This window comes from Zea mays, chromosome 6 (genome assembly GCF_902167145.1).
Source record: "Zea mays cultivar B73 chromosome 6, Zm-B73-REFERENCE-NAM-5.0, whole genome shotgun sequence".
NCBI classification, from domain to species: Eukaryota; Viridiplantae; Streptophyta; class Magnoliopsida; order Poales; family Poaceae; genus Zea; species Zea mays.
The window spans coordinates 61,962,997-62,035,085 of record NC_050101.1 but is presented as its reverse complement, the minus strand read 5'-3'; the positions used below and the strand labels follow the sequence as shown (position 1 = coordinate 62,035,085).

At 44.8% G+C, this 72,089-nt stretch overlaps 1 protein-coding gene across 4 annotated transcripts; it reads right to left on the bottom strand.

Moving 5' to 3' along the window:
• Positions 1-37,122: 37,122 nt before the first annotated feature.
• Positions 37,123-45,124, bottom strand: LOC100191921 (uncharacterized). Of its 4 annotated transcripts, none has more exons than NM_001137345.1 (12): positions 44,551-44,987; positions 44,088-44,242; positions 43,408-43,498; positions 42,496-42,718; positions 40,658-40,778; positions 40,510-40,593; positions 40,209-40,328; positions 39,876-40,088; positions 39,725-39,787; positions 39,505-39,617; positions 38,277-38,335; positions 37,123-37,716 (listed from the first exon to the last, which is right to left on the bottom strand). In NM_001137345.1, the coding sequence occupies exons 2-12, from the start codon at positions 44,205-44,207 to the stop codon at positions 37,397-37,399; spliced, it is 1,527 nt and encodes a 508-aa protein (NP_001130817.1). In that variant the 5' UTR covers positions 44,208-44,242; positions 44,551-44,987; the 3' UTR covers positions 37,123-37,396. The 4 variants fall into 4 exon arrangements, with proteins under 4 accessions (NP_001130817.1, XP_008647310.1, XP_020394369.1 ...); XM_008649088.3 differs by having other exon boundaries at positions 37,124-37,716; positions 44,088-44,217; positions 44,551-45,124; XM_020538780.3 differs by having other exon boundaries at positions 37,164-37,716; positions 44,088-44,181; positions 44,551-45,084.
• Between the last annotated feature and the right edge of the window lie 26,965 nt (positions 45,125-72,089).

Below are 72,089 nucleotides of genomic sequence, written 5' to 3'. Positions count from 1 at the left end.
CCTTCCCTCCAATCACTGAGTGAAGGAGCGGGCCGCCGCCCACGCAGGGGCCGACCCCAACTCGGCGCACTCTCCTCCCCAGCCCTGGTGATGAAAATCCTTGAGGCTGAGGGAGGGGCAGAGGCCGCAGCCCAGCTCGCTTTCCCCCACCATCAAGCTGGAGGTCACCATCTTAGGTGACCACCGGTAGAGGGGTGCAGCCGGGCTGCATGATGAAAATCCTTGAAGCCGAACAATGGCTGAAAGGTACCGCCTCCCACGGAGTTGCGCCCCACCAACGACGAGGTGGAAAGACGGCGGATCTCCCCCATCCGGGGGCTTGGAAGGTGGAAAGACACGATGCATAAGGGAGCGCGAAGACATGGTCGCCTTCCAAGGGGGGAAACCCCCTTTTAAGGGCGGTTCTCCCTACTCGCGTCCCCAGCCGTCACGGGCTGAGTCTTCTCCAACACGCTCCAAAACCCTCCCCTGCGGCGCGGGGGCTGGGTCCCGCATGTCATGCAGACCGGCTCCGAGCAGAAGAAGCCAAACCGCTGCGCGTGGTGCACGCAACCGCCCGGCGGTTACAAGCGGCCCTCCACTTTTGCCCAGACCAACTGGCGAAAGAGGCGGGCAGCCTTGCAGGCGGCATGCAACCGCGCCAGGTGGACGCGCTTCTCCGACTCTCGACACTCCAGCATGGAGGCCCAGGCCCACGCGTCGCGCAACCGGCGCGCCGGATGCTGCATGCAAGCAACTGCACCGCCACTTGTGCCACCACCGCGTCTCCTCGATCGCGAAACCAACACCGCGACTCGAGGCGACTCAGCGCGCGACCCAGCAGCGCCAGCCTGACGCGGCGGTCAACGCGGCCGAAAGTGGGTCGGCAGTAATGACGGTGGCAGGCGCGCGGGAGCAGCGGTCACGTCGTCAACCAAGCTCACGTCCCATCCGGGAGCAGCGAGAGAACCCCCTCTCACGGCGTGAAGACAACGCGCCCATGATCCGTTCCTCGAACGGCTCGCGCACGCGCAACGGCTGCTCCGCCAACTACTCGCCTCGTCGCATTAACTCCGCGGCTGGACAGGCGGCGCTTCTGGCGGGAGCAGCGAGCGACGCTTCGCCTTCGCCGAAACAACCGCGCCAAAAAAGGTACGCCGCGTCGTTCGGTTCCGTATCTTTTTCCTTTTTTCCTCTTTCTCTATCTCTTGCGACAGGGACCGGGAAAGGGGGATACCCCGAAAGGGATCCTTCCACGAGAAGGAACCAGGCTCCGAGCCTCCTTACTGATCAAGGGTTCGAAGGCTGGCCCCCCGAAGGGTTCAACAGCCGCCTCAGATCGCGTGGGCCCTACACCCACTACTGGTCAGAGGTTCGAAGGCCGGCCCCCCGAAGGGTTCCACGGCCGCCTCAGGCTACTCGGGCTCCGCGCCCATTACTGATCAGGGGTTCGAAGGCTGGCCCCCGAAGGGTTCACAGTCGCCTCAGACGCCGAGCGAGGGATGACCAGGGGTACATTCGATACATAACCAAGGCTCGGGCTGCGCTCCCGAGGTACCCTAGGACATTTCCGAGACCAGCGGGAGCGATCTTGTAACGGAATCCCATCGGAGGGAGGCATCGAGCCCTCGGACCCCGTCGCCAGGGGACCGGGTCCGGCAGATCACCCGCAGGTACTTTTGGGCGTGCCTCTGGGCCCCTAGCCGACCCCCAACGAACGGGGCACGGACGTCCACTCGGATTACCCGCTTGCAGCTCACCGGAGACACCATGTTCGGTGCCCATCGAGGGTAACATGGCCCTCTCCCCCCCTCCTCCTTGCGGAAAGGCGACGTAGGGGCGTATGTAAAAAAGCCGAGTCTGTCCCTGATTGCCCTCTCGCCCTGTGCGGAGGCTCGGGGGCTGCTCTCGCAAACCCGGCTCCGGCCGAACCGTTGACAGCGTCAACATACCAGCCCGAGAACTTGGGCCCCGACCGTGCACCCGGGCTACGGCCTGCTCGCATGAGGGAACAACCAGACCAGCCGAAGCATTACGCAAGGCATTAAGACCTCGAAGGAGTGAAACCACTCCTCCGAGGCCTCGGGGGCTACACCCGGCGGGTGCGCTCGCGTGCACCCACCGGAACAAAATGCAACCGAGAAAGGCTGGTCCCCTTGCAAAAAAGTGCGACAAAAGCCTCCAAGCGAGTGCTAACACTCCCTTCGAGGCTCGAGGGCTACTGTCGGGGACCATAATTAGGGGTACCCTCAAGACGCCTAATTCTCAGCTGGTAACCCTCATCAGCATAAAGCTGCAGAGGCCTGATGGGTGCGATTAAGTCAGGGATCGGTCCATACGAGCGGCTCGATCACGCCTCGCCCGAGCCTAGCCTCGGACAAGGGCAGCCGACCCCGGAGGATTTCCGTCTCGCCCGAGGCCCCCCTCCAACGGCGGACGCATCTTCGGCTCGCCCGAGGCCCAGCCTTCGCTAAGAAGCAACCCTGACTAAATCGCCGCACCGACCGACCAAGTTGCAGGAGCATTTAACGCAAAGGCTCTGCCAAAGGCACCATAGGAAGCTCCGCCCGACCCAGGGCTCGGACTCGGGCTAAGCCCCGGAAGACGGCGAACTCCGCTCCGCCCGACCCAGGGCTCGGACTCGGGCTAAGCCCCAGAAGATGGCGAACTCCGCTCCGCCCGACCCAGGGCTCAGACTCGGGCTAAGCCCCGGAAGACGGCGAACTCCGCTCCGCCCGACCCAGGGCTCGGACTCGGGCTAAGACCCGGAAGACGGCGAACTCCGCTCCGCCCGACCCAGGGCTCGGACTCGGGCTAAGACCCGGAAGACGGCGAACTCCGCTCCGCCCGACCCAGGGCTCGGACTCGGGCTAAGACCCGGAAGACGGCGAACTCCGCTCCGCCCGACCCAGGGCTCGGACTCGGGCTCAGCCCCAGAAGACGACGAACTCCGCTTCGCCTGACCCCAAGGCTCGGACACCGTCCTGGCCTCTGCCGACGACCTCCGCCTCGCCCGATCCAGGGGCTCGGACTCAGCCTCGGCCATGGAAGACAGACTCGACCTCGGCTTCGGAGGAGCCTCCACGTCGCCCGACCTAGGGCACAGGCCCGCCACGTCAACAGGAAGCACCATCATCACCCTACCCCGAGCCGACTCGGGCCGCAGAGTACAAGACCGGTGTCCCATCCGGCTAGCTCCGCCAGATAGGCAATGATGGCGCCCCGCTAGCCCTGTGACGACGGCGGCTCTCAGCTCCCTTACGGAAGCAGGGGGACGTTAGCAAGGACTCAACCGCTCCGACAGCTGTCCCTCCGCCAGGCTCCGTTGCTCCTCCGACAGCCACGACATCACACCAGCAGGGTGCCAAGATCTCTCCGGCTGCCACATTGGCATGTACTTAGGGCGCTATCTCTCCCCCGCTAGACACGTAGCACTCTGCTACACCCCCATTGTACACCTGGATCCTCTCCTTACGCCTATAAAAGGAAGGACCAGGGCCTTCTTAGAGAAGGTTGGCCGCGCGGGGAACGAGGACGGGACAGGCGCTCTCTTGGGGCCGCTCGCTTCCCTCACCCGCGTGGACGCTTGTAACCCCCTACTGCAAGCGCACCCGACCTGGGCGCGGGACGAACACGAAGGCCGCGGGATTTCCACCTCTCTCACGCCCGTCTCCGGCCACCTCGCTTCCCCCCTTCGCGCTCGCCCACGCGCTCGACCCATCTGGGCTGGGGCACGCGGCACACTCACTCGTCGGCTTAGGGACCCCCCGGTCTCGAAACGCCGACAAACAGTGTAACTGCTGGTTATGTATCTTCACAAATTTTCTCGACCTCAGTTTAAAAGTTCTACTACTATTTTCTCTATTTTCAAGGTTTAAGTAGTTTCCTTATTTAAATTGAAACTCTAAAAGGTAATACAGGAAACATGGAGTCTACTATTTTTGCTTGGTAGTTTAAGGGTCTGTTTGGTTGGGCTGTGGCTGTGAAAAAAGTTGTTGTGGTCTGTGAGCTGTAGAAAAAGCTGCTGTAGGGTGTAAGCTGTTAAAAAGCTAAAAACTGTTTGGTGGAAACCACTAAAAGTCGTTAAAAATTCTTCGATATATGTTTTCATAGTTCCATCCGAAAAGCCACTAAAAGCAGGTCAAGAGGTGCTTTCAGATTTGCACTACGAGAAAGTCGGCTTTTAGAAAAAGCTGCTTCCTGGATCCAGCCCTTTGGTTGGCTTTTAGCTTTTAGGAGGGCAAAAGCCAAAGCCAAAAGTCAAACCAAACACACCCTAATTTATACAGAGTCTAGCAAAATTTGTTTGACCAAATTTGAATAAATATTAATCAAGTTATGGCTTTTCTAAGTTTGCTGTAAATTAAAAACGAATTAGGAATTCTAAATGGAAAAGAAAAACCACTTTGCACTCGGGGCCCTAGTCTCTATTTTCCTTTTCCTTACAACTAGATCCTCGAGTACTATTCACATGGGTCACAGGGTTCGCAGAAAACCCCCTAGGTTTCTATTTCTCTCAACTCGTGGTCCCTGGCTACGCTTGTCACACCCGGATTTTAGGGGTCCAAAACCCGGGCGCGAACATAATCACCAGGTGTGCTGGGACCAAGTCTCACACATAAGATGATTCATGGCACAGGATCGAATGTCACATCTTTACTACATAACAGGAGTTCTGTACAAAATAAATAAATAATTACATTATAAGGAGACAACGGTCCAGCAACCCAAAGTTGACTGGGAGACGACGGCCTAGACCTCTCACGAACACATCGCAGCATCCTCCATGCGCCTCATCCTGTGGTACCTGTTCTTGACCTGTGGGGGGGTGTGAGACAGCAAGAGTGAGCTCACATACGTTCATCGCTCAACAAGTTGTGGGGAATAATGTGCATGAACTCGCCAAAGGTGGGAGCTCACGTGAAGTGTAAGGCTTACCAAAGAGGATGGTTAGAGCTGAGCATTGCTTTTAAAGTTGGTCAAAATTTTATTAGCAGTTACTAAGTATAAGTAAATACCAACCCAATTAAATAGTAGAACAAAAGTAACAACATCACCTGCAATGCAATGCATATGACAAATTGAATTTAGTTCCATAAATTAATCATCAGAGAGTCCTGAGCTGCTCATGACCGTGAGCTCGGCTAGTATACCAGTTTTACACTCTGCAGAGGTTGTACCCTTTACCCACAAGTCATGTTACCCATCTGCCAAGGGGTCGCGACTCCCATACACCTCTACCTAGGAAGCGAGGCAGGGCAACACTACGAGGCCTTTACAAAGTTCCACTAGCTTCCGAAAACCCGCTACAGTTTATAGGAAGCTCCAATGCAGGGTTCTTGTCTGACCGCCATCGCAGCAAAATCAACCAAGGACCTCCCTACACTGACCACTCCCCTACTGCCCTTGCCCCTTTCGGGTAAGGTAGTCTTCCACTAGCTTTCCTAATTAGTCAGCCAAGGGCGTCCCATTAAACCCTTGTGGTGGCACGTGGTTCTCAAGTTAAGCTCTATGTTCCAATTAACATTAATGATCTTGACATGAACAGTAAATAACAACGGATAACAAAAGTATAATCATGAATAATGTGTATCTCAATGCCCAAAACCACATATAGCACTAGCAAGTACTACCCAAAAAGTTCAGTGGTAAACAAGGCATAAAGATAGACAAACTAGGTAACCTATTAGGTCCCATCAAAATTAACCTATTCAGATCATTATGATTAATTAGAACATGAGTGGGTAAAAGAAGTGATCAAGGGCACAACTTGCCTGGGACTTGAGATTCCAGGTACCAACTTGCTCTTCAGATGACCCGTGACCTCACGCTAGTCGTAGCAATACAAACAAACATTGTATAGGCAAAATTAACATTACACCAAACATATATGCAAAATACATATTAATAATCTACATATTGAAATAATATCATAGGAACAGGAATCATTAGTTTTGGAGTTATAGATTTTAAGTTATGAATTTCTGAAGTTATCAAGTACTTGGAATAGCATAACTCATGTGACTAATTTTAGTTCAAGTTTCATGACTAAACAAATTTACTAAGTGATAAACAATATTAAAACAAAATTAATGCCACTGGAATGAATTAATTTGGAGTTAGAATGAATTTAATATCAATTATACAAGTTTCTGGAATTATTTATGTATTAAAAATCAATTTCCAAAATTAATTCTCTAATTTTACTACTCTCTGGACTGCGCCTCATTTTCTGGTAAGCTCAGGGGTCTCGGGGTAAGTTTTCCTAAGACACAGAAAACAGTTGTGCGGACCGCGGGTTGATTACTATAAAACAGAGGGGTTCTATTGCAAGTGTTCTCGGGTGAAGGGGTATGGGAAGATTCGGACCGTTCAGATCAGATCCGAGGGCCAGGATTGGATCTCGTCCATTATGAACCCGCGAGCGCACAAGGCCGTCCGATCTGGATTGATGGCCCAGATCCAATCCATCGAAGGGGTATCGCTCTATCTAATCGCGACCGTTTCTTAAAAGATCAACGGCCCAGGTGCGCCCACCCTCTCCTTTAATCTCAGACGTCCAGCGATGAATGGGCGGTCCGCGACCCATCATCCAAGTATGCGCGCCAGATCATGATCCAACGGTCAGGACTGTTTCTTCTTCCCTGGTACCGGCTCCCTCGGCGTAGGCACAAGGCGGTGGCGCCATTGCCATCACACGCCCCTCCCCAACAACCAAGAGACCAACCCAACCGTAAAATGTAGCTAAGCGAGGCAGAGACTATGCAGAAACAGTTTGTAGGTCTATACCTGTGAATCAAGAGTCACATGGCCCAGATCCACGGAACATGGAGCTGCGGTGGAGACAGGTGTTGACGGGGAGATCTGAGAGCGCCGACCACCAAACTCTAATAGCAGGGCACGACTTCCACCCGCATGTCCCGAGGGCCCAGTACCACCAGACCACGCGCCAGGGCCCCGACGCAGACGCAAGCGAGTTGCCCACGGCAGAGTGCGGATTACACGATTGCATTCGCACATCGGCGAGCAATTGGCATGTCACCAGAGCCGGCTACCACCAGAGGGGGATACTAGCAGCTTTCTAGCAACATGGCGAAGCTCCCCAACCGGTTTTCAGGGACCCAGCGCCGGTGATTCACCCGCGGCGACACACAACCGGTGACGAGCCCTCGACGGTGGCGGCGGCGATGTCGTTTGACGCACGGTGTAGCCCTTTCTTCCTGCGATCCCCGATGCTTCGGTGTTGTGGTAGGAGGGCACTTATATCTTGAAACAGAGCCGGATTATCCGGGATATCAACAACCAAACCCAATCTCCAGAGATGGGATCGCAACGAACCCAGCTGATAATGCGGTGGCTCCAGTTCGGTATGGCGCGGAGGGGATAAGCCTGACATCCGGTCCCACGGACGCAGCGACCCAGGTGGTTGTGTACGCAAGGGAGCCACAGCACACGGTGTCCACCAGACAGAAGCTGGCCCACAAGTCAGTCACTGGATGCTACATGCGCGGCAGGGAAGAAACTGACCGGGTGGGCCCGCACGTGTCATCCACAAGCGCACAGACCGCGCATTGGAAACCTGTCCAGTGGGGACCACCAGGCAGCCGCAGAGAGGAAAAGAAGCGCAGGAGCTATGTGGGCCACGCATGTGAAATGAAGTTGGGCCAGGTGGATTCGGCCCACAAGCAGGTTTGTTTCTTCTCTTTTTTTCTATTTTCTTTTCTTATTTCAAATCCAATTCAAACCAAGTTTAATTTCTAAATTTCAAATTTATGCATAAGAAAAACTCCACATGATGCACAATTTCTACATAATATTTATTATTCAGTTACTTTATTTATTTATTTATTTATTTTATTTAGGCTAGGTTTTCAACATGAAGTACACACACCACTTTATTATTTTGAGTGTGTAGTTGGATTAAAGGTATATTAAAACAAATTCTCCCTTTGTTTTGATAGGAATATTTTCCAATGTCTACTCTTTATTAGGATTTATTTTAACTATCGTTATTTTATCATGATCATTTACCTTAAAATGGTGAATTATAAAGTCTAATTATTTATCAAGGGTATTTTGCTCACATTTCTTCTACCAATCCCAATTTCTGAATTTGGGTGTTACAACGCTTAACAGTAACTACGACGAAGAAGACGGCAGAGCGACTTGCCGGCATCGGTAGGGTTCCGGCGAAGGGTTGGGCGAGGAAGGGGAGTCTCTGATAGTCACATCGAGGTACGGGTCGTCGTCTCTAGTGCTCGGAGTTGGTCTAGCCACGAATCCCAGCGACGGAGCTCGTCAGCGCAACCTGCACCGGCCGTTACACAGTGGTAGAGCTCAATCAGACCGCACATGGAGGTTTACTGGGTGGCCGTGAGGGTGTGTGTGCAAGGAATCGAAGAATGGACGGGTAGATTACTTGATCCACGTGCTCCGGCGGGTGAAGGAGGTCCGGTGAGGTATTCTGGCTTTTCCGGCGAGGTATTGTTGGGTCCGAGCGGCTGGGAAGCTTTGTTAGCCTTTAGGGAAGTTGGTCGAGGAGCTGGATTGGGTGGAGTTGGGCTGGAGCGACCGAGCTACAGTGGTTGTCGCGTCAGTGAGCTTGTGGGATGCCGTGCTCGGTTTTGAGGCGATTATCGGCGCTCAGTCGCCGGTGGAAGGATATGGGCATGCGGGAGGGCAAGGCCGAGGGTCGGGGCATCTTATAGGCGAGGATTCAGGCACGGCCACGGGGTGGAGCGCGCGGCCGAGCCAACCGACGCTCGTGGCGTGCCCTGCGCGGTCAGAGCGCGCCTAGGACAAGTTGAACACGTGGAGGATGGCGTCTGCCCGAGTTTAAGCGTCTGTTTAGCTGCCCTAGAGTGCCTATCTCAGCGAGGGTTCCATGTAGGATCTCTTCCTTGCACCAAGATCTTGCTTTTCTATGTGAGTTCCAAACCGAGATACACGTCGGGCTAGGAGCTATGGCAGTGTCAAGTCGTGTCTGTCATAGCTCCTGGGTCGCGACAAAAGTGTGTGCCAAGTGTATCAAATGGGTCGGGTTTCGTGTCAACTTTTTCTAGGACATGTCTCAGGTGATTAGGCGCACAAACTTGTCCATTGGACCATTTGAGTTTGAGTTAAGGAGCTAGGTGAACGCGACAAGTTTTGAATTCGGTTTGGGGGACTTAGAGACAATTCTGAATCCCCCCTAGGGTTCTTTCGTTTGGTGATTAATTTATGGGTGATTAAGGTATGTTTTGAAGAAACTTGCTTACTATCTTTGATAGAGATTTTTATGGTCTTCAACTTGTTTAATTAGCCCACATGATGATAGGGTCTGACTTATCTTTTGCTTTCATGTTTTGAGTCTTGGTTACCTAACCCGAGGGGTTTAGACTTAGGTTTTCTGAAATTTTTCTCTTGTCATAAGCATCATATGGTCAAAGTAAGAACCATGTGAACTTAGACACTAGCTAATCCTCTTGTTGCTAAATTGTGTTCATCAAAGATTCCATTATTCCCCATGTGATGACAGATTAGGGTGCGGCTCTAGAGTGGGAACCCTAAGTAACACCAGGGGTGTTACAATGGTGCTCCCATATCTTTGTTGTGTAGTCAGGAGATAATCTTCCTCACAATGCCCGCATCGCCTAACTTATTAATGCCAATAGAATTGAGCTCATTGATGATTAGATTCAAACGAGAACACATACAGAACAAACTCATTATCTTTCATACCAAAAGAATTATACTCATTTAAGACTAGGCAATGTTATTGCTCATAGACATTGGATGTGCCATCATGGAGCTTGTTGGGGTTGTGCTTCGGTGTGCCGAAGGTCTCACACGAAGAAACAGCTTCGGCTGAAGTCGTCTCCAAGAGATGGCCGAAGGTCCCTTTTCATGGAGCTTCGGCGTTTTAAACCGACATAGAGATAGAATGACCTTTTTATACATATAGGTCTGAGTCAATGCTGTAAACTTTCGCAAGGGACATAACTGTAATTTGTCACAGGCTGCGACCTGTGCCTATAAATAGATGAACAGTACCTCTGTACTGTTCACGTGAACCTGTCATTTTGCTTTCACATCACGCTGGTACTTTTGCCTTCTGCAAGACCGAAGGTACATTTGTAATTCAAAGTCATTTATATTCATTAATACAAGTAGAGATAATTCTATGACAATATTTGAATGTTTATTTCATATTCTATGATTTATGTGAATGCTTCATTCTTTGTCATTATGCTTACGAAGGTATGTCCTTCGTAACCTTCGTCCGAGATGCTTTATATCCCGACGGGATATATCGTTATGGAGGACGAAGGACCTTAACACTTAACATTTTTGTGTTGCCTTGTTCTTAATTCTTAGCATTTGAGAACAAGTCTCCAACATTGGCGCCCACCTCCGGTCAACTCACTTCCACCTTTCTGAGCTGATGGCTTCGTTCAACACTCAAGCTGGAGCTGCTTCGGCTTCGAAGCTGGTGCTCCCGATAACAGGCGGTTCTTGCTCAGAGCCAGCTAACAAAAAGCAGAAGAAGGAGGCTCAGAGAAGGGTGCAGCATGTTGGAGTGCAGGGACCCTTTATTAAGTCAAAATGGTCTCACATTCCAATTACCTTCTCTCAGGAAGATCTTCAGCTCAAGGACTATCCTCACAATGATGCTATGGTCATTTCTTGTGTGATCAAAGGGTTTCTGGTTCACAATGTCCTAGTTGACACAGGCAGTGCAGCTGACATTATATTTGCCAAAGCCTTCAGACAGATGCAGGAGCCTGAAGACAAGATTCATGATGCTACGCACCCTCTTTGTGGCTTCGGAGGGCGGCAGATTGTAGCACTCGGGAAGATTACCATGCCGGTAACCTTCGGATTTGTTAATAACACAAGGACTGAGCAAATTGTGTTTGATATTGTTGACATGGAATACCCCTACAACGCCATCATTGGTCGTGGTACCCTAAATGCTTTTGAAGCAATTCTTCACCCAGCTTATCTCTGCATGAAGATACCTTCGGACCAAGGGCCTATTGCTATTCATGGGAGTCAGGAAGCTGCCAGAAGGGCCGAAGGAAGCTGGACTGATTCCAAGGCAATCCATAATATAGATGGAGTTGAAGCTTGTGAACAGTACAAGTTCAGGAGGGAAAAGGCAGCTTCGGCTGATCAGCCGAAGCCCATGCTGCTGTGTGAGGATATAGCAGAGCAGAAGGTGCTATTGGGCTCGCAATTATCTGAAGATCAAGAGAAAACCTTGATAAGGTTTTTATTCAACAATAAAGATGTTTTTGCATGGTCAGCCAATGATCTTTGTGGAGTGAATCGGGATGTTATTGAACATTCGCTCAATATTGACCCATCCTTCAGACCCCGCAAGCAGAGGCTTCGGAAAATGTCTGATGACAAGGCCGAAGGGGCTCGCAACGAAGTAAAAAGACTCCTAAGTGCAGGAGTTATCAGAGAAGTGAAGTATCCAGAATGGCTAGCTAACACTGTTATGGTGAAGAAGGCCAATGGAAAGTGGAGAATGTGTATTGATTTCACAGATCTCAACAAGGCTTGTCCGAAAGATGAGTTCCCGCTGCCAAGGATAGACTCTTTAGTTGATGCAGCAGCTTCTTCGGAACTCATGAGTCTCCTGGATTGTTACTCAGGCTATCATCAAATCTGGATGAAAAAGGAGGATGAGCCGAAGACTAGTTTCATAACCCCAAGTGGTACATATTGCTATCTTCGGATGCCTGAGGGGCTTAAGAATGCTGGAGGGAGTTTCAGCAGGATGACTGCGAAGGTTCTCCAATCTCAGATAGGCAGAAATGTGTTGACCTATGTTGATGACATTATTGTAAAAAGCACGAAGCAAGAAGACCATATTGCTGATCTGCAGGAGACCTTCGCCAGCTTCAGACAAGCTGGTCTGAAGCTGAATCCAGAAAAATGTGTCTTCGGAGTGAAGAAGGGTAAGTTCCTTGGATGCTTGGTTTCAACAAAGGGAATTGAAGCCAACCCAAATAAAATCGAAGCTATACTTCGAATGGAGCCACCAACCACAAGAAAGGGGGCCCAAAGATTGACAGGAAGACTGGCTTCTCTTAACAGATTTATATCCAGATCAGCGGAAAGAAATCTACCCTTCTTCGAGGTGCTAAAATCAGCTGAAGTCTTTCAATGGGGCCCAGTTCAACAAAAAGCTTTCGAAGAACTCAAGCAATACCTGATAGATCTAACAACATTAACTCCACCAATGCCAGGGGCTCCTCTATTGTTGTATGTGGCAGCTTCGCACTCAGCAGTAAGTGCGGCACTTGTGCAGGAGAAGTTTGATGGACAAATCAAGAAACAGGTCCCAGTATATTTTGTATCTGAGGTCCTTAGTGTCTCAAAGAAAAATTATACAGAACTGGAGAAGGTGTTGTATGCCGTTCTAATGGCATCCAGGAAGCTTCGGCATTATTTTCAGGCATATAATATTATTGTTCCTTCTTCGCAGCCGTTGAAAGATATCATGAGAAATAAAGAAGCTACTGGCCGAATTGGAAAATGGGCTGCGGAGCTTAATGAATTTTACATTGATTATGTGCACAGATCCTCGATTCAGTCTCAAGCATTGGCGGATTTTATTGCCGACTGGACGCCAGGGGCTCAGGGCGAAGAAGCAAATAAAGATGCCGAAGCATGGACAGTGTTTTGTGATGGCTCCTGGGGAACCTTCGGAGCAGGAGCAGCTGCTGTTTTGGTTTCACCGTCCAAGGTTAAAACTTGCTATGCAGCAAGACTGGACTTCAGCTGCACAAATAATATTGCTGAGTACGAAGCCTTGCTCCTGGGCCTTCGGAAACTAAAGGCGATGGGGATCAGGAGGGCGATCCTTAAAACTGATTCTCAGATTGTTTCGGGTCATATTGACAAAAGTTGCAAGGCTAAAGACCCGAAGCTTGAAAAATACTTAGACACAGTCCGAAGGATCGAAGCTTCCTTCGAAGGATTTTCTGTTAAGAATATCCCTCGAGGGCAAAATGAACATGCTGATTTGTTAGCCAGGTCTGCAGCACAGGGGCTGCCGCTACCTTCGGATGTATTCTTCGAAACAATAAAGGCACCTTCAGTGGAGTTACTTGAAAGAGCAGTTCTTACTATCTCTCCCGTGTACAGTGAAGATTGGAGAACTGAAATAATTTCTTACCTTCAGGGCAACTTTTTATCAGATGACGAAGCTTATAATAAAAGAATAGAGGCAAGAGCTCGTCCGTATATCATTATAGAAGGGGAGTTATACAAGCATGGAGTTTGTGCCCCGCTGCTCAAGTGCTTGTCTAGAGCCGAAGGTATAGAGTTGATGAAGGAGATACATGCAGGCCTTTGTGGATCCCACATCGGATCCAGGCCGTTACTTGGAAAAGTGTTCCGACAAGGTTTTTATTGGCCGAAGGCAGCTTCGGATGCAGCTGAGTTAGTTCAAAAGTGCGAAGGTTGTCAGAAATGTGCAAGAGATCAAAAACAACCTTCGTCTTTGACACAGCTAATACAACCCATCTGGCCATTGCAAAGGTGGGGCCTCGATTTGCTGGGCCCATTACCACCGGCTCAAGGCAATCTGAAATATGTTGTAGTTGCTGTGGAATATTTTTCCAAGTGGATTGAGGCGAAGCCATTAGCTACAATAACTTCGGCCACTGTCCAAAAATTTTTCTGGCAGAATATTGTCTGTCGCTTCGGAGTGCCGAAGGCTATAACTGTAGATAATGGAACACAATTTGACTCTGAAGAATTCAGAAATTTTTGTGATCAAATTGGCACGAAGATCCACTTTGCGTCAGTCAGGCACCCGGAGTCGAATGGGCTTGTTGAAAGGGCCAACGGCATCATAATGACAGGAATAATGAAGCTAATCTTCAATCAACCAAGGGGAAAGTGGCCAGATCAGCTTACCAAAGTGGTATGGAGCCATAACACAACAACATCAAGATCTACAGGCTTTACCCCATTTAAGTTGTTATTTGGTGACGAAGCAATAACCCCGGAAGAAGCCAAAGCTGGATCAATAAGAGTGGTAGCTTCGGCAGAATCAAGTCCCGAAGATGCTTGTCTCGTGGAAAAAGATGCCTTAGAAGGGATCAGGCTTCAGGCCGTGGAGAATATCAATAAGTACCAGGCTGAAACAGTTAAATGGCGAGATAGAAAGGTCCGGCTAAAAAATATTGAGCCAGGACACTTGGTGCTTCGGAGAGTGGCCAATCCAGATACAGTGGGCAAATTGCAACTGAAATGGGAAGGGCCTTTCTTAGTAGCATCTTCGTCAAGGCCTGGTTCGTACAGACTGAAGGACATGGACGGCAATGAAATTCCAAGATCTTGGAATGCGGATGAGCTTCGGCGGTTTTATGTATAACTCGGTGTAATTTTGACTTTTCTTTTTCATGGCACCCTTTTCCTTTCTAAAGGGGGAGAAAGGTTTTTAATGGGGCCATCGTATGTAATTTCCTTTTTAGTTTTATAAGAGCAAAATCCCCCAAAGATGTACATGTAAAAGCTGAGAGTGCACCATCGAGTGCCGAAACTAAAAAAGAGAAGAAGCTCCAAAGACGTCCCTAAGGGGATGCAGAGCTCACAGCGAAAAGTCAACGCTGATTCCGCCGAAAGTAAAAGGCGAAGAAGCTCCAAAGTCGTTCCTAAGGGAATGCAGAGCTTATACCGTCTAAGTAAAGGACGAAGAAGCTCCAAAGACGTCCCTAGGGGGATGCAGAGCTTACAGCGAAAAGTCAACGCTGATACTGCCTAAGTAAAAGGCAAAGATGCTCCAAAGTCGTTCCTAAGGGAATGCAGAGCTGACGTGTGTTTGCTCCTAAGAAAATGATGGATGAGTGTGGCTTCGGACATACGCTTCGGACATTCATTTGCACATTGCATCATGGCATTTGCATGCATAAGCATTCATTCATAGCATTTGTGTTCTTAAATGATTGCTTCGGCACAGAGAAAAAAGTTTCGGATAAATGGTTTGTTATGCAAAAGAAAGGTTTCGAAGAAGTGGTTTTTATGAATCGTTGTATATAAGAGTAGCAGTCTTTTATGTTTTGCTATGTAAAAGCTTCGGCAGAAAGAAGAAGTAGTCTTTTATGTCTTGCTATGTAAAAGCTTCGGCAGAAAGAAGAAATAGTCTTTTATGTCTTGCTATGTAAAAGCTTCGGCAGAAAGAAGAAGTAGTTTTTTATGTTATGCTATGTGAAGAAAAGCTTTGGCAAAAAGAGGAAGCGATCGTTTAGGCTTCGTTGTGTACGAAAAGAAGGGAAGGTGTTTTTTCGCCTTCGGCTCAAAATACTGATTTCGTCCACATCAAAGCGACTCAATCAAAGGGTAAGGATATATTACAAGGTATGTACAAAGTTCCTTGAAAACAGTTCAATTGTATTTACAAAACTTGTTACAAAAAGTATCCTGAGTTTTTTCCTATAGTACATTTCTACTGATCTTCATTAAGCTTCAGCTTCGGCGACAGTTTCGGCGACATAACTTAGGCATCATCTTCACCTTCGTCAACCTACATAAATCAAGGAATCGTGAGTAAAAATCAAGTGCAAAGAAAAAGGTAAGTACGAAGCATTATCTCTTACTGGTTCAAGATGGCTTCGTGCTTCATCTCCAGCCTTCTCCCGCCCGCCTTTTGTCCATATCATTTTTATAAATCTGTTGGAGATACTTCGGGCAAGGTCAGGCATATCATCCAGGATTGATGGAGATAAGGCGAAGTTGGGCCTGTTCACAACTTTTCCATGTTCACAGCCAGCCTTCATGAAGGCTGCAGCAGTCCCTCGAGAAGCTACCCAGGCACAGAAATCACCATGCCCAGCTATGACTTCGTCGAGCTCGTCAATTTCCCCCTCAATGTGTTCGAAGGTTTGCGGTAGGTCTTCAGTTGAGGGGGTAAATTTTTCGCTGCTAGCTCCAACCGAATGAAAAATCTTTCTTAGTCGCTGAATGCACTTGTTGCTAAATTCTAGGCATTTTTCTTGAAGATTTGTCAGTAGTTTTCTCAAATCCGAATTTTGCTGAGCTTCGGCTTCAAGTTTTGCATTGAGATCTTGTTTTTCTTGTTCGAACTGCTCAGACTGGCGGAGAAGCTTCGTGTTCAGTTCTAATATTTTTGCTTCAGCTTCCGCCAGTAAACCTTCGGCTGCCTGGAGTTCGAAGTTCTTTTTCCCAAAAGCATCTGATTGTTCCTTTATTTTGTTTTCCAAATTTTCAATTATAACTTCATGCTTTTTATCTTCAAGATCCTGCTGCATTTGCAAGGCCTTGCTCAATAGCATACTCTACACAAACACAACCTTCATCAGACATGTTTTTGTTAGGAGCAATAAAAGTTAGGGGACAAGTCATTTACCTTGAAGTTGGAGTAAAACAAACTACCAACGACATGCTGTCGTCGGTAGCGGCTGATATCTGCTTCTAGCTTCGGAAATCCAATACTCTTGGACAGAGTACTAATAACTCTGGCCCCTGTTTGGTCCCGAATACACTTTAACTTCTCATCATCAACACCTCCGAAGAGGAGTGCCCCAGGTTTGTATCCGCAGGATTGGGCATACTCTTTAAGCTCTTCTATTTCAGCTTTTGTTAGATGTTCTCCAACTAAGTTTTGAAACGCGAAGGTTTTGTTTTTTGAAGCTTCGTCAGCAATTTCTTTTCCTTTCTTTGACGCTACGGTCACAGTTTCTCCGACAGCAGTAGCAGCTTCTTCTGCGGCCATGTCTAGCAACATTTGGTCAATATGTTCAATTGTGCTCTCTAAATTAAAATCTTCAGCTGAGGTAACTTCGGCGGCTGCGGCCTCCGAAGGTGCAATTTCAATATCTGCTCCCTCTGCAGCCGCTCGTGTTTTTTGGGCCGAAGCCCTCGGCGGCGTTTTGTCAATTACCTCTGTCACGGTAATGATTCTTTGTTTCTTCGCCTTGATTGTTTTCCTTGATTTCTCGGGCTCCTTGTCCTTCTGAAAAAACTTTGTCAGTTGAGGACCTAGTGGACTTAGCTTCGCAGGTAAGGATTCAGTCATTACCTTCAGAATTTCCCCAACAACAGCAGCGGAAGGTGATGCGGGGGTTTCTTCTGCTTCGGATATTTGTTGCTTCGGAGAAGAAGTTTTCTTTTTCTTTTGAATTTTCTTCTTTATTGGTTCTTTTTCACCTTCATCTAAGGCTTCAGTTGCTCTTTTCCTTTTTTGGCCCTTGGCACCTTTGTTCAGGTCTTCGTAGTCTGGATATTCGAAGCCCAGGGCGTCCAATACTCGATTCAGCCTTCGTTTTGGACGGCTGCCGAAGGCTGCAGTCATCAATTGATCCTCTTTCTTGGAATAATTACCAAGTATTTCGTTGCACATCACTTCAATCGTATCTAGCCACTCTTGGCAAGGAGTTTTAAAGAATTTCTTAAATTTGAAGTAGTAAGGCAAGCGTACAAGTTCACCCTTTTTCTTTTCCCCCTCCAGCTTCGGCATTTCCCACTCTTTTACACTAGGGAAAACTTTGAAAGCCAAGAATTCCTGGACCAGGTCCCTTGTACCGATATTTTCTGCAATTATTTTGAATTCATACATTGCTTTTTGAGTTGGACCCTCTGGTAACATGTGGCACTGGGGGCGGGTTTCTCCGAAGGTCAGTTCCAGTGGGCTTTGCACAAGCTTCTCTTTATCATCATCAACCTTAACATAGAACCATTCCGATTTCCACCCTGCTGCCCATTTGCTTCGATAGCTAATCACAGGACACTTTGAAGTTTTCCGATAAGCAAAATTATAGCAACCAAAGTTGTCATGTAATCCATCCTTTCTAGCCTTTGTCTGATAGTGCAGTTCATGAACTCGGCAAAAGCTGTCCGCAAACGGTTCCACCGCCTGGCTTCGGAGTGCCCAAATATAAACATTAAGCCTAACGATAGCGTCAGGGGTTAGCTGGTGAAAATAGATTCCAAAATTATTCAATATCTCTGCAATAATCCCGTGAAGGGGGAATCTCAACCCAGCCTTTAAGAAGCTTTTAAAAATAACAATTTCATCTTTCTCCGGCTTTGGGGTAGTCTCTTCTCCTCCGAAGCGTAGTAGCTTCTTTTGATTTTCAGTAAAATAGCCTGACTTTACCATCTTGGACAAGTCAGCCTTCGAAACAGTAGATTTCCCGAAGTCCAAATGGCTGGGTTTGCTTGGTGTGGCAAGGTGATAATCATCTTCGGAGTTTGTTTCCTCAGCTTCTTCTCCTTCTGCTTCAGCGATTGCTTGTTCTGCATCATCAATAGGAATCTTTTCCGAAATCACTAGCCCGGACCGTTGCATGGCTTCGGAGATAGGGACGGTCTCCGAAGCTTCAGTTTCCTCCCCCTCGCGTTCAATCCTAGCAGTAGAACGGATTCTGGCCATTTAACTATGAACTTGTGAAACTTTAATACTTTTTTCTCCGAAGCAGGTTTCAAGATGGAGCTTCGTTCAATTCTGACAAACAAGCTTCGGCGATGGTTAAAAATTTTGGCAGCAAAACAGTGCAAATAGCAATGAATGCTGTGGTAACTTCACAACTACTTGTCAGTTTATATAGTGCTGCAGGTAAGAAGGCGAAGCGGCGGAATTGTTACACCAGGCGCGCAGTAACTTGTACCCGCTGCGCAGTGGACCGCAAGGGTCAAACAGTAACTCTGCAAGGTGGGACCGACACGCGCTCGGAAGTCGGATCGTTTCTCCGCAACGAGCTCAGGGAAGGTGTTTTTTGGACCTTCGGCTTCCCGAAGCTGAAGAGGCTTTTTTCACGGGTCAAGCTCGTTACGAAGAACGATCTAGCACCGCGAAAGGGGCTACTGTTGGGGTTGTGCTTCGGTGTGCCGAAGGTCTCACACGAAGAAACAGCTTCGGCTGAAGTCGTCTCCAAGAGATGGCCGAAGGTCCCTTTTCATGGAGCTTCGGCGTTTTAAACCGACATAGAGATAGAATGACCTTTTTATACATATAGGTCTGAGTCAATGCTGTAAACTTTCGCAAGGGACATAACTGTAATTTGTCACAGGCTGCGACCTGTGCCTATAAATAGATGAACAGTACCTCTGTACTGTTCACGTGAACCTGTCATTTTGCTTTCACATCACGCTGGTACTTTTGCCTTCTGCAAGACCGAAGGTACATTTGTAATTCAAAGTCATTTATATTCATTAATACAAGTAGAGATAATTCTATGACAATATTTGAATGTTTATTTCATATTCTATGATTTATGTGAATGCTTCATTCTTTGTCATTATGCTTACGAAGGTATGTCCTTCGTAACCTTCGTCCGAGATGCTTTATATCCCGACGGGATATATCGTTATGGAGGACGAAGGACCTTAACACTTAACATTTTTGTGTTGCCTTGTTCTTAATTCTTAGCATTTGAGAACAAGTCTCCAACAGAGCTCATGCAATTTTAGCCAAATCTCATTAGCAGTTTTTAAGGTAAACACTTGATTAAAAATATTCATGCTAAGAGATTCATACAAGCAATTTTTTGCTCTAGTATTTAAATGAATTTCTTTTTCCTCGCTCATGGTGGGTTTCTCGAGATTTTTGGGTGGTTTCATCATGTCACGAGTGACTCTCCTGAAAGGGAAATGTGCCTTTGGGCAATTTCTATCATGTTTTGGTGATTAATTGTCCAACACATTTAAACAAGCTCGCATGTGCTAAACAAAGAGAGAAGTGATAATCAAGGCAAAGGTAAACATTGGTTTTTGTGTGTACTAATATATTTGTCTAAGTGCTAGAATTAGAGAAAAGAAGAAGAAAAGGACTTGGCTGGAGCAGCCAAGACTCATCTCGGTCTAGCACACCGGAGTGTCCAGTGGTGCACCGGACAGTGTCCGGTGCGCCAGGCTGGCTTCCGGTGAACTGGCCGCTCTAGGGAGTTTTTGGCGGCGTACGACTATAATTCACCGGACTGTCCGGTGGTGCACCGAACTGTCCGGTGAGCCAACGGCCACCAGCGCAACGGTCAGCCATGCAATCCGCGGGCGACGCGTGGCCAGCGCCAACGGTCGGCTGGGGGCACCAGACAGTGTCCGGTGCGCCAACCAGCCCGGAGTTGCAACAGTCGGTTGCGCCAATTTAGGAAGGAGATCCACACCGGACATGCTACAGTGCCTGTCCAGTGGTGCACCGGACTGTCCGGTGCGCCACTCGTCAGAAGGCAAGAATTACCTTCCTTGTTGGCTTCCAACGGCTCCTAGCTGCCTTGGGGCTATAAAAGGGACCCCTAGGCGCATGGAGGAGTCACCCAAGCATATTTTGAGCATTCTAAGTCTTCCACACTCCGTCTCCGCGCACTTGATCGACTGTGTTAGTGATTTGAGCTCCGTTCTTGTAGTGAACTCGTTGTGCTTTATTTTGAGCTCAAGTCTTGGCTTGTGTGCATATGTATTGCTATGGATTTGTGTGTGTTGCTTCCCATCCTTACTCTTGTGCTTTCACCGTAATCTTTATTGTAAGGGCGAGAGACTCCAACTTATGGAGATTCCTCGCAAATGGGAAAAGAGATAAGCAAAGAAAAGTCGTGGTATTCAAGTTGATCATTGGATCACTTGAAAGGGGTTGAGTGCAACCCTCGTCCATTAGGACGCCACAACGTGGAGGTAGGCAAGTGTTATACTTGCCGAACCACGGGATAAACTCGCGTGTCTTTTGTGATTGTTTTTTCTGTGATACTTGTGTTTGCAAGAGCTCGCTACTTAGCCATACTAACACTTAACCAAGTTTTGTGGCGATTAGTTATTGAATTTTACAGGATCACCTATTCACCCCCCTCTAGGTGCTCTCAATTGGTATCAGAGTCGTTCTCTTCGTGAAAGGGACTAATCGCCCGAAGAGATGGATCCTAAGGGAAAGGGGATGGTGGTCAACAATAAGGAGAAGGAGTCCATCTTCAATGAGCCAAGGGACGACAAGCCCACTGACTCTGGCTCGAGTCATAAGAAGAAGGACGGGAAGAAAAAGAGGCGCATCAAGAGGATCATCTACTACGACAGCGACGAGTCTTCTTCTTCCCCAAGAGACGACGACGACGAGAAAAGGAAACCGGTTAATTCGAATTTTTCATTTGATTATTTTCGTATTCCTTATAATTCCAATGCTCATTTGCTTTCCATTCCTCTTGGTAAACCTCCACACTTTGATGGAGAGGACTACACTTTTTGGAGTCACAAAATGCGTAGTCACTTATTTTCTCTCCATCCTAGTATATGGGAGATAGTAGAAAATGGAATGCAATTCGACAGTACTGATAACCCTGTGTTTATCAATGAGCAAATTCATAAGAATGCACAAGCTACCGCTGTTTTGCTAGCATCCTTGTGCAGGGACGAGTACAACAAGGTGAGCGGCTTGGACAATGCCAAGGAAATATGGGACAGCCTCAAGATATCGCATGAGGGAAACGACGCCACCATGATCACCAAAATGGAGTTGGTGGAAGGCGAGCTAGGAAGGTTTGCCATGATCAGGGGAGAGGAGCTAACGCAAGCGTACAACAGGCTCAAGACCCTGGTCAACAAGATCAGGAGCTATGGAAGCACGAGATGGACGGACTACGATGTCGTCCGACTTATGCTCAGGTCTTTCACTGTTATTGACCCTCATCTTGTGAACCTCATCCGTGAAAATTCTAGGTACACAAAGATGACGCCCGAGGAGATACTCGGAAAGTTTGTGAGCGGGCGCATGATGGTCAAGGAAGCACGATATATTGATGATGCATTGAACGGCCCCATGCCCATCTACGAGCCTCAACCCGTTGCTCTCAAAGCAACAAGTAGCAGGGAGGCGCTACCAAGCAAGGTGGCACAAGTAGAGGCGGTCGGGCTAAACAAAGATGAGATGGCTCTCATCATCAAGCGCTTCAAGACTGCATTGAAAGGACACAAGGACTACCCCAACAAGAGTAAAGCAAAGGGAAAGCGCTCCTGCTTCAAATGTGGTAAGACAGGTCATTTTATTGCTCAATGTCCCGATAATGAAAATGACTAGGGAGAAGAAAGACATGGGAAGAAGGAGAAGAAGAAAAGCTATAGGAAGGCTAAAGGCGAGGCGCATCTGGGCAAGGAATGGGACTCGGACTGCTCGTCATCCGACTCCGATGATGAAGGATTGGCAGCCTCGGCCTTCAACAAATCTTCTCTCTTCCCCAACGAACGCCACACTTGCCTCATGGCAAAGGAGAAAAAGGTAAGCGTTCGAGAAACCCCTAAGTACTCTACTTCTAGTGATGAGGATTCTAGTGATGATGAACTAGATTATACTAGCTTGTTCAAAGAATTAGATAGAGCTAAAGTAGAAAAGGTCAATGCATTGATTGATGCTTTAAATGAAAAAGATAGACTACTAGAGAGGCAAGAGGACATTTTGTATGAGGAACATGACAAATTTGTTAGTGTTCAAAAGTCTCTTGCCTTAGAAATTAAGAGGAATGAATTACTATCTTCTGAGTTAACTACTTGCAATGAATCTATCTCTAGTTTAAAAACTTTGAATGATGATTTAAGTGCTAAGCTAGAGGTAGCTAAGAAATCAAGTTCATGTGTAGAACATGTTGTAATTTGCAATAGATGCAAGGATTTTGATATCAATGCTTGTGATGAACATCTTGCTTCTATTGCTAAATTAAATGATGAGGTGCCAAGTCTTAATGCTCAACTTAAGACTTGCAAGGTTGATTTTTATAAGCTAAAATTTGCTAGGGATGCCTACACTATTGGTAGACACCCCTCAATTAAGGATGGACTTGGCTTTCGAAAGGAAGCCAAGAACTTAACAAGCCAAAGGGCTACCATTTCCAACAAGGAGAAAGGAAAGGCCCCTATGGCTAGTGGCGCTCAAAAGAATCATGCTTTCATGTATAATAGGAAAATTGTTAGTCATAATAGGAGATATGATTATGATGCTTATGATTCACATGCTATGTTCGCTTCAAGTTCTAATGGTAGGCCTAGGAGAAATTTTGTGTCTCATGCTCCTAGAAAAATGTGTAATAAACCTACTATTGTCTTTCATGCTTGCAACACTAAGTTTGTTCTTTCATGTAAAATGAAAAAGTGGTTGCTAAAAAGTTGGGACCCAAATGCAAAGGAGACAAGGCTTGCATTTGGGTACCAAAAGCTATTGTAACTAACCTTATAGGACCCAACAAGAGTTGGGTACCTAAAACCTAAGCGTAAATTATCTTGCAGGTTTATGCATCCGGGGGCTCAAGCTGGATTATCGATAGCAGATGCACAAACCACATGACGGGGGAGAAGAAGATGTTCACCTCCTACGTTAGGAACAAGGATTCCCTGAATACGATTATCTTTGGAGATGGGAACCAAGGCAAGGTCAAAGGCTTGGGCAAGATAGCCATCACAAATGAGCACTCTATTTCTAATGTATTTTTAGTAGAGTCGCTAGGCTATAATCTTCTGTCTGTTAGTCAATTGTGCCACATGGGCTACAATTGTTTGTTTACAAATGTTGATGTATCTGTCTTTAGAAGGAGTGATGGTTCATTAGCATTTAAGGGTGTACTAGATGGCAAACTCTACTTAGTTGATTTTTCGAAAGAGGAGGCCGATCTAGATGCATGCTTAATCGCTAAGACTAGTATGGGTTGGTTGTGGCATCGCCGTCTAGCACATGTTGGGATGAAGAACCTTCACAAACTTGTAAAGGGAGAGCATGTGTTAGGACTAACCAATGTATGTTTCGAAAAAGATAGACCTTGTGCATCTTGTCAGGCAGGAAAACAGGTGGGAAGCACTCATCACAACAAGAATGTGATGACAACATCAAGACCACTGGAGCTACTACATATGGACCTCTTCGGACCCGTTGCCTACCTTAGCATCAGGGGAAGTAAGTATGGTCTTGTTATTATTGATGATTTTTCCCGCTTCACTTGGGTATTATTTTTGCAGGATAAATCAGAAACCCAAGGGACCCTTAAGCGCTTTCTAAGGCGGGCTCAAAACGAATTTGAGCTCAAGGTGAAAAAGATAAGAAGCGACAATGGGTCCGAATTCAAGAATCTGCAAGTAGAGGAGTTCCTTGAGGAGGAAGGCATCAAGCACGAGTTCTCCGCTCCCTACACACCACAGCAAAATGGTGTGGTAGAGAGAAAGAACAGGACGCTTATCGACATGGCAAGGACGATGCTTGGGGAGTTCAAGACGCCTGAGCGGTTTTGGTCGGAAGCTGTGAACACAGCCTGCCACGCCATAAACCGGCTCTACCTTCATCGCCTCCTCAAGAAGACCTCGTATGAACTTCTTACTGGTAACAAACCCAACGTCTCATACTTTCGTGTATTTGGGAGCAAATGTTACATTTTGGTGAAGAAAGGTAGAAATTCCAAATTTGCTCCCAAAGCTGTAGAAGGGTTTTTACTAGGTTATGACTCAAATACAAAGGCGTATAGAGTCTTCAACAAATCATCAGGTTTGGTTGAAGTCTCTAGCGACGTTGTATTTGATGAGACTAATGGCTCTCCAAGAGAGCAAGTTGATCTTGATGACATAGATGAAGATGATGTTCCGACGGCCGCAATACGAACCATGGCGATTGGAGATGTGCGACCATAGGAACAACAAGAGCAAGATCAACCTTCTTCCTCAACAATGGTGCATCCCCAACTCAAGAAGAGGCGTGTGATCAAGGGGGAGCACAAGAAGAACCAGCTATGGAGGAAGAAGCACCACAGGCCCCTCCAACTCAAGTCCGAGCGACGATCCAACGGAATCACCCCGTTGACCAGATTCTGGGTGACATAAGCAAGGGAGTAACTACTCACTCAAGATTAGATAGTTTTTGTGAGAATTACTCATTTGTCTCTTCTATTGAGCCTTTCAGGGTAGAAGAGGCCTTGCAAGATCCAGACTGGGTGTTGGCCATGCAGGAAGAGCTCAACAACTTCAAGCGAAATGAAGTTTGGAGCCTGGTGCCACGTCTAAAGCAAAATGTTGTGGGAACCAAGTGGGTGTTCTGCAACAAGCAAGATGAGCGTGGGGTGGTGACAAGAAACAAGGCTCGACTTGCGGCAAAAGGTTATGCCCAAGTCGCAGGTTTGGATTTTGAGGAGACTTTTGCTCCTGTGGCCAGGCTAGAGTCCATTAGAATATTGTTAGCCTATGCCGCTCACCACTCTTTCAGGTTGTTTCAAATGGATGTGAAGAGCACTTTCCTCAACGAGCCAATCAAGGAGGAGGTGTACGTGGAGCAACCCCCTGGCTTTGAGGATGAACGGTACCCCGACCATGTGTGTAAGCTCTCTAAGGCGCTCTATGGACTTAAGCAAGCCCCAAGAGCATGGTATGAATGCCTTAGAGATTTCCTAATTGCTAATGCTTTCAAGGTCGGGAAAGCCGATCCAACTCTTTTCACTAAGACTTGTGATGGTGACCTATTTGTGTGCCAAATTTATGTTGATGACATAATATTTGGTTCTACTAACAAAAAGTCTTGTGAGGAGTTTAGCAGGGTAATGACACAGAAATTTGAGATGTCGATGATGGGCGAGTTGAACTACTTCCTTAGGTTCCAAGTGAAGCAACTCAAGGACGGCACCTTCATCTCCCAAATGAAGTACACGCAAGACTTGCTCAAGCGGTTCGGGATGAAGGACGCTAAGCCCGCAAAGACACCAATGGGCACCGACGGACATGTTGACCTCAACAAAGGAGGTAAGTCCATTGATCAAAAGGCATACTGGTCTATGATATGTTCTTTGCTTTATTTATGTGCTAGTAGACCGAATATTATGCTTAGCATATGCATGTGTGCTAGATTTCAATCCAATCCAAGGGAATGTCACCTTGTGGCCGTTAAGCGGATTCTGAGATATTTAGTTGCTACGCCTTGCTTCGGGATCCGGTATCCAAAGGGGTCTACCTTTGACTTAATTGGATACTCAGACTCCGATTATGCTGAATGCAAGGTTGATAGGAAGAGTACATCAGGGACGTGCCAATTTCTAGGAAGGTCCCTCGTGTCTTGGAGTTCTAAGAAACAAACCTCTGTTGCCCTATCCACCGCTGAGGCCGAGTATGTTGCCGCAGGACAGTGTTGCGCGCAACTACTTTGGATGAGGCAAACCCTCAGGGACTTTGGCTACAATCTGAGCAAAATCCCACTCCTATGTGACAATGAGAGTGCAATCCGCATGGCGGAGAATCCTGTTGAACACAGCCGCACTAAGCACATAGACATCTGGCATCACTTTTTGAGGGACCACCAGCAAAAGGGAGATATCGAAGTGTATCATGTTAGCACCGAGAACCAGCTAGCCGATATCTTTACCAAGCCTTTAGATGAGAAAACCTTTTGCAGGCTGCGTAGTGAGCTAAATGTCTTAGACTCGCGTAACTTGGATTGATTTATAGCATACATGTGTTTTATGCCATTGATCAAATTACTTTATGCATTTATGAGATTTGTTGTGTATTTATGGTGCTCAAGTTGTGCAAGGGATCCCCGGACCTCACAAGTCCATGTGTGAATGATGCACATATTTAGGGGAGAAATGCTACAACTTGACCCTTTGAGACTAAAATTTGTGCTTGAGTTTACTTGATGTAGTCTCAAAGGTAAATTGAAAAGGAAAGGTGAATTTGGACCATGCAAAGACTTCCACTGCACTCAGGTATTAGTGTACTACCTCCAAGTTCATTCTTAAGCTCCAATTGCCTTTTTTGCTCTTAATTGACTTTTTGGTGAGGCAATGGGGTTAAAGGGCCAATAATGATCCCGTTTTGGTGCTTAATGCCAAAGGGGGAGAAATTAAGGCCAAAGCAAATGGATCAGCTACCACTTGAGAATTTTGAAAATAGTAGAGTTAGAACTTTTGATTTGTCAAATACTCTTATTGTCAAAATTTGGTCTCTTGTGGGGAGAATTTATGATTATGGAAAAAGGGGGAGTTTTTGGATCTTGATCATTTTCACTCTTGGATTATCTCTTTGTGCCCAAACAAGTGAGTTTGACTTAGAGATAGGAAAATTAATTTGATTTGAAAAAACAAACCAAGTGGTGGCAAAGAATGATCCAAATATGCCAAATTTGAGTCAAAAACAATTTGGTCTTCAATTTGAATCAATGTTGCATATTATGCATTGCTTTTGAATGTGTTGGCATAAATCACCAAAAAGGGGGAGATTGAAAGGGAAATGTGCCTTTGGGCAATTTCTATTATGTTTTGGTGATTAAGTGTCCAACACATTTATACAAGCTCTCATGTGCTAAACAAAGAGAGAAGTGATAATCAAGGCAAAGGTATGGTTCTAGACTTAGTACATTGGTTTTTGTGTGTACTAATATATTTGTCTAAGTGCTAGAATCAGAGAAAAGAAGAAGAAAAGGACTTGGCTGGAGCAGCCAAGACTCAGCTCGGTTTGGCACACCGGACTGTCCGGTGGTGCACCGGACAGTGTCTGGTGCGCCATGCTAGCTTCCGGTGAACTGGCCGCTCTCGGGAGTTTTTGGCGGCGTATGGCTATAATTCACCGGACTGTCCGATGGTGCACTGGACTGTCCAGTGAGCCAATGGCCACCAGCGCAACGGTCGGCCTCACAATCCGCGGGCGATGCGTGGCCCGCACCAACGGTCGGCTGGGTGCACCGGACAGTCCGGTGTGCACCGGACAGTGTCCGGTGCGCCAACCAGCCCGAAGTTGCAACGGTCGGCTGCGCCAATTTAGGAAGGAGATCCGCACCGGACATGCTACAGTGCCTGTCCGGTGGTGCACCGGACTGTCCGGTGCGCCACCCAACAGAAGGCAAGAATTGCCTTCCTTGTTGGCTTCCAACGGCTCCTAGCTGCCTTGGGGCTATAAAAGGGACCCTTAGGCACATGGAGGAGTCACCCAAGCATATTTTGAGCATTCTAAGTCTTCCACACTCCGTCTCCGCGCACTTGATCGACCGTGTTAGTGATTTGAGCTCCATTCTTGTAGTGAACTCGTTGTGCTTTATTTTGAGCTCAAGTCTTGGCTTGTGTGCATGTGTATTGCTGCGGATTTGTGTGTGTTGCTTCCCATCCTAACTCTTGTGCTTTCATCGTAATCTTTATTGTAAGGGCGAGAGACTCCAACTTGTGGAGACTCCTCGCAAACGGGAAAAGAGATAAGCAAAGAAAAGTCGTGGTATTCAAGTTGATCATTGGATCACTTGAAAGGGGTTGAGTGCAACCCTCGTCCATTGGGACGCCATAACGTGGAGGTAGGCAAGTGTTATACTTGCCGAACCACGGGATAAACTCGCGTGTCTTTTGTGATTGTTTTTTCTGTGATACTTGTGTTCGCAAGAGCTCGCTACTTAGCCATACTAACACTTAACCAAGTTTTGTGGCGATTAGTTATTGAATTTTACAGGATCACCTATTCACCCCCCCTCTAGGTGCTCTCATCTCCAAACACCTAGATCAACGACCTCTAGGTAACAAGACATTCTAGCACTATAATATGGGAAGTTAGTGTCGTCGAAGAGGGGGTGAATTAGGACATATAAAACTTTATCTAAACTAGGCCACAAATAAATCCCTAGAGCAAAACCTATGCAAATAATCAAACTAGAATGTGCAAACTAGGTTTTGTCTAAATGTTGCTATCTCTACCGCAATGACTAAGTTTCAATCCTAAATAGTATAGGTATAAGACAAGATTGAAACATAAATGCTTAATATAAATGCGGAAGCTAAAGAGCAAGGTAGAGATGCAAACTCTCATGGATGAAGCTGGTATTTGTACCGAGGTATCCGGAACCACGCAAGGTCCCGACTAATCCTCGTTGGTGCCCCTATGCAAAGGGAAGCCCACGCGAGGGCCAAGCACCTCGGTCGAGTAACTCCGTAGAGAGCCGCGGGCCTTCTCCACGTGCAAGTGCTGCTCCACTTCTGGCTCCTCTCGGACGCTCCCCGCCGTCTCCACTAACGAGCTTCCAGCCGAAACACCGCGAGCCTCGTCCCCTCTGGTACACGGTGGTGGTCGTGACACAAACTCAGTTGTCACGGTATCGCAAGACTCTCGCCCCACTCGGTACAATTACAATGGCTCGCGCAAGTGCCGAGGGGTTGTGTGGTTTTTCTAAACTCACTCAACTAACTAGGGTTTACCTAGAGCAAGCGCTAATGCGATCTAACTAACCTAAGCACTTCGCAAAGCACCTATGCTAATCACCAAGTGATTCTATTAAGCACTTGGGTGTATGAGCACTTGGAAATGTCTATACTATGCCTTGGTATGTTGTTTGGGCTCCCACACCTTCAAATGGCTAGTTGGGGATATTTATAGCCTCCCCCACACTTCTAGCCGTTGGACAGAAAGTAGCAGCTTTCTATCGACGGGCGCACCGGATAGTCCGGTGCACACCGGACAAGCACTGTTCACTATGCGGTGCCCTGCCACGTCAGCCGACCGTTGAAGTCTGCAACAGTCGACCGTTGGATCCAACCGTTGCCTTACTGTTCAGTGCACACCAGACAGTCCGGTGCTACAGCCCAAGAGCGTCGTTGTAGGCCTCTCTGCGTTGACTGTCCGGTTGTCCCACAAGACAGTCTGGTGCACACCGGGCATGCACTGTGCACTGTCCGGTGCGCCACCAGGGCGCTGGCTGACCGCCCACTTCTTGGATTTCTTTGCTGATTCTTTGGGCTTTTTTTGTTCTTGAGTCTTGGACTTCTAAGCTCTTTTTATGTCTTCATTTGAGGTGTTGCATCCTCAGTGCCTTAGTCCAATCCTCTTCGCATCTTGTGAACTACAAACATAAACACCAGCAAACAAATTAGTCCACAGGTTATGTTGATCATCAAACACCAAAACCTATTGAGCCAAATGGCCCGGGGTCCATTTTCCTTACACATTCAAAAACTTAAATATTTACTACTTATTTTGTTTTATGAGGAAATACTTTCTAATATATAATCTCTTTTATGAGATACTTTTACTTTAATCTTTTATGAGAAAATACTCTTATTTAGATTTTAGGATAATATATATATATATTTAATTTCTAAATCCCAAAATTAGGATTTGGGTGTTACAAATTCTACCCGTTATAAATAATCTCGTCCTCGAGATTAGTAAGAAAAGGACGTAGTTAGTTTTGTTTATTGTTTAGCTTTTAGTTTCTAAATGGGTTCCAATACCACAAAGTTTTCTTTTCCATTAATAAGTAGGTGATTAGGAAAGCATAGACATCTTTTTAGGAAAGGATATTTGTATAGAGTAAAGATAGGTCGAGGTAAGGAAGATTAGGACACAGAAAGCTTCCATCATGGATGGTGGATCTTGACCCACCTTGGAATCTGTTTGACTCCTATCTTTCCTTTGATGAAGTTGATCTTCTCCTTTTCAGATCTTGGTGTCTCTATCTGGGGTTTAGGGACAAGTAGATAGGGTAGGATAGGTTATATGAGGTAGTTCAAAATCTTGGGTTCTTTTATTTTAGTTTGGTCTATGTACAGATTATGCAATCCAACATGTAGGTCAAGTAGTTGTACATGGACGAGTTAGGCTAGGGCACCAATTTAAGGTATGGTAAATAAGGTGAGAACAATGTTTCTAGGAGTGGTAGCCTAATGCATTTTACCAATATTAACTAATCTGAGTTAATTGGTTCTAACCTTTAGATATAGGCAAAAAAGACGAATCAAAATAAGATAAGAGTTTTAGATTAGATTAGACTAGATCAGATTAATCATATTGTGTTACCTTAGATTGGATCCTATCAGAATAGATTGGTTTAGATTAGGTTTTTTTACTAGATTAGATTATAGATTATGGTCATCCTTTTAGGTTGGTATAAGTGGATTTGTTAGGATAAGATGAAATCTATTAAGTTAGGATAGAATCTTTTAAGATAAGATGGATTTGTTTGTTCTTCTTTTTTATGGAGGTTAATCTATCTTTCTAATTATATTTTTATGCATATACATATTTAGATGCAATTGTGGACATTGCTCTACAACTCATCACACTCAATCAAAGAACCAAATCAGATATGTATCATAAGAACAAGCATTCAAGCGCATAGATACCTATAAAAATAGTTTTGTTTTTGTTCCTAAGATTAGATCTCCTGTTTCTAAGGGTCACTTTTGGTACAGGATTTCAAAGTGTGAGATCCACTTTTGTCTTTTAGAAGAGAAAAGGTAAGAGTAATAAGAGTAAAGCAGCAATAGATAAGAAAAGATTAACGTAAGTTTGGAAAGAATCAGAGTAGCAAAGGTAAGTAGGTAACGTTTGTCCAATTCTATCTATGTTTTGTCCTACAATCAACATTCCTCTGATACCACTTCTGTCACATCCGGGTTTAAGGGCAAACTCGGGCGCGAATCAAATGCGTGCTAGGATCAAGTCTCACACATATGATGACTCATGGTACAGAAACGAATGTCACATCTTTAATATATAATGGAGTTCCGTACAAAATAGTTAAATAATTACATCATACGAAGACAACGATCCAGCAACCATAGTTGACTTGGAGACGATGGCCTAGACCTCTCACGAACTCATCGCGACATCCTTTATGCTCCTTATCTTGTGGTACCTGTTCTTGACCTGGGGGGAATGTGAGTACAGCAAAGGTGAGCTCACATACGTTCATCGCTCAACAAGTTGTGGGGAATAATGTGCATGAGTGCACATATAGTGGGGCTCATGTGAAGTGTAAGGCTTACCAAAGGTGGTGGTTATAGCTAAGCATTGCTTTTAAAGTTGGTCAAAGTTTTATTAACTGTTACTAAGTACAAGTAGATACCAACCCAATTAAATAAGAGATCCCAATTGATAAAAACACCCACAATGCAATGCAAATGACAAATTAAGTTTAGTTCCATAAATTAATCATGTGAGTGTCCGAGCCACTCATGACCGTGAGCACGGCTGATGTACCAGTCTTACACTCTGCAGAGGTTGGGCATCTTTACCCACAAGTCGTGTTACCCATTTGCCATGGGGTCATAAATCCCATACATCTCTACCGAGGAGATGAGGCAGGGTAGCACTACGAGGCCCTTACAAAGTTCCACTAGCTTCAGAAAACCCGCTACGGTTTCTAAGAAGGGCGATATTGGAATCCCTTGTCCGAAAATCCATCGCAGCATGATCGACCCAAGAACCTCCCTATAACAGTAGCTCCTCTACCACCCTTGCCCCTTTCGGGTAAGGTAGTCCTCCAATAGCTTTCCTAATTAGTCAGCCAAGGGCGTCCCATACCACCCTTGTGGTAGCAATGTTTTCCTGGGTGGTTCTCCATGTTCCAATTAACACAATAATCTTGTCATGAACAATAATTAAATCAACAGCAAAATTGGAACATGATCATAATTTAGATGTAACCTTTAATCCCAAAACCAAGTAGAGCAATAACAAATCTACCCAATAGTTCATTTATCTGCATGGTGTGGGGTAAACAAAACTAGCGAAAACTATTGGGTCCATGTTCCAATTTTGCTGTTGATTTAACCCTAGCATGTTACTTTGATTAACAAGAACATTATTAGGTAAAGAAGAGTGATCAAGGCATAACTTGCCTTGGACTTGAGATCCCAGGTACTTCACCAAATTGGTCTTCGGGTGACTCGTAACATCGCTGCTACTCGTAGCAATACATACAAATAGACAAGAAGTACATAAAATAATTAATTCAACTTTAATCTGAATCATAACTTGATTAAGGATTACATTTTAATCAGATTATAATTGTCGATGTTTGGACCATGGATCCTTAACCAACCAGTAAATGTGTCGCGTGGCCGGCTCTATATGGTGTGCGAGGTGACACAAGCAATTATCCTAGTTCGGGCTACTCAAGGCCCTACTTCTAGCAGAGAGGATGAGGCTTATATTACTCACATTGTGGTGCCTATAGTAAGGGTTTACAAGCACAGCGAGAGAGGGGAAGTCCCCAAGTCCCTAGAGATGATTGAGGCAAGTGCCAATATCTAAGACAGAATGAGAAAGCGAGAGTTCGTCTACGTCTGTCCCCATCCCATGGAGGGACCACTGCCCAATTTATACACCAAGGGGAGCGTCTGCAGTGAAGCTATGTCTTGTATTCGAAGGAGAGATGCCCTGGCGTCTGACGTGACGGCGAACCATGTAGTAGATTCGCGCCTGCTGACTCTACGTAGAGAGCTGAGGCCGACGGGGTGTCCGTACGCCCGAGCCCCCGAGGGAGAGGCCCCCCGTACCGTAGTGGTTGTGAACAACGTCGGGGTATGGGCCAAAGGCTGCTTACGGGGCGCGTCATCGTCCTGCCATGTGATTATGTCGAGATTCCCTACGACGCTCATCAAGATCAGAGTCCCTACTTTGGTTGATGCAGAAGTCTTCCCGAGGCGCTAGTCGAGCCGTTTCTCGACGTGCGCTACAGTCGGGCAGAGTAGCTGTCTTGTGGGATTCACGGCAAGGTCGGTGGACAAGGCCGAGCTCGGGCGAGACGGAGAACTTGCCCGAGGGCTAAGCCCAGGGTCAGGCGAGGCGGAGTGGTTTGTGCCCGAAGGCCTATCCGCTCGGCTTGTCGCATTAGGCGTCCCATCGGAAGGCGTCAGGCGGCATGCGCGCACTATGATGTATGCGTAATCATATCGCTGCGCTGGACGTGATTGTTGTCTTGTCCGCTACTATGTTCTGCTGCCACAGCGCGGGTTGGCACACGCATTAAATGCGCATGTCCCCCGTCTATTTTCGAGTGCCCTTGTCCTATTCGCTTGAGGCTAGCTCGAGCGAGACGGACTGGGTTGAGGCGGCTTCGGGCGAAGTAGAGCAAGTGGTGTCGACCTCGGGTGAGGTGGGGCCCTGCTCGAGGTGGGAGACCCTCGGGGGGTGTCTCGGTTTTGTTATAGGCGGCTCAGTTGTCACCCTTCGGGGGTTTGGTCCTTATTTCTCTAAGTGCGTTTGTTAGGGGGAGAATCCAGGTGTCCCTAATTACCGCCCCCGACAATAATTATAGAGAGATTAATCTAGATTAGTAGAGTTAATCTACTGAATATAGATTGAACACTTATCTAATTATAAACATATGGAATATGGTACACATGATGTTGCTACTGCGAATAAAATGTTTTTATGAAAATGGTGCAACTTGAACGGATTAAAACGAGGTTGTCATGCAAAAGTTATGAATTTACGAAGTTTCTATTATTTATTTAGTACCTAAAATGGCTTCTAGGGACTTATTTGTAAATTTTAGGGGCTGTTTTGTAAAAACTGAGGACCCAACTGATATTTCCTATGAATTAGATGGACTGTTGGTTCTGTAATTACTTAGGGTATTTTAACAAAATGGGGGGTATCCTTGGATAACAGCTGTTGGATTTCACTCAGACGACCCAGATTACTCCCTCACCTTTTATGAATCGGCATGCAGCTGACACCGCATGATCAAGGATCCACGGTCCTAAAGATAGCCACGCTAGCACCACTACCCAGCCCACGGATTTGATCTCGAGGGCTTAGATTTTATTGGGCAAAGAGTTATGGAGATTCTAATCTACACGGTTGATTAATCCAACGGCGCACCTAAATCTTCTTCCCTCTGCCGGACCCTGGGCGGCAGTGCACTCGCCACCGTGGCGGGGTTTCACGCTGGCGAGCGCCACCCGATGCTTCCGCGCCCTGATCCTGATAGCCCCACTCTAATCTGTAGTCATGCCACACAAGCTCCTGCACACGATCACCAGCGGCACCACGACGGACGTCCCACCGGCATATCGCAACCCGACGATCTGGCGATTGAATCGTGACGCACACAGCCAGGGCCGTGCGGGAGGGGGGAAAAAAGGCTGAAGGCTTCGCTATCGCTCATGGTTTGTATTGTAGTCGTAGTCTTGTAGTCGGCCCTCCATGCCTCTCTAGTCTTTCTAATCCTGAGGCCTTTTTCCTTCATTCATTTTGCGGTAGCTTACGCGTCAGAAAAAGGCCTCCTTTCCGGCCCGGAAGATCGCTTCGCTTCTGGCGACTAGCTTCTACCCACAATGGCTAAAGCTACCTTGAATCAATCAATGAATGATTCGTAACCCCGGGTTCGAGGACCCGTTGGTCAAAGGAAGGGGGGGCCTGATTCCAGGACGGAGCCGTATGAGGCGAGAGTCTCACGTACGGTTCCTTTGAGAAGGGTGTGATACCACCACCTATCAGGCCCGACGAGCGGTCCGGGTTCAACAGGTACATTGGAACAGGGCCTCCAAATTTTCAAGGGCCTCCAAATTTATACATGTATGACCCATATAATATAAAAATCAGGTTATGTAAAGTAATAAATAGATAATTTCATATTCTATCGGCTGTTGGGATGTTTCAGCCTCTAGCCTCCACCGCCAGGCTTTACTTGGTTAGTTGGTCTACCCTACAGATGCATGGCTAGGGAGATCTTATTCATTTGCAGCTGTTTGTAACTACCGGCCGATGACACATAAGCATAACGAGCTTATCAAGGACCCCAACCAATCCTAATGCAAATATGTACAGAGTTTTATTGACCATTCCTATGACTGTTACATCAGTAGAACAGAGCTTTTCTAAATTAAAACTATTAAAGTCCTATTTGCGTTCTACAATGACACAACAAAGACTTACTGATTTAGCTACAATAGCATTTAAGAGTGAATTATTGGACAAGATTGAATATGAGCATATCATTGAAGAATTTATTTCAATGAACACTAAGAGAATGAAGTTATTCAAGTAAAATTCATACAATAAATAGTTAAATAGGTATTTTTCCATAAACTCCATTTCTATGTACTACATTACAACATTTTAATACTTACAGTTCTGTTTTTAAATAATTTAGTAAAAAGAGTTTTTTATTCAATAGTTTGTATAGGGCCTCATTTTGTCTCGGCACGCCCCTGCACACAGCAGCTACCCGAAGCGGAGAAGAGCTACAGCGTAGGAGAGGATGACTCACTAGTGATTACACTGCATAGCACCCCCCCCCCAACACACACACATACGGCATCATGGAGTTCTGCGGCGGAGGCGATCATCGGTGAGGATTCGTAGCTGCACCGAAGCCTCACGCGCCCGATCGAGCATGCTTCCGAGATCCAAACACGACATCGACGCCCCAGTTCTTTTCTCTGGAGATGATGGCTCGGCTGCATGACGCAACCACGGCGGAGCCGCCCCTCACATCTCGACCTCCCGTCTTTGTGCCCCACGGCATGACCATAGTTTGAAGACAAGCCATGGCCAGGCGGCGAGCGGCGCGAGGATCTGGTGGCGAACACGGGTTCTGAGAGCTGGGGATTGAAAGGGGGGTCATCGGCTCTTGTATATTTTTTGGCACGACCGCACTGGTTGTTGGGTCTGTTGCGCGTTTGGTGGAGTTCGTTACTTATCCGGCGGGTACGGTTCTGCTCGCGCTTGCTATGGTGAAGGAGAAACTTCTGGCTGGTGGGGCCCTTGCGTCAGCGAGTAGAGGGAGATGAGCGCGAGTAAGGTGGCTGGCGGGGTGACCCCACATAACAACAGTGTGCATGCTAGCGCTCGGCCACCGTGAGCAGTAGGCTGGGCCTGTAGTATGGAATGGAGGTGGGCCACGAGTACAGGTGTTTCGGCCGGTGAGTGATTTTCCTTTTTATTTCATATTTTCCAATTCCAATTAGGTTTAAATTCAAATAGAATTCTAATTTGCACAAAAAAATCTCCAACATAAATGCAAAATATATGTCTTAAGTTTATTCATTTATTTATTACCTTATTTATTTAGGTAATGTTCAATATGCAACACACATCATATTCATTCTGCGAAAGTATTTTGAATATGTAGTCAAATTAAAAGTTCATTCAAAAACTTCAATATTTACTACTTATTTTGTTTTACGAGGAAATACTTTCTAATATATAATATCTTTTATGAGATACTTTTACTTTAATCTTTTATAAGAAAATACTCTTATTTAGATTTCAGGATAATATTTTTTTAATTTTTAAATCCCAAAATTAGGATTTTGTGTGTTACAATTTGTGATCTCAAATTGATATATTTATCCTCCTACACTTTGACTATAATCCAACTTATATAATCTAAAAGGAAAACAAACACAACCTAAAACACCTTATAATTTGGAACGGACGAAGTAGTTTGAGATAAGCTCACACATGAAAGCAACTGTATATATACTGTAAAATGGTACTGGTATTTATTGAAACTGACACCATATAAAAAGATTGCCATTGTTTCATTCCAGAGTTTGATCAGAATACAAAATGATTGGGCAGACTGACCATCGATCTCAATCATTTAATACTTCATTTTGGCCTTCATAGATATTATATCTCTGGATTCTGGAAAGAATGTTTTTTTACAATTTATCTCTTTGGTTGTAATGGAACTCTGGAAGAAAATCATGTATATAATATAAGCTTTCCCAAAATATGAATCCATGCTACTTCAAAATGGAAAGGTCCCAGTTAGCCGGATATGCTCAAGGGTGCGCTTCAAGCCGTAATGAAGAACGGCTCGATTCCCAGTTCTGAAACCATCTCCGTAGGCCATGGAAGTATCCGTCTCGATCTGATGCTTGAAAAAGTCCCCAAGCCTGTGCTCAAACTGGGACCGCCCGCCCTTTTTCGATGATGTGGATGACGAAGATCCTGAGGATGACGATGCGGCACTACTGCCTGATCCGGCCATGATCTCTGACTCGATCCACATGTGAGCAAGAACTTGGCAAATGCCCTCTTCTACGTCTGGGCTCAGTGTCCGGTATCCTGTGATGACATATTCATTAGCAGAAATGTCCTTGTAACAGTTTCAAGTAGATAGGATGTGTACGCAAATTATTATGGCAATTGCCAAATGAATGCAAGATTTTCTTCACCGACAAATTAGCATTGGTTGTGTTCTTATTTCTAGTTAGTAATTATCTGTGACACCAAAACTGAGTTCTAACAATTTACATGGCAGCCCCACCAGTTCACTAGAATTGGCTAATAAAAACTTGTTCAGTCTTGAAAACAATTTAATGTCCTTGCTAGCCTAGAACTAAAACATTAGTTTAGGGTGCGTTTGGTTGCAATGACAGGACGGGATGGGACGGGACGATCCCTCAAATTAGGTTGTTTGGTTCTGGGTCAAGGGTTGGGACAGTACTATCCTGTGTTGTCCCCTGTTGACTGTTGTCCCTCAAAATTGGAGGGACGAGAGAGGACGTCAGGGGACGATCCCGTCCTAGCTGTCCCACAACCAAACACACCCTTAGTTGCTGTGTCAGATCTAAATAGGTCTCCCTTATTTTGGGCCGAGGAAGAACACAAGAACTAGGTATCACCTTTAAGCCGCAACCATGCATGCATCATCTCATGAGCTAAAATTGAACCTGTCAACAATCTGCAAGAACAAAACACCATAAAAGTCTATACAAACAAATTTGAGCATCCTTAATGATTCAACAATGTAGAACCAAACAAAACAACATGGTATAGGAGAAGATATTTGTGACGATGGACAACAGTAAACTATTTTCCTCGTGAAGTCTGCAGTCAGTTCATACTCCAGACATCTCCAATTCCATGCAACTTTTTTTTGAAGCCTCGCATCTGGGTACAGCTGTAGCATTGGTTCATATGTGAACACACACACACGCTACTCACACACACCTAAGGGTGGTAATGGATCACAACTCAAATGTTTCTTCACGATTTGTTTAATCTCTTAATTAATTTTTAGTTCAAAAATGAATAAAAATAGAGTCCGATCCTAATAATGATCCGATCCTTAAATTTTATAATCTAAAACATAGAGCCCATTACCACCCCTACACACACCCATCATAGCCCACCTTGCTTATCGACCTAAGCACTAGCTCGGTTCTCATGCAACTTTTTGGAGGGCACAAAGAAGGAAAAAACATCTGAAGAGACTGAAAGAAACCACTTTGCTGACCTAGTTGTCCCATTTTCTTCAACTCTGACCTCTAAACTGCACGCGTGCCCCTTTTCTTTAACTCTGCACCATTGCCCTTGCTGCCTCCAGCGTAATGGTTAAGGCTTCCGAGTAGCACCTCCAGGTCCTGGGTTCAATCCCCCTTGGGAGCGAATTTCTAGCTTGGTTAAAAAAAATTTCCTCGTTGTGCCCCGCCCGCTCCCAGGTTACAGCCTGCGCGCCACCCTCCGGCTGGGGCGTTGCAGAGTGGGCAGTGACGGCCCGCTAGTGATGGGAAGCCAGGGTTCAGGGATTTTCTCGGGCGTGACCATATTTCGGTCTCTTCTTAATATAATACCGTGAGGGCAGTCTTTCTCTCCCACTCTTTCTCTCCCACTGAGTTTTTTTTAACCAACTCAAACACACTGATCCCTATGGTTTTGCCTACTTTCATTGCAAAAAAGTGGCAAAACCAGGGGCAACTGTGTGTTGACTTGGCCAAAGCAGGGGCAATGGCAAATAGTGAAAAGAAAGAGGGCAAAAGTGCACGTAGAGATTAAAGCTGGGGCAGCAGATTGTCTCGGTCAGGAGGTACTGATTATGACATTATACAAAACAAAAGGTTGACATTTCACCTTGGGAGACCATACAGAATAAGAATTGCAGTCACTTCACATCGCCGTGTCAGCCTATATGGCTCTGTTATCATTCCCATAATTTTGTTTCCAGCCATTCTTGGTCTCAGTATCTGAAAACATCAGTCTCATTCAGAATGCAGCAGAAGAACAAAATTGGAACAGAACAAGAATTAAATAAGGAAAGAATAATCCAATTGGTGTTTGGAAAAACTCTCACCGTGCTAACAGTCTGTTCTTCTGATAAGCATAGTCCTCTTGTTTCAGGAAGATGGTGGTGACCCTGGTATCCAAAAGAAACAAAATAGCTACAGCTAACAGTACAGTGGGGTAGAAAAAGAAATTTTGGGTTTTGAGCATAGTAAACATACAGCCTTCTCTCCTTCCATGGCTTCATTCAAAGCTTGTCGCTCGACCAGAAGCAGAGGAACCTGCTGTTCCACTTTCATATTCAGTCCTTCGTAAAATTCCTGAATTTCAAGATACAAAGGCTGGCAGTCGTTTGTATCCATCACTGCGGAATCAAGGCACTCCAGGCAGAGCTTACGACCATCATCCAGTAATACATATTTTGATTCCCTTGGCTGGTAAGTGAACAAACCATGTTGGAATGAAATGATCCAAATTTCACACACAGAGGCTCTCTTCTAACCATGAAATATGCCCACAAGACCAAATTAAGAAAAACATGCTAACTGGCCTACCTCCATTCTTTCACAACTACAGCACCTCGGAGTACCATCCATTTCATGTGAAGGACAGTATTTTTGTACCCAGAAAGGATGTGCCCTATATTCAATAAGGCCATTCATATTTGTAGGAATCTGAAAAGAAGTAATCAGATATTAGCAAGAGTAAACATGTCAATCATGAAAAATGTAGAGAAAGCACATTCTCCAAGATATTGGAGATAGATTTTATTAGCACAAACAGGCAAGTAAAATGTTCAACAGAAAAAACTTATAGCATAAACAGATCGGTCAGGGTAAATAAAGTGATCCTTACGAACTGCTTGCAGACATCACATTTCGGGTGAAACTGCTCCTTGTAGCAAGTTTTATGGTATGGATGATTCCCGGACATGGAGAACTGCAGCATGGCTTTAAGGTCAGTACATTGAAAGAAACTGCTAAAAAGTAAACAAAAAAGTTACCTCATAGTCATATATAGGTTGACTACATGCATGGCAACGAAAACATTCCGGATGCCAAACAGCTCCCATGCAACTGAGAAAACGCCCGTGACCAATCTCTCTGTGACATCCTGCGCATGCTCTGCAGAAAAGAAGTTAGTTTATATAAAAAAATAGTAAGAGAAAAAAGGTCAAAATGATATCTTCCATGCCAATCATCCTGGTGTGTTCTTGAGCATTACAGCGTCTTTATTACTACAATCGATGTGAAAAATCATACACAATTTCTTGTTTATTTGACAGCATTTGAAAATTCACATATGTACAATTTCTTAATCTTTTGATAGCATTGGAAATTTCACATGTCCAAGGCACTTCTATTTAAGGAAACAACATCCTTGAGGACATGCTTCATCCTTTTACATATAAGGTATCGCATAACCACAAGCCCCGTCCACTTTAAAATATTTGCTTTCATTCTACATCTGAGCTATAAATTTCACCACAGTTTGTAACAGTTTTCCTGAAGACTGGGGAAAAGATAAGGAAACTGAACTTGGCATAATAACGGGCACACTACACAAATCAGATAAAAAAATTCAGTTGTATACCTAAAGCAGCGTGGGATTTTTTTTCTAAATAATTATGCCATCATGCGTTTAGCTTCTTTACTACATAAGCAAACTCAGCTGGAATTTTCCTGATAGGACAACCAAGTTTGTTCTGTGGTTATAACGTAATTGGTTAGTGGGAGAAAACAAGGCCAGAACTTTACATGAGTTGTTGAAAAGTGGAGACACCTATATTCGTTTTTTCTCTGTTCCTTGCAACGAAGAAATGCATAGCTCAGTTGGTGGGAGGTGGAGTGTACAGTTTGATTCCTCTTCGGCTCTAATTTCTACAGATATTTTCGTAACAAAATAATTATAAAGTCCTAGGTAGTTTTGTTAACACGAAATAACCGCACCCATTCAAAAGTCTGCTGGGACGAGTTCTCACTCAAGACATAATTGCTCCGTTTGTTTCAGCTTAAAACCAGATTCTAGCCAACAGAAGCTGATGCCTGATGCAGACTGCATAACGCCAGCTTTTCAGCATGCTTCTATGAGAATCACTTTGGTGAAAATTGTCTAAATCAACGTGAACACAGAATTGGCCAAGTAGTCGTGATAGGAGGAATTCGACTCTTTCTAGATCCTAAACCCTATGGACCCTTTTATCTTCCTCTGTATGTAATCCTCACGATACTCAGACTCCCCACAACTAGGTCTTAGAAAAGCTCGTCAGAAAAAAGTTGAACCAAACAGGCTCATTATATCGTTGTGACTAGCAGTGTTTGTGAAGCCATTAAACTCGGCCAGTACGGAAAAGACCGCCCCCACGATATTATATTAAGAAGATGCTCAATCGGAGCCCCGACCGAGAAAGATCAGGAAAGCTCTTAGGTCAATTCATCTCGTGTGCACGCAACCAGGGGAACCAGCGAGTGACATTTTTTAACCTCAGTCTGAAATTCGCTCCCACTAGGATTTGAACTCAGGACCTGAGGAGTGGTGCTCAGGCCACTTAACCAACTCATCTAGAGGCCCTTTCGCGTGAAGCCAATAAACAAATAGTGGTATTCAGGGAATGAATTACATAAATCAATATTCAGGCGCTTTTGGTGGGAATAGTACAAAAATAAGATTTGCTGTTTTTTTAGCAGTAACATGTGCAGCATGTATGGTCCATGAGTGGTGTACTTCCTTTCTGGAAACAAAAATATTAGTTCAGTTATATGCTTATTTACTATTTCATAACCATCAACTCAAATTGCACAAAACTATAATAGTAAACTTAGTAACCAAATTGAAATGAACCTGAATCCAGATGAGAACATAAATGGTAATGGGTGATATGCATTTCCACCATTGGCACTGCCATTTTCACGAGGTGGCTGATATGCATTGCCAGTTTCGCGAGGCGGATGATACATAGTACCACCATTGGCACTGCCATTTCTGCGAGGGGGTGACTCAACATTCAAACTTTCCTGGATAGCTCTTGCAAGTTGCTCATCCTCCTCCAAATGCATATCCTTATCTAGAAGTAAAAACAAATTAAACCAGAAAGTGTCACACATTAACTGCATGAATTCATAAGAAAACTAACAGCACTAAAGACATGAAGTAAACTGAGTAACAATAGTCTTAGAGAAAATTTTGAACACAATACACTACTATGTAACACACTAATGCTCAATTCAGGGATGCACTTTTCTTACATGGTCTTGGTTGAAGTCCATAAGAATATTTAGTTAGTAATTGTTACATTTAACCACAGAAATTGAAGAAAACATTCTTGAATCCGTCTTTAAAAGAATATAGAAGCAAGGATGCAGTAAGAAACAATTAACTATAAGATAACTCCTGGTTTCCTTATGAGTAGATCCTTTTGTAATCTTATGTTTCCATTTACCTAAGAAATCCATAGAAATCTAGAATGAACTATTTCCACTTAAAGATGGAAAAGGAACGGCTTTCTTGATCAAAATTAGACAAGATCAAAAACAATGAACAGCAATAAGTTAACTATCCTAGAACAAAGATTTTCGATGATCATACTATCATCATATGCTGTGGATTGGCTTCAAAGGGCATTTTAAGTACCAGTTAATATGAGACATAGGTGCTTCTCTAAAACACGAAGTACCTTGACAATGTCATATCACAGGCAACATAAGTGAACCTGGATGAATGTCGCAGCATAAATTAATAAGAAAGCATACCAACCTATTGCCTTTTCCTTTCTTTGCTCCTCTTCCGATAGAGAGAGCGCTATAGCACGGTCAATATCCTCATTGTTAAACTCTGAAAGGATGTCCTACATTGCATGCCGATATGTGATCAGTAAGATAATCAACTTATTACTTAAAAGCTTATAACAACGGCATATGGTATTTTTGAAGCAATTGGTAGCTTGGAGCCATCTAAAACCTTATTAGAAGCTTATAGTTGGCTAGTTGCCCAGAAATTGGCTGGTGTATATGTACATAGCGATTGAAGTATCAATGTTGCCATAACCACCACAAGCAATAACAAAAAAAGTTGTTTTCATGTGACCAATATCAAAACATTGCGAACATTAGTATCCATATAAGGAGAATTTTAATGGACAAGACATAGTGGTATATATTTATAGCAATTGGAGTAAAATAAAAACCGTCCTTTCAAGTAACTTGGGTAGAAAAATTATATCCATTGTATACATCAGAACTTTCGTTTTTCTCAATAACAAGAACAGGACAAGTTTTCTTGGAGCTCACACCAACTGCATCTCCTTTGCCTAAGCTAGATAAACAGAATTGCATCCTTTTATCCTGAACTAGAGTGTAGGGATGTACGAGGAACTCCAGTACACAGCATTGTTCAAAAACATAAAATGTTAACAGTAGCGCATGGCATATTCTTACAGTCACAACAGGAGAGCTAGAGGGTTCATTCCATGCTGTGTCTTCTGCAGGCCTGCTGTGATACTGCTCTTCCGAGATATTGTGGGTTGAGCCTCTAAAAAACTTGGTCAGCCAACCCATATTGCTCAAACTGGCAATAAAACAAGAGCTGTAATCTGAAATTAATGCCAAAATGTTGGGAAACGCAAAATGAAGGGTGAGATCAGAATGGATACAATTGAACCCCAGGAAACAAACTGCACCAGCACTTGGGTGCCAAGTTCAATCGTGTAAGTGTCAACAGATTATTTATCGTACAAATAGATAACCTACTCTAACAGTGCATTTGGATTAGATTAGTACGGAACCACGCGGACAAATCCGCAACTGAACTGAACCGAAGCGAGAAAAAGGATTTGATTGATAACTCCAATCACTACTGTATAGACTCTAGAATCCATCCAAGCACGCTGGACATGCTTACCACGCGACGAGACCGATCCAAGTCCGGATGGATCTCCGCTCCACGGCGCCCGTAGTGACGGGGGCGGGAGGCGGCTGGCGAAGCCTCTCCTAGAAGAGGGACCTGTCCCGTCCTGTAGCTGATGTACCCAGGTGCCGTCGGGGCGATGGCCCGCGCAACGAATTGCCAAGAAGAAACGAGTCGGCGAAGGAATCGGAGAGGAAATCGGGAGCGCGGAGGAAGTGGAAAGCAGGCGAGTAGGGAGCGAGGTGAGCGAGAGCGACCGAGCTCGAGCTGCGATCCTAGGACGAAATGACACCCTTTTTTGGTTCTTGAGGGGGGCGGGGAGGGGGATCGGGCTGGCCTCGCTTGCCTTTTCAGGCGATCTCGGCGAGGGGAAGAGGCGCGGTGGTCGGCGCGGGCGAGCCGATTGGCCGGCAAAGCCAGCTCGGGGCCGGGGTCGCGGCGTCAGGTGCCCACGGAGAGGAAGCAGGGTGGGGTAACGGGCCACGAAACCAAGGAAGGGAGAGGGGTGCACGCGGACACCACGAGACAAGTCCAAAACGGCTGCGGGACCAGGACCGGGACTCAGGATTCTCCTCAAGGTTACTTTGGTAACATCAAATACCCTTTGGGATTGAAAGAAACTAGGTTAGAAATAAACTAATTTCCTTTCTAATCTCATTAAATCCTGAAGATGATTTGGGTTTTCAAACTAGCCATCAGGTTTTTTTTCTCCTAGCAGAAAGGCCAGGATTGTATCATTTATGACAATTTATCACGTCTAAGATTAGATAAGTTTAATTAAATTAGACATATATTTGGTTTAGAGCCACCATTGTGACAAGATTTTACGCCTCCTGCCTGGGTCTCACTTGTCAACTACTTGTAAAAGTATGGTAAGATTCCCTTAGATGTGATAAATTGTGACGTAGAATTTGAGCGCATAACCTTAGACACATTAGAAAAGTGTGTCATAAAAATGTGGCAATTGTTGGCAACTTAGGTATAGAACCAAACAGGCTCTAGGAGCGCTTGAACTTGTCAGTTTGTCACATTGATGTGCATGTGCTTACGATCCGGAGAAACAATCTCTCTCACGCTCAATCTACTCGAACAATAGACGACTATGATTCTATGTCTGATATTTTAATCTTAAAGAACTGTAACACCCTGAATTTGGGGTATAAAATTTTGTAACACCCCTGGTGTTACTGGCACTAAAACTTGAGCATGGCATCATATGCACTGACATTTCATTTTGTTTGTAACACCTAGAATGCATCCACTAGGTAAAACTTCAAAACAAGTGGGATGTAGTGACTTGGAGTATTCCTAACTCTAGGGTAGGGTACTCAACCCTGGGATTAGGGCATATGGATAAAGGTGAAGCCAAAATGAGTAATACCTCAAAAGTCATTAGAAATATTCATAAGGTATCAAGTTTGATGGATTTGAGTGGCACAAAAATCCTAGAGTGCTCAAAACTCTAAAAAGAACCCTAGAAAACCCTAATTTGTACCCTAGGGGTGATTTCAAATTCCAAACACTTTTAGACCAAAATGTAAATATCAAAGTGGTAGAACATCAAAAACCAAGCAACTTTTACATTGGAGGATTTTCAAGTAATGGGGCAATTTGGACTTAACTGTAAAAGTCCCAAGGACACCCATGTGTTGAACTCTGAAATTTCAGTGAGATTAGGCTGACTTTGGAGCCTTGTATTTCTTAATTCATGAGGATTTTGCACTAGGTCAATACATCAAACTTGTAGATCTATGATAGGAGTACAACTTTGATTAAGTGACTAAGCATTGGTGCTGTACAAAAATTGGGTATAAATGGACTTAAAGTCTGGTTGTCAATCAGCCCTGAAACTGAATCTGGACTGACAGTGAACTGGTACAGACTTTGGGATCAATTTCGAGTAGGATCCAGTGAGTATTTGATTATGGTTGCTATAGCAAAATCAAAGTTGTATTATAGAGCAACAACTTTGCTACAGATGGATGATTAAGTTGCCACACAAAAATTGAAGAACCAAGCACTACAAGTTGCTCTATCAGAACAACTGAGGAAGAGCACGATGGTACAGTAACTGAATCAGATCGCCAGGTTCAGTGCACCGCCGCTGGTGACCCCGTGCCGCGATCCTCGTCGGCGTTGTGATTCATGCCTAATGGCGCGCGGATAATGACTCAGGGTAAAAGATCTCGCGCAAGGGATGAAGTCGGGGCACTGTGGCCGCCCTGTCGCCGTACCCACTTGCGCTGCGACATGGTCGTACGATCATCGCCGTGGAGATCGTCGTTCACTGCGAGTGTGCCACACCATAGTCGATTCACCACGTCGTCACAGGCTGTAAGGACTCGGTAGTGACCGCCGTAGATAGTTAGGCTGTGAGCGCCACATTAGCGGCCTCCGGTGACTCCTCCCCCTTCTCACCGCGAGCGCTCCCCCGTCCAAATTCGCCCCTCCTCACAGCCGTCCTCTATAAATTGATGCCTCGGCCTGTTCCGTCTACTTGTTATGAACCCAGAGCACCAGCCCTCACCTCCGATCATCCACCGTAGCTTGGGGTGAAAACGGGTCGGGTATACCCGTCGGGTACCGGATACGGATAATGTAAATACCCATTTTTCGGATACGAATTCGGGTATTTTTATATTCAGGCCGGACACGGGTAATACCCGGATACTGTAGCTTCGGATTCGGGTCGGATACGGAGCGAGTACTACCCGGTAAATACCCAGATATTCGGGTCGGATATGGGTACCCGGAATTCGGGTACTCGTTTTTCCTTTTTCTACATAAAATAGTTATAAAATCATAACTTTTACATATGAAATCGGATGAAGTTAAAGTTTATATGAAAATTGTAGAGCTCGAAGAGATCTATAATTTTATAGTACATAAAGTTTTTATTTAAACACATCTTTAGGCCAAAATCATTGAAATAATGTCCAAATCTATATCAAATTAATATACTTTATCATTTTTATGTGGGGGACTTAAGCTTATCTCTATGTGGGAACTTACAGTTATCTTTTTATAGATTATTTATTAGTATTGGTAAATTATTTGTAATTTTTGGTCGAAGCTATAATATTTTATGGATTTAATTGTGTTTTGATGATTTTCTATGACAAGAAATTAATAATACATAAATAACCACAAAAAATCATAAAATTTTACGTAGACACAATATATGTCGATATATAACCATAAAAAATGTTTGAATTATAAGATCTAGAAGATGCCCACGTTTCTTCCATTCCATTTTCACTTATTTGTATGAGTTACATGTGAAATCACTGTAAGTATCCAAGTTTCAACATAATCAGTACTTTACTTTGTCATTTTCATATGAGGACTTGAATTATCTTTGTATAAAATGTTCATTAGTTTTTGTAACTTATTTGCAATTTTTGAGTGAAACTAAAATATTTTATGAATTTTTAATATTGTGGTGTTGGTTCTACAATGTCCTTGTGATTAGTAACTTTGAACTGCATGATACCAATTTGATCGGTTTCCTTTCCTACATTTGATCTATCATATACATGATTATGTATTACTTAATTTATGTGTTTGTTGGATGGTTGAGCAATTAATATTATCGGTATGAATTACCCGACAACTATCCGGTACCTATCCGAGTAGTATCCGTTATCCGTCTCTTACCCGCCCGGATTATTACCCAGTCCTGTCCTGTATCCATCTCGAATCTTATTTACTCGTATCCGGTCTCGTATCCGAGAGAAATACATTAGGGTAGGATATGGGATGACCCTATATCCGGTTGTATCCGTCCTGTTTTCATCCCTAACCGTAGCGCCCCAATTTCGTTTTCCCCCCAAATCCACTCTCCGCGCTACCGTGAGTCACCTCGTCGTGGTCGACCGTCTACAGGTCCGCTCTCACCCTCCTGGTTCGTGTTTCAGTACTCTAGTATGCTTGTGATACTCGGCGACCCTGCCAATTAAACTACACCGCGCCTAGTCGTCGGGACCACCTCGATTTTCCCTTGGATCTTGCCGTCGTCGTGAGCAGAAGAACTCCGGGCCGGACTCGTGCAATTGAGGAATAGATTAGGATCTCTAGGGTAGAATTAGGTGTAGACCGAGTCAGGACACTGGTCGTTGCGTATTCTGGCCGGTACAGTTCGCTGGAGCGCGCACACCGTCGTTCACCGTCGGGGACTTGGAGTTATGAAGAGAAAGAAGTGTGAGGGTTTAAGTGTGAATGTCAGTGAGACACGTGAATAGTGCCACGACTTATTTACGGGTTTTTTCAAATCGCCAAGGGTCTCTGCGCAAAACCACCGGCGCGGGCACACGCGGGCGCAGGTTTCCCCTATTGATGGGCCGGCTTGGGCTGGATTCAGCCCAACACTATTCATTCTTTTCCCTTTTCTTTTTACTGCCAGACTTGGAAAATTGTAGGAAATTCTAGAAAAATGGTAAAAATATGGGACCAATTTTACTAAACTCCTAAATTCCTCTAGTATTGAATAAAAATAATTCCAAGATTTTTAGTCCCAATCATGAATTATTTAGTATTTAAAGATGCCTAAGCCTAGCCTTTTAGAATTTTAGAATAAAATTAGTAGCTCCAAAAATAATAAAACTTTTTGGGTGAGCTTAACATGATGATTAAAATCCCTGGGTAAAGTTTAGCATGCTTTCGACATTGTTTGATCCCAAACCCAAGAAAATGGCTTTCTAGGATTTAAATACCCAACCCTAATAGAGCACTAAGCTAGGAAACTCTAATGACTAGTGGGCACCGTGAAGGAAAGTTGTATTCAAGATACAACTTAGTGTGTTTCAATTGTAACTGCATATTCATAGCATCACATGAGAATTCATGTATATGTATTATTATGTATAGAAAACAAAGAAGAAGCGGTAGTCGAAGAAGAAACTGCCCCACAAGCTGAAATTCCACCTATCGAGAACAACTTCTACTTTGATATTTGTGGGATAGATCATGAGCCTCCTACAACACAAGGCAAGCCCCGGTGCATTTACCCCTTCCTTGTTATTTCAAACACTTTATCACTTGAAATGATGCATTAGGTGATAGGAGTTGAGTGTTAAACAATTGTTGCATTTTCTTCCTTGGATCTGTTTACCATTCCTTGATACCTGTTTTACTTAAAAAGTTTTCTGATGCTTAGTCTTGCCTTAGAAAACAAAATATTTTGTTTTAAACAAAGATGATGCCTCATATGGGATGGGAAGTTTTCAAAGAAAAGACTTGATGGTGAATCCATCATGGTTGTGATGGGTTCAACATCGGAAAAGATGTACCTCTGACAGGTACCAAATTTTGGGTTTTAAATGATAAAGACGAGACCGAGCAGGTGACTTGCACGAGAAGGAAGTCTCGGTGTAGTGTCTCCGTCTAAGTCGATTAAGGACCGTGTCGATGTGGGCCTGCTGACCGAGGACCCTTTAACTGGCCACATGCCTCGTCATGGGTAAGCTTTACCTCGATCGGACCAATACCAAAAAGGCCAACACGCAATGGGAGTGGAGAGATGGCGAGAGTAGCATGTACCCTCTGTGGCAAGAGGCTGGACGGTGGTGTATCTGTGCTCTCGGTTGGCGTGAACTCGTTCTGATCTTGAGAAACCCGATGGCGAGTTGACATATACAAGGGTTAAGTGCTACATATGTCGTGTGGTTGGAGATCCTCAGCTGAGTATTAATCGATTTGGATCGCCGTTACTTCTCGAACATGAAGACTTGGTCACTAACTTACACATGGCATTCCAATGAACTCAAAGGGTGATAAAAGATGGCTAGTGTAGGCCAAGTGCTTGAACTAGGATAGAAAGAACTCTAGATGCAGGTAATGACTTAACCTGATTATAAAACTGGATTTTTAAGGATCCACTGTTAGTAAGCATTTCTGCAAACAGAGTCTTTGATTCTTGACCAGCTTTACCTTGAATCCCTCAAGCCAGCATATCCTTGAGAGTCTTTTCCTTTGTCAGGTAAGACTTGCGAATATACACTCTGTACTCAGAGTTTTCGAACCCATGTTGTTGTAGGTGATGAAACAACAGAGTTTTGCTGTTTCTGCTCAAAGGTGGTGCCAAAGGAGGAGGCCAATCAGTAAACTGTTTGGGGAGGACATGTTGCCTCCCAGTTTAAAACACTAAGCTTTTGTGTGGGAGGATGTTTTACCTCCCTGTTTTATAATAATAAGTGATGCACTCATGACACCCGGTATTGTAATAATACTCTCTCTATATATTTTATTAATGTAAATTATGTTATTGTAATCCGCTTCCACTATTTCCATACTCTAGTTATGTGTGTAATGTCTGCGTGATGGGTGAAGCGCTCATGGGCGATATGATGATGATACAGATGACTGAACTTGTCGATTGATTACGTGCATCTACATGGTTGTCCGAGGTCCTTAGGACAAGGACATCTGTAGGTGTGCCTAATACCTTGGGAGGTTCTGGTACAGCTGGTATCGGAGCGAAGCCCGTCTCTTCAGACATTACATAGTACTTCAAAAGAATTTTTAAACACTTACCTTAAAATATTCTTTATTCTTATCTTACCACTTTCTGGTAGTAACGTACCTTTTAAAACCGGGTAACAGAGTGCAGTATATGAGGAAGTAGGGGATCAACGCAAGATGGATCCCATAATTATTAGGTTATGCATGCATCATGTTCAAACTATACTAATAAATCTTCCCCTCTTATGGAGATATGGCGCGCACAAAAACTACCCAGTGCAAATCAACTGGGCCTCAGAGTGTGCCTCGACATCAGCTGGCATCCAGGCATGAAGGAAGCAGCAGTGAAAGCAACGACCCTATCGGGGAGTTGGAGGCCAGAGTGGATCGCCTTAGATCCGAACTACACCACGGGTGTAGGGAGTGTGCGCGCGATAGTCGCCGCATTGTTGAACTACCAGCCGAAGTTAATCGTCTACAGTACAAAATTTTGGAACGCGATATGGCCATTGACTGGGCTGTCAACTCGCGCTCTTTCGCTTGGGACTATGAAGCCAAAGCTCTAGCTCGAGTAGCGGAACTTAGTGCATCCCTCGAAAATCTGCAAGCGTACTGCAACACCTTGCATGAAGAAGTGCATGTATTGTATGATCGACTGCACCCAAATGTGCCACCCGATGGGAGCTAGACCATCTGGAACACCAAATGGAGGATCTGATGGGGGTATTGACCTTTTTGAAGCCCTTCCTTCCATGAATCTTGCAGATGAACAGTCTCCTGAAGCAGGCAGCGGAACAGCTAAGGTTGAAGAAGATTAGAGTAGTATAGTCTAAGTAATGTACTTATGTAAAATAAGTAAGGCAGCTGAGTTGTATAATGGGGTATGTATAATTATTACTGTTCCGTAATGAAATAAAGATGGTGTATGACATGTTATATTTCCAAATGTTTTTTTGCCTCAGATGCCATCCCGGACCCATGCTCATGATGGGGCAGGTACATCCTGCGGCGGGGAGGACACTCCCAATCCGCCACTAGTACCTCCTACCCTGGCCGAGGCTATCGCTGCCTTGGTCAACGCCACAGCCGACAACACACGCTTTCTGCGCGAAATGGCGGGCAACCAATTTCAACAGCACGGAAGAGGAGTCCCCCCTCACGGACCACGAGATAGTACCTATCTAGAGTTCTCCAAAACCCAACCACCACTCTTCATCAAGGCAGAGGAGCCCTTGGAAGCTGACGAATGGGTGCAAGTGATGGAACATAAATTCGAGCTAATCCGATGCACCGAAGTACAGAAGCCCCTTTTTGCCACTCAACAGTTAAGAGGCCTCGCCAGCACCTGGTGGGCAAACTTTTCCACCATCCAACCTGCGGAACATCAAGTCACTTGGGAAGAGTTCAAGTTGGCATTTAGGCAACATTATGTTTCGGAGGGGGTGCTACAAATGAAGCTAGAAGAGTTCATCCGACTGAAGCAAGGGGGAGATTCTGTGATGCAGTATCTTAATAAATTCAATCACCTCTCCCAGTACGCTATTGATCACGTGGATATAGACCTAAAAAGAAGAATTGTTTTATGAGGGGACTAAATAACAGACTCCAGCGTAAGAAAACAACATGTTTGGACCTAACATACAGCAGAGTTGTCAGTACAACACTGGCAGTTGAAGCAAAAAATGCGGGACACCGAAAATCAAAGGGATATGCGGGTGAAAGATCAACTCAGGGACCGGAAAAGAGAACAAGGTTGGTAATTCAAACTTTCAATCCAAACTGTTCTTCACCTCGCCCACCTTCATATCCATTCAAACAACCCGTATTTATTCGTCCCACTCCTGCCCCGCTCCGACCAATCAGCCGAGTGCCCCTGGTACTCGTTTCCCTGGCCTTCCCAGTTCCTCCAGTGGTTGCTTCAATTGTGGAAAGTCCGGACATTTCATCAAGGACTGCCCATATCCGAAGCAAAACAAATCCAATTTTCAGCAGACTTCTGGGAACTCAAATCAAGGAAAGGGGAACACAGCCAACTCTTCAACGGGCAAAAATTTCAAGAAAACTAGACGGGTCTATTATACCTAGGTGGCTACTACACCGGAAGGCGAACCGATGATGATGGGTACGTTCCTCATTGCCAACCACCCAACGGTTATCCTTTTCGATTCTGGTGCATCACATACCTTGATAAGCAAGAATTTTATGGAGAAACATTGCATACATTGCACTGAATCAAGGGAGTGATTTGTTATCCACTCACCTGGGGCCCGAATATTTACTAAGGAAGTAGCCTTCCACATACCCGTAACTTTGGCCGGACGGGAATTCCTTACAAATATGATTGTTATAAAGGGGCAAGATATAGATGTGATTGTGGGAATGAATTGGTTAGACCAGAATAAAGCCATCATCAATACAGACCAAAGGACCATTAAGTTAAGTTATGGTCATGAAGAAGTCCAATTGTCCATCCCTATAGTCGTCCCAGTCAAAGCATTTGGACAAGTTTTTGAGACCATAGTACAAGAAATTCAGGATATTCCAATGGTATGTGAATTTTTGGATGTTTTTCCCGAAGACTTGCCCGGATTGCCTTCTGAAAGGGATGTGGAATTTGTGATTGAATTGAAGCTCGGTACGGCTCCCATTTCCAGAAGGTCGTACCGCATGCCACCTAATGAACTGGCAGAACTCAAGACTCAACTACAAGACTTATTGGAGAAAGGGTTCATTAGACCAAGTTCATCACCATGGGGATGTCCAGCAATTTTCATCAAGAAGAAGGATCAGACACTTCGAATGTGCATAGACTATAGACCCCTCATTGAGGTTACCATCAAGAACAAGTATCCTCTTCCTCGGATCAATATTTTATTCGATCAACTTACTAGAGCCTAGGTATTCTCCAAGATTGATCTCAGATCGGGCTATCATCAGATCCGTATTCGACCCGAGGATATACCCAAAACCGCATTCACTACGCGATATGGATTATTTGAATATCTGGTCATGTCTTTCGGATTAACCAATGCTCCAGCCCACTTCACATACTTAATGAACTCGGTATTCATGCCTGAGTTAGACAAGTTTGTGGTGGTCTTTATTGACGACATTTTGATCTATTCCAAAGATGAAGAGGAACATGCAAAGCACTTGCGGATCGTGCTAACGCGCTTAAGGGAACATCAGTTGTATGCCAAATTTAGCAAATGTACGTTTTGGTTGGAGAAAATCCAGTTTCTTGGACAAGTATTGTCTGCTAAAGGGATTGCGGTCGATCCCAGCAAAGTCAAGGACATTTTAGAATGGAACTCACCTACTACAGTACATCAAGTTTGGAGTTTCCTTAGACTGGCTGGATATTACCGCAGATTCATTTCGGATTTCTCCAAGATTGTTAAACCCATTACTGGTTTATTGAAGAATGATACAAAATTTGATTGGTCCTCAAAATGCAATGAAGCCTTTGAGCAGCTGAAAGTGTTGTTAACCACTGCACCGGTGTTGGCCCAACCGGATATTGAAAAGCCTTTTGATGTGTATTGTGATGCGTCAGGCAGTGGGCTTGGATGTGTCTTGATGAAAGAAGGGTGAGTTATAGCATATGCTTCAAGGCAGCTGCGCCGGCATGAAGAACACTACCCAACTCCTGACTTGGAACTAGCTGCAGTCGTTCATGCCCTCAAGATTTGGTGTCATTATCTACTGGGTAATACTTGCCATTTGTATACGGATCACAAAAGTTTGAAGTATATCTTTACCCAGTCATAACTAAATATGAGATAGAGAAGGTGGCTTGAGCTGATCAAAGATTATGACTTGGAAATCCATTATCACCCAGGAAAAGCCAATGTGGTGGCAGATGGTTTAAGTCGCAAGACTTTTTGTCATTGTCTTACAGTAAGAGCACCTGACACCACTATATGTCAAGAAATGGAGAAGTTGAATCTGGGGATAGTGCAGCACGAAATTTTGACAAATGTGAAGCTCGAGTTAGTTCTTCTGTAAAGAATTATTGACGCTCAAAGAACAGATAAGGGTATGAAGTACATTCATGAGAAAATGGAAGTCGGCAAGGCAAATTGCTTCAGAAAAGATAATCAAGGAGTAATATGGTTTAAAAATCGCAAAGTAGTGCCAAAGGATGTTGAAGTCCGCCAACAAATACTGGACGAAGCTCATCTTAGTCGATATTCCATTCATCCGGGAAGTACTAAGATGTATCAAGACTTAAAGCAACATTATTGGTGGACTAAAATGAAGATTGAAATTGCACGCTATATGGCAAAGTGTGACACCTGCAGACGGGTTAAGGCCATACATATGAAGGCTACTGGGCCATTACAACCTTTGCCCATTCCAACCTGGAAATGGGAAAATATTAGTATGGATTTCATTGTGGGATTACCCAGGACAGCTAAAGGATTTGATTCTATCTGGGTTATAGTTGGTCGGCTTACAAAGATAGCACATTTTCTTCCTATTAAAATAGATCACCCAGTTGATGTCTATGCCCAGTTATACATTGCTCGTATCCTCAGTTTGCATGGAGTTCCGAAGACAATAGTGTCAGACCGGGGACCACAATTTGTATCCAAGTTCTGGAGTGAACTGCACAAATCCTTGGGTACCAAATTACTCCACACAGTTCGGCTTATCATCCTCAAACAAGTGGACAAACTAAGAGAGTAAATCAAATACTTGAAGATATGCTACGGGTATGTGTCCTGGAATTTCCACAAAAGTGGGATGATTGTCTGCCATTGGCAGAGTTTTCTTATAATAATAGTTATCAAGAAAGCATTAAGATGGCACCGTTTGAAGCACTGTACGGACGACAATGCCGAACACCCTTAAATTGTCTGAACCGGGAGAACGGTGGTTTTTCAGGCCTGACTTGGTCAAAGAAACAGAGGAAAAAGTCCAACAGATAAAACACTACTTGAAAGAAGCTCAAGCTCGGCAGAAAAGCTATGCGGATAAATGACACTGACCTTTGGTCTTTCAAGTCAAGGATTGTGTATACCTGAAAGTATCACCGATGAAGGGTGTTAATCGGTGCGGGGTAAAAGGAAAGTTGGCAGCCCGATATATTGCCCTGTTTCTCATTCTTGAACAATGTGGACAAGTAGCGTACATACTTCAACTGCCTGAAACATTATCTGCAGTACATAATGTGTTGCATGTGTCCCAATTGAAGAAATGCCTTTGGAATCTTGATCAAACAGTTTATGTGGTGGATGTCACTTTAGAACTAGACTTGACTTATTCGGAACATCCTATTCGAGTTCTAGATAAAAAGGATAGAATCACCCGAAAAAAGGACTCTTAAATTCTATAAGGTACAATGGAACCAGCACACTGAAGACGAAGCTACCAGGGAGACTCAAGATTTCTTGGAGAAAAATTTTCCTAGGTTTTTAGCTTCATGTAACCTGTAAGATTTGTGTATCTTCTTGTAAAGTTGGAATAAACCACATACCCCTGCTCTATAAGATAAATAAGGAAATAAAGATGTGACGTGTTTCCTTTTCCACTACTTACCCTAGGACCTTAAATCTCGAGACGAGATTCTTTTATGGGGGAAGGATGTAACACCCCTGGTGTTACTAGCACTAAAACTTGAGCATGGCATCATATGCATTGACATTTCATTTTGTTTGTTACACCTAGAATTCATCCACTAGGTAAAACTTCAAAACAAGTGGGATGTAGTGACTTGGAGTATTCCTAACTCTAAGGTAGGGTACTCAACCCTGGGATTAGGGCATATGGGTAAAGGTGAAGCCAAAATGAGTAATACCTCAAAAGTCATTATAAATATTCATAAGGTATCAAGTTTGATGGATTTGAGTGCCACAAAACCCTAGAGTGCTCAAAACTCTAAAAAGAACCCTAGAAAACCCTAATTTGTACCCTAGGGAGTGATTTCAAATTCTATACACTTTTGGACCAAAATGTAAATATCAAAGTGGTAGAACATAAAAAACCAAGCAACTTTTACATTGGAGGATTTTCAAGTAGTATGGGGCAATTTGGACTTAATTGTAAAAGTCCCAAGGACACCCATGTGTTGAACTGTGAAATTTCAGTGAGATTAGGCTAACTTTGGAGCCTTGTATTTCTTAATTCATGAGGATTTTGCACTAGGTAAATACATCAAACTTGTAGAGATATGATAGGAGTACAACTTTGATTAAGTGACTAAGCATTGGTGCTGTACAAAAATTGGGGATAAATGGACTTAAATTCTGGTTGTCAGTCAACCCTGAAACTGAATCTGGACTAACAGTGAACTGGGACAGACTTTGGGAGCAATTTCGAGTAGGATCCAGTGAGTATTTGATTATGGTTGCTATAGCAAAATCAAAGCTGGATTATAGAGCAACAACTTTGCTACAGATGGATGATTAAGTTGCCACACAAAAATTGAAGAACCAAGCACTACAAGTCGCTCTGTCAAAACAACTAAGGAAAAGCGCGATGGTACAATAACTGAATCAGATCGCCAGGTTCAGTGCACCGCCGCCGGTGATCCCGCGCCACGATCCTCGCCGGCGCTGTGATTCGTGCCCAATGGCATGTGGATAATGACTCAGGGTAAAAGATCTTGCGCAAGGGATGAAGTCAGGGCACTGTGGCCGCCCTGTTGCCGTACCCACTTGCGCTGCGACGTGGCTAGACGATCATCGCCATGGAGATCGCCGTTCACTGCGAGTGTGCCATGCCGTAGTCGATTCACCACATCGTCGCAAGTTGTAAGGAGTCGGTAGTGACCGCCTGTAACACCCGGCTTTAAGGAACAAAGCCAGGTGCATCTCATACATGCGCCAAGAAGACAACATATACAATAACAGAGTGTATAGAGATAAATGTCACAATAATCAGAGTATTTATTACATAACGGAAGACTTATTACAAAATAAAAATAATGAGTATAAAACGAACTAAGGATCGTCGGCGCAGATGTCAACTGAGAAACGCCACCTAGATCAGATCAAACTCCTCGCCTTGTGGCTCCTCCTGAACCACCTGCTCTTCTCCTGTGGGGGGGGGGTGTGAGACAGCAAGAGTGAGCTCACATACGTTCATCGCTCAACAAGTTGTGGGGAATAATGTGGCATAAACTCACCAAAGGTGGGAGTTCATGAAGTGTAAGGCTGATCAATGAAATAAAGGCTGAAGCTGAGCATTGCTTTTAGAAGTTGGTCAAAATTTTATTAGCAGTTACTAAGTGTAAGTGAATACCAAACCATAGTAATAATAAGTAAAAGTAATAATAAAATAATCCCAAATGCAATGATATGACAGATTAAGTTTAAGTTCCATAAATTAATCATGTGAGTGTCCGAGCCGCTCATGACCGTGAGCACGGCTAGTATACCAGTTTTACACTCTGCAGAGGTTGCGTATCTTTACCCACAAGTCATGTTACCCATTTGCCACGGAGTTGATCAGACTCCATACACCTCTACCAAGGAAGCGAGGCAGGGTACCACTACGAGGCCTTTACAAAGCTCCACTAGCTTCAGACTACCCGCTACAGTTTATAGGAAGCTCCAGTGCAGAGTTCTTGCCTGACCGCCATCGCAGCAAAATCAACCCAAGGACCTCCCTACACTGACCACTCCCCTACTGCCCTTGCCCCTTTCGGGTAAGGTAGCCCTCCACTAGCTTTCCTAGTTAATCAGCCAAGGGCGTCCCATTAAACCCTTGTGGTAGCACTGTTTTCCCGGGTGGTTCTCCATGTTCCCATTAACATAATGATCTTAACATGAACAGTAAAGAATAAAACAGATAATAAAAAGTATAACAATGAGTGATCAATATCTCTATACCCAAATCCACATAAAGCAATAGCATGAACTACCCAAAAGTTTAGTAGTAAACCCAGTGGTGAAACAAGGTATAAAGATAGTAAAATCTAGGGTATCCTATTGGGTCCCATCAAAATTAACCTATGCAGATCATTATGAATAATAAGAACATGAATAGGTAAAGAAGTGATCAAGGGCACAACTTGCCTGGCACTTGAGATTCCAGTTACCAGGATGATCCTCAGATGACTCGCGACCTCACTGCTAGTCGTAGCAATACAAACAGACATGGTATAGGCAAAATTAACATCACACCAAACATAAGAACATACTACATAATAATAATCTATGCGTTGCTACGAGATCGCGGGATCGGGGACTACTACAATCGGAGTTACGATTAAGGAGTTATGATTTTATAGAAGATATATGTGATTAAAATATTAAACTATATTATAAATTGATTAGTATAAATCATATGAGAGAATATATTATAAATCATTAACTGACTTTGGTCTAAGTTATAAATGGACCATAAATTATATTCTAGTATATTCTAATGATAGGGAGATTAACAAGACTAACCAACATAAGTTAAACAGAGATCTAATTATCAAAGAATGGGGCATGATATAATAAATGCTACTATTTCGTAGTAAATATTTATACGAGACTAACACAACTAGAACAGATCAAATCAGAGTTATAACGGAGGAGTTATGAATTTCTAAAGGTTCTATATATTTGATATGAGATTGATTAGGAGATCAATTTTATTATTGTTTTCATGTAAAAACAGAGGCAATAGGTTATAAACAACATTATTACAAAATTATAGAAATTGGAATGGATCATTTTGGACTTGATATGACTTTTCTAGGAAATAAACAAGTTTCTATAATTATTTTTGTATTCAAAACCATTTTCTTAATCCATTTCTATAGTTTTCCCTATTCACTGGACTGCGCACCAAATACCAGAAATTGTAGGGGTTGGCGTGCAAGAAATCCTAAGACTCAGCCTAACCACGAGTTGTACTGCGGGTTTAATATGAAGAACCCCGAGGGCTCTTATGCATAACAGGCGACCGAAGGGGTATCGCGATATCTAGACCGTTGGATCGACTACCTACGGATCAGATTAGATATTCATAACTGTGAACCGGTACGCAACTCAAGCCGTTGGATCAAAGATCTATGATCTGGATTTTATTACGGTGCGGTCAGATCTAGTTCATCCGATATCTAATCAACGGCTCAGATTTAACCTATCGAATGGGTATACCACATCTAATCCGGATCGCCCAAAATCGATCAGACGGCTCCTACGATTCTTCCTCCCCCGATGACCATCAGGTAGCGGCGGCGGCGCTCAGACCGCGGCGGAGGCAACGCCGGAGATGAGACTATCGCGCCCAAGCGTGCCAAAGCTTATCACAAGCGGTGCTATACGCAGCAATGGATACGGCGAGTAGGTTGGAGGAGGTCTTACCATGAATCACGTGAGCAGGAGCACAGTCCACAGCGTAAGGCGGCATGCGGTGGTTCCCCCACTCCGGCAAGGGATTGCCGATGCCCAGGTCTCCATCCTCCCCATGCCATCACCGCAAATACAACCCAGAACCCAAAGCGAGCCGCACTGGCCATACGCCCGACCCGGGCGAGGGTGCCTCCAGGATTCACCCGCGGCGGCGACAACTCTCCCTTTCTCTCGGTGTGCGGCGAGGCTAGGCGATGGCGTGCTCGGCTATGGCTTGGGTACCGAGGAAAAGCGTAGGTCATATAGGAGGCGGGTCCGGGGTTGGTTGCGCTCGGTCTGTGGAAGTCGCGCGCGTGCGGAGCTCTTGGCCACGGCCGATTCGGTCAGCGGGATCCGATTCTCGCGGGGAAGAAGGTTACCCAACGGGGCGGCCCCACCACCAGTGAGCCAGCAACGCAAGGGCAACGACGCGAGCACCAGACGACCCGGTTCTTATGGCCCCATGGTCAAGCATCCGAGCGGAATCAGGAAGATGGAGCGGAGGTTGTTGGCGATGAACTCGCACCAACAGAGCCATGGTGGCGGCGCTCAATTCCCCCCCCCCCCGCACGAGCAGTGGATGCGCGACGACGGCCCGAGGCGACTGCGCCCGGCTATTTACGGTCTGGGAACTATAGGTGCCCGTCGCATGGATTTCGTAAATTGGCGGAGGTTGGTTGAGCTAGCCGCGCGAATCACGGAGAACAGGGGAGAAGAAGTAGCTGACCGGAGGGCCCCACGGTTCAGTGCGACGTTCGAGCGTGCGAGAGCGCGTAGGCCACGGCTGACGCGGGGAAACGTGGGCTGACCACAGGGACCCGATCATCAGTGGCCGCCGTGCGCGCATTGAGGAGGAGCAGATGCGAAGGAAGCCCAAAAGTGGTGTGGCGGCTAGGGTTTGCCACGCCGCAGTGGAGGGGCTTATGGGCCGGCGGGACGCTTTTCAGCCCAGTTGGTGAAGTGAAGGCGCGGGGTGAGTTGGGCCCAGAGAGAAAACAGCCCAAAACGTGGTCGGCCGTTTTATCTTTTCTTTTTCTTATTTTCCTTTCTATACATTCAAATTCTAATATTTAAGCTTCAAACTTGGGTTGTGGATCCATCATAACAGTCAAGTGCATAAAATATACTCTTCATCAATATGAAACAATATTTTTATTTATATATTTTATTTAATTTTATTTAGTACTTCCCTTATCCTTCATCTCCTTTATTCTTTCCTTTTGTTATTTTCTATTTAGATTTGTATATCCTAAATTTTAATTTCCAATCCAAGATAAAGCTTAGGAGTTCACATTTTTAATACATACTCAAAATCAATTATGAAGCATTAGAAATGTATTGATTTATTTGTTTGATAAGTGTTTGAAATATGAGATACACTCATATCGTTCCTTTCTTTTATTTTAGGAGAATAATATTTTGAATGCGGGACAAGAAGTAAAAATTACTTTGAAATTAATTATTCATGTAAATAAATATTTATGATGCATCATTTAATGATATGCATAATCGTTTAGTTGAATAGAAAAATTTCTATTACTTCTTTTCTAAATTAATTCTTGGTTTCAAAATTCAATCCTCAAAATTTAAAGCTCAAGTATAATTTGAGTTATTTGAATTTACTATTTTATTTCTTCATATATCTATTTTATTATTAAATTTATTTTTTTTTTCTTATACAGATTTTGGGACTTACACCGCCGTAGATAGTTAGCCTGTGAACGCCAAGTTAGCTGCCTCCAGTGACTCCTCCCCCTTCTCACCGCGAGTGCTTCCCCGTCCAAATTCGCCCTCCTTGCAGCCGTCCTCTATAAATTGATGCCTCGGCCTATTCTGTCTACTTGTTACAAACCCAGAGCACCAGCCCTCGCCTCCGATCATCCATAGTAGCGCCCCAATTTCGTTCCCCCCAAATCCACTCTCCGCTCCACCGCGAGTCACCTCGTCGTGGTCGACCGTCTACAGGTCCGCTCTTGCCCTCCTGGTTCGTGTTTCCGTACTCTAGTATGCTTGTGATACTCGGCAACCTCGCCAATTAAACTATACCACGCCTAGTCGTCGGGAACACCTCTCGGATCTTGTCGTTGTCATGAGCAGAAGAACTCCGGGCCAGACTTGTGCAATTGAGTGATAGATTTGGATCGCCAGGGGTGGAATTAGGTGTAGACCAAGTAAGGACACTGGTCGTTGCGTAGTCCGGTCGATACAGGTTCGCCGAAGCGTGCCGCCGTTCACCGTCGGGGACTTAGAGTTGTGAAGAGAAAGAAGTGTGAAGGTTTAAGTGTGAATGTTAGTGAGACACATGAATAGTGTCGCAGCTTCTTTACGAGTTTTTCAAATCGCTAGGGGTCTCTGTGCAAAACCACCGGCGTGGGCACGTGCAGGCGAGAGTTTCCCCTGTTGATGGGTCGGCTTGGGCTGGATTCAGCCCAGCACTATTCATTCTTTTCCCTTTTCTTTTTACTGTCAGACTTGGAAAATTGTAGGAAATTCTACAAAAATGGTAAAAATAAGGGACTAATTGTACTAAACTCCAAAATTTCTCTAGTATTTAATAAAAATAGTTCCAAGATTTTTAGTCCTAACCATGAATTATTTAGCATTTAAAGATGCCTAAACATAGCCTTTTACAATTTTAGAATTAAATTAGTAGCTCCAAAAATAGTAAAACTTTTTGGGTGAGCTTAACATGATGATTAAAACCCTTGGGTAAAGTTTAGCATGCTTTGGATATTATTTGATCCCAAACCCAAGAAACTAGCTTTCTAGGATTTAAATACCCAACCCTAATAGAGCACTAAGCTAGGAAACTCTAATGACTAGTGGGAACCGTGAAGGAAAGTTGTATTCAAGATACAACTTAGTGTGTTTCAATTGTAACTGCATATTCATAGCATCACATGAGCATTCATGTATATGTATTGTTATGTATAGAAAACGAAGAAGAAGTGGCAGTCGAAGAAGAAACTGCCCCACAAGCTGAAATTCCACATGTCGAGAACAACTTTTACTTTGATATTTGTGGGACAGATCCTGAGCCTCCTACAACACAAGGAAAGCCCTGGTGCATTTACCCCTTCGTTGTTATTTCAAACACTTTATCACTTGAAATGATGCATTAGGTGATAGGAGTTGAGTGCTAAACAATTGTTGCATTTCCTTCCTTGGATCTGTTTACCATTCCTTGATACCTGTATTACTTAAAAAGTTTTCTGATGCTTAGTCTTGCCTTAGAAAATAAAATGTTTTGTTTTAAACAAAGATGATGCCTCAAATGGGATGAAAAGTTTTCAAAGAAAAGACTTGATGGTGAATTCATTATGGTCGTGATTCAACATTGAAAAAGATGTACCTCTGACAGGTACCAAAATTTGGGTTTTCAATGATAAAGATGAGACCGGGCGGGTGACTTGCACGAGAAGGAAGTCTCGATGTAGTGTCTCCGTCTGAGTCGATTAAGGACCGTGTCGATGTGGGCCTGCTGACTGAGGACCATTTAACTGGCCACATGCCTCGTCATGGGTAAGCTTTGCCTCGGTCGGATCAATACTAGAAAGGCCAACACAAAATGGGAGTGGAGAGATGGCGAGAGTGGTATTGATCCGTCCAGCCTCTTGCCACGGTGTTGACCTAGAGCACAGATACACCACCGTCCACCCTCCGTGGCAAGAGGCTGGACGGTGGTGTATCTGTGCTCTAGGTTGGTGTGAACCCATTCTGGCCTTGAGAAACCCGGTGGCGAATTGACATATGCAAGGGTTAAGTGCTACATATGTCGTGTGGTAAGCATTTATGCAAACAGAGTCTTCGATTCTTGACCAGCTTTACCTTGAATCCCTCAAGCCAGCATATCCTTGAGAGTCTTTTCCTTTGTCGGGTAAGACTTGCGAAAGTACACTCTGTACTCAGGGTTTTCGAACCCATGTTGTTGTAGGTGATGAAACAACGGAGTTTTGCTGTTTCTGCTCAAAGGTGGTGCCAAAGGAGGAGACCAATCAGTAAACTGTTTGGGGAGGACGTGTTGCCTCCCAGTTTAGAACACTAAGCTTTTGTGTGGGAGGATGTTTTACCTCCCTGTTTTGTAATAATAAGTGATGCACTCATGTCATCCGGTATTGTAATAATACTCTCTACTATATTTTCTTAATGTAAATTATGTTATTGTAATCCGCTTCCGCTATTTCCATACTCCGACTATGTGTGTAATGCCTGTGTGATGGGTTAAGCGCTCTTGGGCGATATGAAGATAATACAGATGACTGAACTTGTCGAGTGATTACGTGCATCTACATGGTTGTCCAAGGTAATTAGGACAAGGACATTTGTAGGTGGGCCTAATACCTTGAGAGGTTCTGCTCTAAATTTCTTTCTAAGTTTCTACCAAATTTAGGTGTTACCCTTGTATCTCTCCCTAGCCTCTCTCTCTTTTCCTTTTGAGTAGATTTAGCTTAATTAGTGAGGGATTGATTATTTATTTTTGTCAAAACATTATGAGTCATGGAATGTTGCATCATGCTGAGCTTAAATATTCTTTGAATTGTTGCCCATGTTTGAATTAGTTTGAATTTGAAACTTGGTTTGAATTTGAATTGAAAACCCTAGAGAAAATAAAATAGAAAAGCAATTAGAAATTCCCTGGAAAAAGAGAAAACCATTTCAGCCCAAACCGACCCAGCTCGGCCCAGCTAGGCCGCGCGCCCGCGCCGCGTGACAGGTGGGTCCCACTTGTCATCGGCGGTTTCTCTCCGCGCGCGCTTCCTCCCCCTCTCCCTCTTCCCAGTGGGGCCGCTCGCCTGCGCGCCCCTTTCCCTCTCTGCCTAGCGGGCCCGCCTCGTCAGCGCGCCGAGCTGTTTCCCCTGTGCGTCCGCTCCCTCTCGCTGCGCCGTGGGACCGCCCTGTCAGCTCCACCTTCCCCACGAACCGCCATAGACCAGCGCGCACGCATGCCGAGATCCTCGGCCACGTCGCCTGCCCATGTGCCCTAGCTCCCTTTTGAGCTCCACCCGTACCCACACTCGCTCTTCCGTCCCATTTCGTGCAAGCTCGCCCTCTCTCGCGCTCTACCCTCGTTGCTCGACCTCACCGGAGACCCGCGCCCACCGTGCTGGTCACCCAGCCCGCTAGAAGCCGCGCCAAGCGACCTCGAGCTTCACCTCGAGGTGAGACATCCGTTCCCATGCTCGGTTTTCCCTAGTTCTGCTTTGTCGTTCGCCAATTCGGCTTCGCAGGAGTTTGGCCGCGGCAGTCCGCCGCACCCGCTCGGTGAGTGGCCAAATTAGCCCAGTCTGGTGCCCCTGCATTGGTCCCTGATGCTCCCCTCACCCTGCCATAGTTAGTCCAAGCCCTAGCGCGCCCTAGATCCCCTCTCCTCGGTCGCGATTCCTCGCCGGAGTTGCCCCGACCCGCCTAGAGCTTTTCCTCTGCCATTCTCCCCTCTCTTACCCCGGGTCTCATGGCCGAAGCTCCCTCAGCGTGTTTGCCGAGCCCTCCTCGTAATTTCTGGACTGCCCCGGTGACCCTAGAACCGTCGTAGCCCGCACCCGCCCCAGCTCCGGCGACCTCACTACTGTGAGCAGGAGCGGCGCCGCCCGTAGCCATAAACCCTCCCGGTGTTGGTCTCCACCGTTTGATTCGGATCGCACGACCCAGATCATGGGATACCGCTTCGTGGACGCGCGCCCTGCGCCCGGACCCATATGTCGGCCGCCTGTGCCCCTAGCACCGGGCCCGACTGGTCAGTTCGCCTCCCCACCCTCGGTTGCTGTCCGCCCTGGCCCGCTGGTCAGTGCATGCCCGTGCTCACGTCCGCGCGCTCACCCGCAGATCTGTTCTCGACCGCTGATCTCAGATCCGATGGCCAAGAAAGCCCGATACCCCTTTCGCTTGGTAAAATTGTTAAAGAAACCCTCAGTTTGTTTGAAATCAACCCACCGTCCCTGGTTTTCACACGCAGGTCCTTGTAATCTTGCAGATTTAACCCTAGGTTTTTAAATAATCACAGAATTGGGCCTAATTTCATATTTCAAACTTCAAAACTTTTTTTATTTCATATCTTTTGCATATGAACTCCAAATTGAATGATTCAAATTGCAAAATGTTCATAGGAATATTCTCTTTTCAAATAAATTATGTTCATTCACAGTCTGTACACTCTAATTTTGTGTCTAATTATAGGTTGGTGTGTGTATTGATTTATTCACTTAATAAAATAAATAAAAAGGAAACTATCGTGGTAAATATATGTTTAATATTTTGAAGATAATAATATGTGATTTATGAACTTATCTTTGGTTTAAATTTGATATCTCATTAAAGTAAGTAGAGTTAGATTATGTAATCGTGGACAACACTTAAAGAATAATCAACTACTAAATGAGATTAGTTCACCCTATAATTTAAACTCCGTTTTGAGTTTATACTTTTCCTTTTGAGATGTGTTCCAATATTTGTACATGATTGATGTGCTGTTTATTTGTCATTTACCAAATGTATTGAATGTACGATCGCTTTATTTAGACAACAAGCAGCCCGTGGTTCCTGAGTGTGTTGCCGAAGATCTTTCTGAGCAACAACCTGGTGAAGGCAAGTGTCCTCTGACCTATTATGTCCTACATACTTTATAATTCATTATCCCACATTACATTATTGAAACCTAAGGATTGACTAGTCTGTATTTACTTATCATTGTTTACCTTTTTGGGTTAATCATGGTTAGCTTATGCTATTGCTTCAACTTAATCAATGAACATGATGTGAACATTTATGATACGATGATATTATCTCAATGATGATATTGTGATACTCTAGGGGACTCAGGCCATTTTCCTGAGTACCTCTTCGTAAGGACCTGTTCATGGAGTGACCACCCGGGATAACAGTGCAACCATGAGGGTGGAATGGGATGCCCTTAGCTGATTAATTAGATAAACCTGGGGGTGTAGTTGGCTTTGCTTGAGGGCCATCAATAGGGGTCGGGGCATGGTGCTCGCTCTATCCAGGGGGGTGCAGAGGTTCATTCGATTTGGTTTTGTTAGTCACCCACCTTGGGGAGGTGTACTGCGTTTGTACGACTGGCGAAACCTAACGAGCAGCTATGCACTAGGGGAGTCTTTGTAAAGGATACGTAGTGAGACCCTGCTCGGTCACCTTGGTAGTGATCAATGGGGAGTCATGATCCCCGGGCAGAATGGGAATCACGACTCGTGGGTAAAGTGTGCAACCTCTGCAGAGTGTTAGAAACTGGTATATCAGCCGAGCTCACGGTTAAGAGCGGCCTTGGGATCCTCTTTGATTAGAAGAACTTTGGTTATTATTTTTATGATGATGGTTAACAATGTTGGTTATAATTTTGATCTTTGGTACTTCCTCTTGGAGGAGGTACATTTGGGTAATAACTGGGTTATTACTAAAACTTGGCTCTACTAATAGTAATAAATACTTGACCAACTAAATGCAACTGCTTAACCTTAAGCCCACATACAACTATTCCACTTTAGCCAAATGGGACATTTGCTGAGTACGTTGATGTGTACTCACCCTTGCTTTACAAACCACCCCACCCCAGATTGTCCCCACTGTACTCAGTGCTCAGGAGGAGATGCTGGCAACATGGAGGACTTTGAGGAGTTTCAGGACTAAGATGAGTTCTAGTTTATTTTAATGGCAAACCCTCAGTCAGCTGCCTGTGTAGGCCTTATCTACTATGTTACGTATTTCCGTACTTTGATGATATTAATGACTATGCTATGTATTAGACTATGTGGATGTCTTGGACATCATATTATAATAAAAGTACCTTTCCTCTATTTACTTTGAGCAATGTGTGATGATGTCCAATTATGTAATCACTGTGTACGTGAGTTTCTGATGCTAGCACGTACATGGTTCGCATTCGGTTTACCTTCCAAAACCGGGTGTGACATAAGTGATATCAAAGCCTTGCTGACTGTAGGACCGCTAACCTAGACTAGAATGGTCGCCCTAAGAACTATAGACCCCTACTCTTACCTTGATCTTTAGTGTTATTTCAAAAGTTGGTCATCTTGACCAATTCTATGTTATTACTCACCTTACAAAATTTTGTCTCACTTTTCTTTCTGTTTACTTGCTGGTCATATAGTTCTACTCTCACTCTTGTGCTTACGATGTCTTTTGTAGATGGCTCGTATTAGATGCACTGCATGTAAGTCAGTGATCCCCTTTTTGCCTTCTCGCCTGGCGGAGCGTCCTCTGCGCCGCACGGTGACAGGTCAGTCCAGCCATCTGGAGAGACTGCATCGTCGCCTGCACGAGGAGCAGGAGCGCCGATGCCAGGAGCAGGAGCAGGAGCAGAAGCAGCAGGACTCTTCACCCTCGCCTCAGTAGGAGGTGGAGTCTAGGAGGCAGCCTTCCCCTGCACCTCAGCCAGAGATGCCCCCTGCACCACCACAGGGCATCCCGGCTGCTGGAGGAGACCCTGACGGAGACGACGACGACGCCGGTGGCAGTTCGAGCCACAGCACGGACCTCTTCGAGGAGCAGGAGCCTGAGGGATGGATCACTAGACCCATCACTCGCGACGCCGCTCGCGGGTGTCACTTCCATGATGCTCTCGACACCTTGCTGCATCGGGCATTCGACCGACACACTTGGTCCATCGAGTACCGTTGTGTAGTTTACGAGCATAGTCGCGGGTTATATCCGGATCAGTGGGAGGCTACTTGTTTGGTGCGCCATTCGGACAATGATCTTCGGGGTGCAGAGGCCTTCTCAGAGGACTATTCTATTACTGAGAGGGATACTGCCAAGGCAGCCATGCAAGATGCAGCACGACGTGCACTTTCTCAGTATTGCTCGTTGTTCAGCGGGATAGCTGACGACCTCGACCTGAAGTACTACCCTCGCCGTTCGACCGACAGTGCTAGAGTTGTGATTGTCTCACCCGTTGGTGAGGGAAATCCCAGGCTGAACAGCACGGTCAACCTAGTCATCATGCTCAACACCGAGCTGGACCACACCCTTGATGAGTTGGGCAAGGTTCGGGCGGAGGTTGTAGAATTGCGTGCTGAGTGCGCAGCACACCACTATATGGATGGTGGTTCTCCTGCCCCTGTCGAGATTCAGCACCCTTACCGTTCGCCGCCCCGTGGTTGCTTCGATTACGGTACCCCTGACTGTAGGACCTAGATAGATTTGGATCCATAGATCGATAGAGTCAGAGTCTGTAATAATGCTTAAGTCAGTGTCTTAGTCTTAGTTAGTCTTAGTTAGAGTTAGTTTGCTTGTCATATTTCTTGATGCTTGTCATGATGAACATGTAATGAAGTTGGCTCTTTGTAATGATTGTCACCAAGGAGTGGGTATGCCCTGCAACTTGGTGTGTGAAAGTCGCCTAGAGGGGGGATGGATAGGCGGAATATGAAATTTATAAACTTAAGCATACACTACAAGTTGGGGTTAGCGTTAGAATGAAATCCGAGTCCAAAAGCGAGGGAAACAAATCAACCAAAAAATAAAGCGGATGACCACGATGATTTGTTTTACCGAGGTTCGGTTCCAAAGAACCTAGTCCCCGTTGAGGTGGTCACAAAGACCGAGTCTCTTTCAACCCTTTCCCTCTCTCAAACGGTCACTTAGACCGAGTGAGCTTTCTCCTTAATCAAACGGGTCACTTAGACCCCGCAAGGACCACTACACACTTGGTGTATCTTGCTTTGATTACAAGTCACTTGAGAATAAGAATGGGAAAAGAAGAAAGCACGATTGCAAAAACCAAGCGACAAGAGCGACAAATAACACACAGATCACTCTCTTTCTCAAGTCACTAATCACTAATGATCACTTGTCTCAATTGTGGAACTTAGAGAGATTGGAAGCTTTGATTGTGTCTTTGAATGGATTGCTAGCTCTTGTATTGAATGTGAAGGATTGGAGTGCTTGGGTGAAGTGAATGGAGGTGGTTGGGGTTGTATTTATAGCCCACAACCACTTCCTAGCCGTTGCTCCCTTTCTGCCGACCGCGGACGGTCCGCGCCCCTGGTCCGGACGATCCGCCCCTGCACATCAACGGTTGAAATCGCAACAGTCAGCAGTAACGGCTATATCAATGGCTACTTTGCATTAAATGCATCGTCAGATGTCAGGTACCACAGTCGCGGACGATCCGGTCATGCACCCCGGACGGTCCGCGAGGACGCTTAAAATTCATTTTACCGAACCTGTCACCTTTGGGTTTTCTGGTTCTTCACCCACCGAACGGTCCGCGCCCGAGGCCGAACGGTCCGCGCTTGGTCTCGGACGGTGCTCGCTTCTCCATCGGACGGTCCGTAGTGTAGACTTGTGTTTTTACAGTGTTCCTGTCCGAGGGTCACCCTGGTGGTGCGGACGGTCCGCTACAAGGGCCCGGACGGTCCATGCTTAGAAGTTTTTCCAAAAAAGCTTCTCCTGTCCAGAATAATCTACGGTATTTCGGACAGTCGATTTAGAATAGTTGTAGATGAACTTATGCACCTGTGAAATGATCAACTAGGCAAACTGGTTAGTCCACAAGGTTTGTGATGGTCGTCAAACACCAAAATCGATTATAGGAAATATTGAGACTATTTCCCTTTCAATCTCCCCCTTTTTGGTGATTGATGCCAACACAAACCAAAGCAAATATAAAGTGTAGAAATGTACATAGTTTGCATTTTGACAGATGTGCATAAGTTATTTTGAAATGAAAGCATTTCTAAGTACATAAGTTTGATTTGATATTTAACATTTTGGACCACATTTGCACCACTTGTTTTGTTTTTGCAAATTCTTTTGGAAAAATCTTTTCAAAGTCTTTTGCAAATAGTCAAAGGTATATGAATAATATTGCAAGAAGCATTTTCAGGATTTGAAATTTCTCCCCCTATTTCAAATGCTTTTCCTTTGACTTAACAAAAACTCCCCTTGAATTGAAATTCTCCTCTTAGTTTTCAAGAGGGTTTTAGTAGATACCAATTGGAAATATATTCGGAATTTAGATACCAATTTTAAGAATCTATCTTCCTAAATATACCAATTGAAAATAACACATACCAATTTGAAATATACCAATAAAAAAATTTCGAAACACAATTTAAAATTAGGTGGTGGTGCGGTCCTTTTGCTTTGGGCTTAATACTTTCTCCCCCTTTGGCATTAATCGCCAAAAACGGAGACTTAGAGAGCCCTTTTTACTTTCTCCCCATTGGTATAAGTAATAATAGTGAAGATTATACCAATTGAGAGTGATGTGGAGTGACAACGAAGGATAAAAGATACTGATAGAGTGGAGTGGAAGCCTTGTCTTCGTCGAATACTCCATTTCCCTTTCAATATACGACTTAGTATAGAAATATGCTTGTAAATACATTAGTCGTAGCCTTGGTACATAAATAATATGAAATATGCATTTGTACCATAATGAAAGAGATATGATCAAAGGTATATAAATGAGCTATGTGTGCAAAGTTTCAATCAAATTTCCGAGAATCAAGTATATTTATCTCATTCCTAAGTTTGCTAAAGGTTTTCTCATCTAATGGCTTGGTAAAGATATCGGCTAAATTTTCTTTGGTGCTAACATAAGCTATCTCGATATCCCCCTTTGTCGGTGATCCCTCAAAAAGTGATACCGAATGTCTATGTGCTTAGTGAGGCTGTGTTGAACGGGATTATCCGCCATGCAGATTGCACTCTCATTGTCACATAGGAGAGGGACTTTGCTCATTTTGTAGCCATAGTCCCTGA

Bases quoted from the DNA above. Each gene is read 5' to 3' on its own strand.
- LOC100191921 (XM_008649088.3), bottom strand. From the start codon at position 44,207: ATGGGTTGGCTGACCAAGTTTTTTAGAGGCTCAACCCACAATATCTCG. The intron at 40,329-40,509 runs GTAAGGATCACT...ACTTCTTTTCAG, and splicing joins GTGATGTCTGCAAGCAGTTC to ATTCCTACAAATATGAATGG. The intron at 39,788-39,875 runs GTATGTTTACTA...TTTGGATACCAG, and splicing joins CCATGGAAGGAGAGAAGGCT to GGTCACCACCATCTTCCTGA.